Below are 72,089 nucleotides of genomic sequence, written 5' to 3' on the forward strand. Positions count from 1 at the left end.
TTTGAAATCTAACCGGTGGATTCAAAGAGTGTAATGAAAGGTTAATTCTAGTAAATTATAATCACAATCAAACGGCTGGATTTAGAGAAAGAGACAGTCAAAGTTTAGTTAAAGTTGGTCAAACCCGATTAAACTTAATAGATGGTCCTGTGACCACTGAACTTGGTGAAATTTATATTCAAATCTTGATCATTAGGATTGAAGAGTATGGTGACATATTGGTGTTGGTGAAATTTAAGACCAATTGAATGGTCAGATTGAGAGAACATAGCCATACAAATACACAACACATATCCATCTCACACCATACTTAGATTTGAAATCTAACCGTTGGACTTGAAGAGTGTAATGAAAGGTTAATTCTAGTAAATTATGGTCACAATCAAACAGTTGGATTTAGAAAAATGTGCGGTCAAAGTTTAGTTAAAGTTGGTCAAACCCGGTCAAACTAAATAGATGGTCCCGAGACCACTGGACTTAATGAAATTCATATTCGAATCTTAATCATTGGGATTGTAGAGTATGGTGACATATTGGTGTTGGTGAAATTTGAGAACAATTAGATGGTAGATTGAGAGATTATAGCCATATAGGTACACAACACATGTCCATCACACGCCATCCTTAAATTTGAAATTTAACTGTTGGATTCAAAGAGTGCAATGAAAGGTTAATTCTAGTAAATTATGGTCACAATCAAACGGTTGGATTTAGAGAAATGCACGGTCAAAGTTTAGTTAAAGTTGGTCAAACCTGGTCAAACTTAATAGATGGTCCCGATACCACTGGACTTGGTGAAATTCATATTCAAATCTTGATCATTAGGATTGAAGAGTATGGTGACATATTGATGTTGATGAAATTTGAGAACAATTGGATGGTTAGATTGAGAGATCATAGCCATAAATGTACACAACATATGTTCATCACACGCCATCCTTAGATTTGAAATCTAACCGTTGGATTCAAAGAGTGTAATGAAAGGTTAATTCTAGTAAATTATAATCACAATCAAACGGCTGGATTTAGAGAAAAGGCAGTCAAAGTTTAGTTAAATTTGGTCAAACCCGGTTAAACTTAATAGATGGTCCTGTGACCACTGGACTTGGTGAAATTTATATTCAAATCTTGATTATTAGGATTCAAGAGTATGGTGACATATTGGTGTTGGTGAAATTTGAGACCAATTGAATGGTCAGATTAAGAGAACATAGCCATACAGATACACAACACATATCCATCTCACGCCATACTTAGATTTGAAATCTAACCGTTGGACTTGAAAAGTGTAATGAAAGGTTAATTCTAGTAAATTATGGTCACAATCAAACTATTAGATTTATAAAAAGGCATAGTTAAAGTTGGTTAAACCCGATCAAACTTAATAGATAGTCTCGAGACCACTAGACTTTGTGAAATTAGGTTTAGTGGGAAGGTTTTCAGTGGATTATTGGGTATTGGAGTAGTTGTTAGAAAATGTTAATAAAGAAATAATTTTGAAAATGATGAACATCTTGTTAACATTGACTTAGATAAAATTGATTAGGCAAAATGATGAAAAAATTTATTATTTTGGCTCATATATCATGTATTATCACTTCTGATTTTAATTAATATGAATATGTATGTTATAAATATATTTTAATTTGATTTATTTACTTACTTTTGGTAAATATCATTACATAATTGATGATTGAATTGGTTATTAGTTGAATATATTATGAATTTATAATGAATATACCTTTCATATATTTATAATGAATTTATTAGTTTGGTAAATATTGACTAATACCTTTCTTATGACACGTGATATAGAAAAATAAAAAATTGATTCACGATACGATTCACATTTTGATAACTATGAGAATTAGTTAGTATTTTGAGTGGAATAAAAACTTTCACAATTTTTATTATTTTTATCGACTTCAAGTTTCAAATGGGTAACATTATGATTTGAGAGTATATTGAAGCAACAAGCCCTCCGTTGTCTCATATTTTCTTCTTCTTTTTTTAACGGATTTGAAAGTTTTAAATTACTTTGGAGGTTTCAAGTTTATTTTGGTCATTATATAAGTTTAGGGGTATTTTGGTCATTTTGACGAGGTTAATGGTATTTTAATCATTTCAAACATTTTAAAGGAATTTATGTCATTTTAAATATTTTAAGAGGCATTTGGAGGATTTGATTAAAAAAAAAAATCATATTATATCAAAATTGTTTTGGCCACATATTAGTGACGACAATCTTTGTCTTCATTAAAAGATCCCTTATAGCGACAACCTAATTCGTTGCTAATATAAAATCTGCTTCCCTCCAATAATTCCCACCACTTTTTGAGAGTGAAAATTTTACCCTCCATTATATTTAGGTAGATATATTTGCAACGACATGTTGTGTCATCGCTAATAGCCTTCTAATAGCGACCACCAATGTGTCATCACTGATAAATAAGCATATATATAACATATTTACTATGAATTTTTGGCCACATAACTGTGACGAAACATAAGGTCGTCACTAAAGATGATTATTAGCGATGATAGATGTCATCGTTAAAATAGACCTTATTTTAGTGGTGTAAATGTCGTCACAACAAAATTTATTGTCGTTGCTAAAAGTTTCCCTCCATTTTCCAAAAGTGAATAAAATTCCCTCCATGGCGTTAGCGATGACTTATTAGTGACTACCTTAGTGTTGTCGCTACAATAAACTTATTAGCGATGACCATATATTTTCGTCGCTAATGTGTGCCTAATAGTGACGATTTTTTGGTCGTCACTAAAACATTGGTCGCAAAAGACCAAAATTCTTGTAGTGTGTAGCATCTCATACTTTAGCTAAATGGTTTCTTAAGTGTAATGTTTTTGGCTCTTTTGATTTGGGTAGCTGTCTTTCTTGTTTTGAGTTTGTTATTAGAAGTGAAGTATGTTCTTTTGTATATATAGTTTTATCTTTTCTCTTTTAAATAAAATTTTTTATTCATTAAAAAAAATTATACAATAAGAAGTGGCTTTTTTATATATCCATTATTCGATAAACACCATAGGATATTCATATCCCTTTTATTCAGTGGCAACTCTAGAATTGTTTTTCGGGGGTGTCATTAAGAAACTTAAATTAATAATAATTTAATAAAAATAGAATTTGAATTTATTGAATCATGGACAAAAAAAGAAAAAAGAAAAATGCAAATACATGAATTTTTTTTTAAAAAAAAGAAATATATGAAGTTTTACAATTTCCTTTTAAGACTTTTTTTTTTTGAGAAGCCCTTTTAAGACTTTTCATGTTCTGAAATAGTTACATGATAGTTCATTATTAATTGTCATTATTTATTTTTAATATGGATAAGTGTGACCATTTTATTTTCTTAAGTTTGTACAACATTTTTATTTTTATTCAATTGTTATTTCCTATTTGTCATTTTTTTTTATAAAAAATATTTCATTGTTTTTATAAAAAATATTTAAACTAAATGACAAAACTAAATCCATTGGCATTGTATTAATTATTGATCCATATTGCCACAGTCATTTATACATAAATAATATACTAAGTGTCTACTTAACCAATCAAATATTTGAAACATCATTTGTTTTTTTAACAATATGCACACATGTAACAAACTTTCTGTATTTTCTAATTAATAAATTATATAAAGTTATATTATATTTATAACACACACACATTCACACACATTACAATTCACACAAATAATATTATGACAAAATAAATAAATAACGTATACAATCAATATTACACACATATATAATATAAATTTATAATAAATAGAGATACTGATTTAGATAGTTAAAAAAAAAAAAAAAGATGAGATGAGATTCATGAGAATGAGATTAGAAATAAAATCGAAGAGAGAAAGTGATAGCATTTTGTATTGTTTTGGGTTTTGGGATTGGCTAATCTGTGTTGTTACTTGATTTTGGATTGAGCTATGATCAAAGGTGAAAAATACTTTTAAATGTAAATCAGACTAATAATTTTTTTTTTATATAATATTTTTTAATTTCCAAGTTAGGAGGTTCATTTGAACCCTTGAAGATAACGTACAATTACCCCTGCTTTTATTTAAGTAGCTAGTATATGATTGGATTTTCTCTAGCTTAAGCATCAACCTTAAAGAGATTGGCCCAAATACTTTCCTCTCATCTCAGCAACCAACTTGTCATTAGGTGGGAGCATTTCCTTCATCAATGGATGGTTTTTTAGAGCTTTCAACCATGCCAAAATTGCTGGGTTCTTTTCGGGGCTAAAAACCACAGCAACAACTTCATGAAAAGCTTCGTAGTTCCATAAAGTTGTGCCCATTTAAGACAACGTATCTCTTAGTTACAATCTTTTGTTTCAAGAAAAGATTTTTTGATTTGAACCACATTGCGTTTGTACATAAGTTTATTTATTTTTATGTTTGAAGGAATATGTGTTTTTATTCATTTGTGGTTGCACCTAATAATTTATTTAGGTTGCCTACGTACCCTTGGTGGTGGGGATGAAGCTAATTCGTAGTTCTTAAATTGAGGTTTTAGATTTAAAATCCTCAAATATTATTTTTCCGATATAAATGATGGACATTTAAGTCAAAGACTTGGTATTTAATTAAGTATTGACTTAATTTTGTTTTGGGTGAGATAATTTATTTTAATCTCAAAGATAAATCAAGGACCTATGTTTTTATGGATTTTGAACCAAGGATTCTCTTTTTGAGAAATTGAATGTCCGAGTAAATTTCCCTTTCTTTCATTTGCTTCTTTGTAGGAATTTTAACAAGCAATGATATTTTGATTGAAGTTTCCAAATTTAATTAAGGGAAAGAAAACTCCTTTGAAGCAATTTTAACTTTATGAACATGTTTTAGAAATTGGGAATCGAAAAATTTCCTCACATCAATTTTATGTTCATTTTATTTTGTGAATTGGAAACTCCAATTTTGTTTAAGGAATTAGGAATCTTAAGAATTAGTCATATTGGATTTTGAAGGAATTAAAAACCCCACTTTATTTAAAATAATTTTAGGAGTTGTGAGTGTGCACTTTTTTGTGACACTCAGGCCCAAGGATCCCGGGTCTAAACAAAAAGGTTTGGTGAACCGGGCCTTGACTCACCGCAGCTAACGAGCTGTTTAAGAATCAAGTGGTATACAAGGGATGCTCCTGAAAAAAAATGACAAGCAAGGATATCGAAGAGTGCCAAAAAATTAACAAGGTAAATTCAGAAGGAAAGAAACAGGATTAGCAAAGCGATAAGAAATTAATGCTGAGGGGATCCTGGGAAATATGAAGCATGTTTCATTAATACATTATCTGTTTGATTACAGAAAGCTCACTAGGACGTGATACAAGGTTCAATCAAGCTCAAAAATTACAGTCTTGAATGGCTATTTCAACCTTCAAAACTTGCAAAATTTGATTCTCGTTTAATCCGAGTATGTGCAATAGTGGCTTTTACAGGATACCGGGAAGCAATGTTTGTTTTTCCCTTAGTATTTTCTCTTCACCACAGATTTTCTGATAGTTTTTCTAGAAAATCTCTTCTTTCTTGTGTTTCTCTCTTTTTTCCTGCCCTTTCTTCACAACCCATCCCTTCCTTTTATAATGGAGTTTTTGGTCTTCCCGAGGAACCGTTGGTTCCCCTGTTTTACCTTTTTGCAAACAGAGCACGTCCTGTTCCCATCATCTCGGTAAGTCCCATTTCTGTTTTTTCTCATTCTTTCCTTCTTTCAGCTCTGATTCTTTTGAAAGTTCCTGGTTGGCCATCATCTTTGGGATGTGCTGAGGTATGCCCTTCTCGGCATCCCCGTTTCTAGCGTTTTTCCACTTTTCCCTTTTCTTTCCCATCTGGGCGGAATCCTGTTCTGCCAACTTGAAAGCCGCTTGTTATCGTTCTTTTTTTTGTGCTTCCCTGTTCTGGTTCCTCGAGGGTTTTTCTGTCTGTGCCATGAGAGGTCGCTGGGTTCGCGTTCTTTTTGCTTTTGTTTCTTGTTTTCTTCTTCTGTCTTTTTTCTTTCGAGCTGTCCTAGTCTTCCTTTGTCTTTGTGCCTGAAGGGATCCGCGCCTCTTGATGGTTCCTGAGGATCCTTGCTTTTTATCCCTTGCCGTGGTTCTCTTTTTTGGATGCTTCTTTGTCTGGGCTTCAAGATCCCCTGGGCCTTTTTATTCCTTCATGGGTCTCCTGCATCTGCTACTTTGGGCTTAGCTTGATTTTTCCTTTTGGGCTTGACTTATTCTTTTGGGCTTCCTTCACTATGATCCTTTTTTAGACCTCAACAGGAGTCAAGGACTCCATTAAGTGTATTATTTTAAATTGGTAGAATCAATAATTCCAAATTGTTTAATTGGTGGAATTACTAAGTATAATGGTGGACCCAAAGATTCCGTCAACTTGTTTAAATGGAGGAGAATCGAAGTCTCCAATTTTTAAATTGGTAAAGTCAAGGACTCCATATAATGGTAGAATCAAGGATTCCATAAATTTGATTCAAAGTAGTAAAGTCAAAAACTTTATTTGTTTGTTTGATTGGTAGAACTTCAAGTTTCATATATGGAGTTAAGAATTTCTCATGAAACTTCACTCTATTTGTTTTACCAAACAAAAATTTAGTTTTAAGGAAGAGGTATAGAGAGAAATTTAGAGAAGAAAGGGACTAATAAAATCTCATATATAAACCTATTGCTGCGTGCTCCTCCTCTTCACTTGCTCTCTCCTTTTCTTTTCTTTTTTCACTCTCTTCTTTTCTTTTTTTTTTCTTGCAAATGCTCTGCCTATGTATCTCTTTTTTCTTTTTGGTGTGGACTGTAAGCTTAGGCTGCCATAAACAACCCCACATCTTTTGCACGTGATGTGAGTGTGGGATTTATTTAGTATTTTTTTTCATTTATATCATCCCTATATTTTTTTTTTGTTTGCACTATTTGTTTTTATAATTGAATTTTTTAATTTTAGAGGGCATTTTTTTGGTCCTACAAACTTGTCCAAAATTTATATTCTTTAATAAATCTTGCTTCAACATTTTTTAATTAACCATTTTCTTTTTTGTGGTTGAAAATTTCATAGTTCAAGAATTGCATGTATGGCTGTTTGAGGCATTGATTTATAGAGTTCCTTTAATGAGATCTTTTGCACTGTATTGTGGTGTTTGGTGGGTCAGAGAACACTTTAGTCAATGGTGATAATGGAAAGATTTGAAATTTTATTAGAGTTGGACTAGATGTTTCTTGATAAAAATTTTGGAGAAGAAGTCAAAGAATTTGTACATACTTCAAGATTTTAATGGTAAAATATGGGATAAGAAAATTGGCCTAGCATGATAGCAACCTTTGTCTTCTTGGGTGACAAGAAATTAAGAAAGAGCATAAGAACTATGTTACATGTACAATGACTTACATGTTTCGTAACAAACACTTTTGGCCCGCATCCTTAAAGGATTGATCAAATAGTTTTTAGGTTTAGGTAATCCATAAGATCTTAGATTTTAATCTATTATTTAATGGGCAAAGCTTGAGTCATGTGTCCAATTGCATTGGACCCATCACAATGGTGACACATTTTTATTTTTGGCCACATATCATTTACCCAATTGGTCCAGTGTACTCAAACTAAGTCCTTATTCAACCGATTGGACTGTGATATCTTTCTATATATAATTATCCAGTTTGTGTAGGACAATGATAGTGGGAATTCCACTCACTAAAAACAAAAGAAAGAAAAAAAAAAAAAAAATCTGGGCCTCCACTTTAACTGGGCTAACAATCCGAGGTTATCCATGATTAAACTCAAACTGCAATGTCTTGGAGTGGGCTTGCACTTGGGTTATACTTGACTTAAAAGAAAGGACCCAAGTAGATGCCCAACTTATTTTGACAATATACATGGTTTTGCTTGAACCCTTCCTCTGTTCCATGTCTCATCTTCAATCTTCTAGTGTTGTGATGAGAATTTTTCTAACTAGTTAACTTCCCTTATTAAGTATCACCAATATAATGGTCATCTAGGTTGTTTTCTTTCAGTTAAACTTACAATTAGTTAACTTTCCTCATTAGATATCACCTATCATATTGGTTGGCTAGCTTGTTTTCTTCCAATTAAACATACATCAAACTCTGTGGATTTAGAAGCAACCACAAATTTGGAGTGTAAAACGCATTTTAGCCAACTTTTTTTCATTTGCTCTAGTTTACATTTTAGCCAACTCTAGTTTTAAGAAGTATACAGTAGAAACAAAACACACAGGCAATCCTTTATAGAAACCAAACAGTAGCATCATAGTTCTGCTTACACTTAAAATTTTTATTTGGCTAAGAGACAATTAAAAGGTGCAACCATCTTCAATCAGAGCTTAATGCATGGTAACCCTTTCTTTCAGCTTCAATATTAAAATTGAGTAGATTTAAGCCAGACACTCAACCTGGCTACCAATTTGTCATGAGGTGGTAGTGTCTCCTCCAACAGAGGGTAGTTCTTCAAAGCATTGACCCATGAGAGAAACTTTTGGTTCTTTTCTCAGATGAGTACCACACCAATGGCCTCATCAACAGCTTGGTAGTTGCATGCAAGTGAGCCAATAATGACACCAAGATACCCTAGGATCTTCCTATTGAAGAATGGGGACTGCCCTGGAAAATACTTTTCGATACCTTCTTCAAACACCTTAAGCAATTGGCTCGAGTCTTCAATGGCTCTCTCTCTTTCCTTGTCTTTGGACCCGAAGATGATGTAGAAGCTTGGCACAATCTGATGACACAAAATGATTTTGTTAGTGTTTTCACACAAAAACTACATTATTGGTATGAGTATAGCAAATCAACAGAGAGGAGGATACAAATTTTCATTTTTTTTTTAATTTAATTTAATTTAATTTTTATTGAATTAGTTAACCAAGACGCAAGGCTTTTGTCCAATGTTTTAGTGCACTGGACTGGATACAAAATCAATACTTGACTATTGATTTTGAACATATGTCATGTTCATATCGCGATTAGTGCATTGGAGCATTAGAATTGAGAGAGAGAACTCACCTTTCGATCATAATAGTTGGCCCAAAAGCAGAGTTTTGCCCTTTGGTAAGGATCCTCAGGCAATAGTTTTGGGGTAGTGTCCCAGCACTCTTCTATGTATTCGAGGTTAACGAGTGACTCAGCAATGGATTTCCCATTGTGAACAAGCACAGGTACTTTCTTGTGGACTGGATTGAGGCTAAGGAACAACTCACTTTTGTTTGTCAAATCTTCCACCAGATACTTATAGGGTATGCCTTTTAGTTTGAGGGCTAGCTCAACTCTAGTGCAGAATGCGTTGGCCCATGTTCCAAACAGGACAACTTCACCTTTCCTCTCCTCCATTCTCTCTCTCTCAGTTGGCTTTCTTTTAGATTCTGGAAAGCCTTAATTTAATGAGTTCATATGAGAAATATCTTTCAATCATCTTTATCTTTTAGGTCAACTAGTTTTTTCTATTTGGTTGAGGAAGCTGATCAGGAAATTGATGAGGTTGACCCATTAGAGATCTAGGATCCATGTGTTATACAGTTTTTTATAATTAGATAAAGAAGCAGGAAAAATGTATAGGCTTCAGCATTACTGTTGTTATAGTAGTAAAGATGAGCCAAGATCTAATGTGAATGCAGTGGAAGTAAACTAAGGCCTTCGTCCAAGCTATTAACTGATTCCACAATTTCCACTCAGCCATATGGAGTGCTCTTGACTAGGAATGTTTATTTATTTTTAGATCACACAAGTTCATATAGGTATTTAGTAGGGGAGGGGGACAGATATGGAGTACTACCAAAAAAAAAAAGTCATTATTACTAAACTTTCAATTGAAATACACCACAAGCTCGTATAGTTAAAACTTAAACTATATCGTAACAATGAAATGCCGATGTCAAGAATTTAGCAAATGTAGCAGCTCATACTTTAGCTAAATGGTCTATTAAGTGTAATGTTTTTGGCTCTTTTGATTTGGGTAGCTATCCCTCTTGTTTTGAGTTTGTTATCAAGATTGAGGCTTGATCCTCTATAGTGTTTTACTTTTTCACTTGTTAATAATGTCTTTTATTCATTAAAAAAAAAAAAAAATATATATATATATATATATATACAATAAGAAGTGGCTTTTTTACATATCCATTATTCGATAAACACCATAGGATATTCATAACCCTTTTATTTAAGTAGCTAGTATATTTAGGATTTCCTTTAACCTAAGGATCAAACTCAAGGAGATTGGCCCAAATACTTTCCTCTCATCTCAGCAACCAACTTGTCATGAGGTGGCTTCATCAATGGATGGTTTTTTAGAGCTTCCAACCATGCCATAATTGCTGGGTTCTTTTCAGGGCTAAAAACCACAGCAACAACCTCATGAAAAGCTTCGTAGTTGCAAAAATGTGCGCCCACAACAATATCAAGATATGCCAAGGACTTGCGTTCAAAGAAAGGAAATTCTTCTGGAAAATCCTTTTTGATTCCTTCTTCAAACACCTTTAGCAACTCGTTGAATTCTTTGATTGCTTTCTCTCTCTCTTCGCCTCTAGACATGATGATGGGTAAGAGTCTTGCCATAATCTGCTAACAGGATGCATGTAATTAGCATTTACTTAAAATCATAAAGAGAGCCCAATTTTTCAATAAATAATAGTTGAATTTATACAAGCTAGGCTCCTTCAGAGTAATGATATACGTGCATTTATCCTCTTATTGCGTGCAAATCCCATAGTTATACAAGTGTGTAGGAGTAGGACCTATACATTATGTGAGAAATGATGCATATATTTGATATGTGAAATACTTTCTTCATTTAAGGATGACTTGAGACTTTTTATTCTTATTCAGAATATGTTTGGAACAGAAGGAGAGGGAGGGAACAGAGAGGAGGAGGGTTGAAAGAGGAAAATGATTGGAATATATATTATTTATAAATTTCGTTCACTTCCCTTTTTTTTTTTTTAGATATTTGTTTATATTTTGTTTGTTTGTTTTTATTTTTTTATTTTTAAAGTAGAGTTATTATCACCATATTCATACCTAGATAAGATATCATAATTAATTAGGCATGCGGTGGGATACAATTTTTTCTTTTGTTGATAATTTCCTATTTGTTAAAAGTCTATTAATATATAGTTCTAAACTTCTATATGGACAAATTGAAGTTTAAACAAATGATTTTACAATTTTTTTAAATGACAAATATATAGACTCTAGTGCTACTTATTATTTTTTATAAAAAAAAAGTAATAGCATAAGTAATTAGGTACTACCCACCTGGTGATCAACAAAGTTGACCCAAAAGCGAACTTTAGCCCTTTGGTAAGGATCCTCTGGCAGTAGTTTTGGTGTGTTATTCCAGCACTCATCTATGTATTCGAGGATTACAAGTGACTCAGAAATGGGTTTGCCATTGTGAACAAGTACAGGTACCTTCTTGTGGACAGGGTTGTAGTGGAGGAGAGACTCACTTTTATTTGTTAGATCTTCTTCTACGTACTCATAAGGTATGCCCTTGATTTTAAGGGCTAACTCAACTCTCTTGCAGAAGGCGCTGGCCCATGTGCCAAACAGAACAACTTCATTTTGCTTCTCCATTATGATCTCTCTCTCTCTCTCTCTGTCTGTCTGTCTGTCTTGTATCTTAAATATTGGTGTGTAATGCATGTATGGCTGTTTGAGGCATTGATTTATAGAGTTACTTTTGTGAGATCTTTTGCAATTGTGGTGTTTGGTGGGTCAGAGAGCACTATAGTCAATGGCGACAATAGAAAGATTTAAAATCTTATTAGAGTTGGACTAGATGTTCCTAGAACAAAATCTTGGAGAAGAATTCTTAAGAATTTGTATTTAGTTCTAGATTTTAATAGTCAAATATGGGATAAGAAATGTGGCATAGTAGCCTTCGTCATCTTGGGTGACAAGAAATTAAGAAAGAGCAAAAGAAGATTGTTATATGCTCATATTATTAAATGATTGATAAAATGGTTTTTAGGTTTATGTAATCCATGAGATCTTAGATTTTAGTTTATTATTTGATGGGCAAAACTTGAGTCTAATGTTCAATTACATTGGACCTATCACAATAGTGAAATGTGTCCATTTTTAGCCATATGTTATCAACCCAATAGGTCCAGTGCATCTAAGCCGAGTCTCTTTTGAACAGTTTAGACCATGATATCTTTTTTATAATTACCTAGTTTGTGTAGGACAAGGATTGAGGGGATTACACTCGCTAAAAACAAAAAAGAAAAAAAAAAAAAATCTGGGCTTACACCTTAACTGGGCTAACAATCCAAAGTTATCCATGATTAACCTCAAACTGTAATGTCTTGGAGTGGGCTTGCATCCAGGTTATACTTGACTTAAAACAAAGGCTCCAAGTACATGCCCAACATATTTTGAAAAGTTCAGACTATGATATCTTTTCATAATTACCTAGTTTTTGTAGGACAATGATTGAGGGGATTACATTAGCTAAAAATGAAAAAGAAAAAAAAAAAGGGGCTTACACCTTAACTGGGCTAACAATTGAAAGTTATCCATGATTAAACTCGAACTGCAATGTCTTGGAGTGGGCTTGCATCCGGTTTATACTTGACTTAAAACAAAGGCTCCAAGTACGTGTCCAACATATTTTGATAATATACATGGGCTTGCTTGAACCCTTCCACACAGTTCCATGTCTCATCTTCAATCTTCTAGTGTTGTGATGAGAAATTATCTAACAACTAGTTAACTTTCCTTATTAAGTATTACCTATATAATGGTCACCTAGGTTGTTTTCTTTCAGTTAAACTTACAATTAGTTAACTATCCTTATTAGATATCACCTACCATATTGGTCAGCTAGGTTGTTTTCTTCCAATTAAACATACATCAAACTCTGTGGATTTAGAAGCAACCACGAATTTAAGTGTAAAAGGCATTTTAGCCAACTTTTTTCATTTGCTCTAGTTTACATTTGAGCCAAATCTAGTGTTAAGAAGTGAACATACCGTAGAAACAAAACACATAGGCAACCCTTTATAGAAACCAAACAGTAGCATCATAGTTCTGCTTACACTTAATTTTTTTTATTTGGCTAAGAGACAAGGATTTATTCCAAACAATTAAAAGGTGCAACCATCTTCAATATTAAACTTAAGTAGACTTAAGTCTAGCACTCAACTTGGCAACCAATTTGTCAAGAGGTGGTAGTGTCTCCCTCATCAGAGGGCAGTTCTTCAGAGCATTGATCCATGAGAGAAACTCTGGATTCTTTTCTGATATGAGTACCACACCAATGGCCTCATCAACAGCTTGGTAGTTGCATGCATGTGAGCCAATAACGATACCAAGATAACCTAGGATCTCGCCATTGAAGAATGGAGACTGCCCTGGAAAATCCTTTTCAATACCTTCTTCAAACACCTTAAGCAATTGGCTCAAGTCTTCAATGGCTTTCTCTCTCTCCTTGTCTTTGGACCCGAAGATGATGTAGAAGCTTGGCACAATCTGATGACACAAAATGCTTTTATTAGTGTTTGAACACAAAAGCTACATAATTGGCAGGAGCAAATCAACAAATAGGGGGATACAATTTTTTGTTTTAAATTTAATTTAATTTTTATTGAATTAGTTAACCAAGAGTCAAAGCGCTTCTGTCCAATGTTTTAGTGCACTGGACAGGATACAAGATCAATACTTGCTTGATTTTGAACATATCTCGTGTTCATAGAGTTGAGAGAGAGAGAGAACTCACCTTTTGATCATAATAGTTGGCCCAAAAGCGTAGTTTTGCCCTTTGGTAAGGATCCTCAGGCAATAGTTTTGGGGTGGTATTCCAGCCCTCTTCTATGTATTCAAGGATAACGAGTGACTCGGCAATGGATTTCCCAATGTGAACAAGCACAGGTACTTTCTTGTGGACTGGATTGAGGCTAAGGGACAACTCACTTTTGTTTGTCAAATCTTCCGCCACATACTCATAGGATATGCCTTTCAGTTTGAGGGCTAGCTCAACTCTAGTGCAGTATGGGCTGGCCCATGTTCCAAACAGGACAACTTCACGTTCCTTCTCCTCCATTCCTCTCTCTCAGTTGGCTTTCTATTAGACCGTGAAGCCTTAATTATTGAGCTCATATGAGAAATTTCTTCCAATCATCTTCATCATAGTTCTGATTGGTAATAAAAAAAAATGTCTATATTGTCATTAATTGTTATAAGATTGTTTACTGTAGATTAAACTCTATTATCAAAATCTAAAGTAACTTATTAAATGTTAGATTAAACTCTATTACCTAAATTGACTTCAAGTAAAATTCTTTTACCAACATTTTAAAAATAAAATATAGATTTTACACCTTATATATTTTTATTATATAAGTAATTTATTATTATTAAAATAATTAATTACTTTTTTTTATACAAGATAGAATTTAGTGTATATGTGTGTGAAGTTATCTTCTAGAGACTTGAACCTGGCCCCTTGCCCCCCACACCTTATAAGTATTTATACTTGTAAAGTGACCACCGCACCAAAAGAGAGTGGTGATATTAAGGAATTAGGAATCTTAAGAATTAGTCATATTGGATTTTGAAGGAATTAAAAACCCCACTTTATTTAAAATAATTTTAGGAGTCAAGGACTCCATTAAGTGTATTATTTTAAATTGGTAGAATCAATAATTCCAAATTGTTTAATTGGTGGAATTACTAAGTATAATGGTGGAACCAAAGATTCCATCAACTTGTTTAAATGGAGGGGAGTCGAAGACTCCAATTTTTAAACTGGTAAAGTCAAGGACTCCATATAATGGTAGAATCAAGGATTCCATAAATTTGATTCAAAGTGGTAAAGTCAAAAACTTTATTTGTTTGTTTGATTTGTAGAACTTCAAGTTTCATATATGGAGTTAAGAACTTCTCATGAAATTTCACTTGATTTGTTTTACCAAACAAAAATTCAGTTTTAAGGAAGAGGGATAGAGAGAAATTTAGAGAAGAAAGGGACTAATAAAATCTCATATATAAACCTATTGCTGTGTGCTCCTCCTCTTCACTTGCTCTCTCCTTTTCTTTTCTTTTCTTTTTTCGCTCTCTTCTTTTCTTTTCTTTTTTCTGCTTGCAAATACTCTGTCCGTGTATCTCTTTTTGAGTTTTTTCTTTTTGGTGTGGACTGTAAGCTTAGGCTGCCATAAACAACCCCACATCTTTTGCACATGATTTGTGTGTGGGATTTATTTAGTATTTTTTTTTCTTTTTATATCATCCTTATTTATTTATTTTTTTGTTAGCACTATTTGTTTTTATAATTGAATTTTTTAATTTTGGAGGGCATTTTTATGGTCCTACAAACTTGTCCAAAATTTATATTCTTTAATAAATCTTGCTTCAACATTTTTTAAGTAACCATTTTCTTTTTTGTTGTTGAAAATTTCATATTTCAAGAATTGCATGTATGGCTGTTTGAGGCATTGATTTATAGAGTTCCTTTTGTGAGATCTTTTGCACTATATTGTGGTGTTTGGTGGGTCAGAGAACACTTTAGTCAATGGTGATAATGGAAAGATTTGAAATTTTATTAGAGTTGGATTAGATGTTTCTTGATCAAAATCTTGGAGAAGAATTCAAAGAATTTGTACATAGTTCAAGATTTTAATGGTAAAATATGGGATAAGAAAATTGGCCTAGCATGATAGCGACCTGTGTCTTCTTGGGCGACAAGAAATTAAGAAAGGGCATAAGAACTATGTTACATGTACAATGACTTACATGTTTCGTAACAAACACTTTTGGCCTACATCCTTAAAGGATTGATCAAATAGTTTTTAGGTTTAGGTAATCCATAAGATCTTAGATTTTAATCTTTAATTTAATGGGCAAAGCTTGAGTCAAGTGTCCAGTTGCATTAGACCTATCACAATGGTGACACGTGTTTACTTTTGGCCACATATCATTAACCCAACTAGTCCAGTGTACCCAAATTAAATCCTTATTCAACAGATCAGATTGTGATATCTTCCTATATATAATTATCTAGTTTGTGTAGGACAATGATAGAGGGAATTCCACTCACTAAAAACAAAAGAAAGAAAGAAAAAAAAAAAAAAAACTGGGCCTCCACTTTAACTGGGCTAACAATCCGAAGTTATCCATGATTAAACTCAAATTGCAATGTCCTGGAGTGGGCTTGCACCTGGGTTATACTTGACTTAAAAGAAAGGACCCAAGTAGATGCCCAACATATTTTGACAGTATACTTGGGTTTGCTTGAACCCTTCCTCTGTTCCATGTCTAATCTTCAATCTTCTAGTGTTGTGATGAGAATTTTTCTAACAACTTGTTAACTTTCCTTATTAAGTATCACCAATATAATGGTCATCTAGGTTGTTTTCTTTTAGTTAAACTTACAATTAGTTAACTTTCCTTATTAGATATCACCTATCATATTGGTCCGCTAGCTTGTTTTCTTCCAATTAAACATACATCAAACTCTGTGGATTTAGAAGCAACCACAAATTTGGAGTGTAAAACGGATTTTAGCCAACTTTTTTCATTTGTTCTAGTTTACATTTTCGCCAACTCTATTTTAAGAAGTAAACAGTAGAAACAAAACACATAGACAACCCTTTATAGAAACCAAACAGTAGCATCATAGTTCTACTTACACTTAAAATTTTTTAGAATGTCTGGCTCCGATGCTTCATAGGCATTGATTTGCCATTTACAGTTAATGTTTTTCAATCACCTCTGCCTGATGATTTCCAATGTGTGATGCCACAACCATACTCCCAAAGGCTATCTCTCCTCTCACTCAAACAATTATTTACTTTAGGTACAATTCCTCACTGATGTGAGTTATGTTGCAAATTTTCAATGAGTGGTGCTTGGTTTTGAAGTACAAATTCAATCGTAATTAGGTGTGTAAAAGATGAGGATGGATTTTAGTTGTAGGGGACTAGTAGAATTGTAGAAGCTATTTCTGTAAACTTTGGAATTTTGGGCAATAAAAGAAAAAAAAAAGTAATTTTATTTAGCATACTTGTTCATTTTAGCAAGCACTTCGTTGTCCTTAACATCTGTAGGGTTGGCCTCAAGGAAGACAATTTCGTACCATACTGGCCAGTATATCTCATACCAGTGCATACACTAGTATAGAAATGTTGGTATTTTGTACCAGTTTAAATACCGACTGTACAAGACCTGTTTTGGATGTACCGGGATGTATACTAGGTTTTGGCCAAAAATTAGATACTAGACCCAAAAAAAGAAAGAAAGAAAAAGAGGTCGATTTAACACACATAGTAACCCGAAAATTCTCCTCCTCACACCAATTTGGGATCTCTTCATCTTGGCCTCACACTGGTGATAGCGAATCTGGCTAGAAATGAACAGCGGCACCGACATTGAAGCAGTGAAACGGAGTTGAATGCCTGATCTAAGAAAGAGGGAGAGAGATCAAATTTGAAAACATGTTTTGGCTAATGGAAGGGAAATAGTCCCATGTTGGAGAGAAAAATCTAAAAGTATGTGCGGTGGGAAGAGAAATATAGCAATTCACGTGCAATAGAGAGAGTCCTGGAAGTTTAAGGGGCCGTTTGGTATGGCATTTTAACTAACACTTTTCAGTTTTTAAACGACATTATACGTATTTTTACACACTTTTTCACTCATACGTATTTCCAAAAAATACAAACAACATCACTAGAACAACGTTACCAAACGGCCTCTAAATTGTGTGAAATGGGAAGTTGGGTTAATTAGTAAGTTAACGTGTGTGGAGTAAAAAGCTAACAAAAGATACTTGAAAGATGAAAAAAAATTTGTGTTCCTTGGTTTTATCACCCACCATTTTAGTTTTTCTAATTATTTATTCTTTGTCTACCAACTCCCTCTTACATAATATCTCATTTCTCACCTACTACTCCTTTTTTATTTTCTTTTTTTTTGCCTTATACTTTTATCTTTGTTCATATTTTTTATATTAAACTTACAGCATTAGCATTCGGGAATGCAAAAAAAAAAAAAAATCTATTTTATATTTTCAAACACTATTTTATCTATTTTACCAACCCATTTTACAACTCACCTTACATCTCAGTTTTTATTTTTACATACAACCTAATAAAAATAATATAAACTACCTAATAAAATAATAAAAAGTATTATTCTCTCTCTTTTTCCCTACTTACTTTTTTTCTTCACACACAATCACATATTAAAATAATATATATTTTTTACAACTTATGAATGGTAAGGTTGCATATTTTTTTAAGTTTACAAACCCGGATGGAGTGGATTATGGGTGGTTTAGGTTGTAAAATAGCAACTGAAAGGTGTTTACACACCCCAATGCTAGTGCTCTTAAAAGCTTAACAAGTTTAATAGCTTAACAAATTAACTTTGACCAAATAATTAAAGTTGTAAGTATACAAATAATATTTATTTATTTATTTATTTTAAAAATATATACAAATAATATAAATATATTTTAAATAGCGATAAACTGGAAACGGTACACCGGTATTAAAATATATAGTTCTACTGGCCAAATCGGTACAGCTTCCTATGAGATTGACTTCCTTGGACGGTTTCCTTGGTCAGCCCTTAAAGTCTGGGAACATTGTGAGTTGATAATTGCTTGGAATGTTAAGAAGGGCTATATGCTGGATATACACTGATTTCTAGCTTAAGAAAAATCCTACAGCCATACAATCACAATGACTATTGAATGGCATCCTTGAGAAAAGTCTCTTCTCCCTCTGCAATTTTAACAAGCTGCAATTTCTAACTTTAATGGAAATCTTTCTAACATATGCGAGTTTTAAGCATTGAACAGTAGAAACAAAACACTCAGCCAACCCTTTATAGAAACCAAACAGTAGCACCATAGTTCTGCTTACATTAATTTTTTTGGCAAAGAGACAGAGGATTTATTTCTAACAATTAAAAGGTACAACCATCATCAATCAGAGCTTGATACATGGTAAGCCTGTCTTTCCTCTTCAATATTAAGCTTGAGTAGATGCAAGATGGACTCTGAGCCTGGCAACCAATTTGTCATGAGGCGGTAGTGTCTCCTCCATCAGAGGGCAGATCTTCATTGCATTGACCCATGAGAGAAACTTTGGGTTCTTTTCTGATATGAGTTCCGCACCGATGGCCTCATGAATGGCTTTGTAGTTGCATCCAAGTGAGCCAATAGCGATACCAAGATACCCTAAGCTCTCGCCATTGAAGAATGGGTTCTGCCCCGGAAAATCCTTTTCAATACCTTCTTCAAACACCTTAAGCACTTGGCTCAAGTCTTCAATGGCTTTCTCTTTTTCCTCCTTGCCTTTGGCCCCGAAGATGATGTAGAAGATTGGCACAACCTAATGACACCAAAATGCTTTTATTAGTGTTTGCACACAAATCATCAATATATATATATATATATATATATATAAACAAAGATCTCATTTGAAAGAGCACACAAATCATCAATATATATATATATATATATATATATATAAAGAATTGAAATACTCTTAAGCCATAATAAAGATAAGAACAAATTTTAAAGTAGAGACTTTTTATTTCCTTTGGTTCAATATTTCAAAACTATTTTTGTTACATTATTTATTCAATCTTTTAAGACTACTATTTCTTTCATTTGGTTCAATGTTTCAAGACTTTTTATCTCTCACACATACAAAAAACTCTTTGCATTTCCATTCACCCTTTTCACTTCTACTCCTTTATATACATATGTCCGTAGCCTTTCATATTATCCCATCTCAAGTATACTTAGAAAAAAACGATGTCATTTACTTTCAACCTTTCAATAACACCTACATAACTCCAACGTTGTAGTATCATTTGATCGTAACCTATATGAGTAGGCTATAACCAAAGAAGGGGGCTTGCGCTTTTTATTCAGTGATGGTAGCTTACGGTTTTGATGTTGAGGTCAGACATTGTAGATTTTGTAAAGATTACGATTCGCTTGGAGTTTTTGGGGATTTGAGATTTTGGTTTGGGAAAGTTATAAATGTTTTTTTTTGAACTAAAGAAAAAGAAAAAGAAACATTCTAATTGATTATCTATGAAGTTAGCTATTTGTTTTAAAATTTTGTGTTAGAATTTATAATTTGTAGGTTTCTTTGTGAGTTTATTTTACTGCTATTTTGTGCTATATGAGCCATAGTGATAAAAAAAAAAAAAAAAAAATCTATGGTGATTTAAAAGTGTTTTTCGCTTTATTTTTTAAGGATACGAAAGCCCAACTAAAGACAAGTGAATTTTGATCAATGAATGTGTTTTTAGCAAATTTCTCTTTGTTTAATCACGTTCTCTTTATGTTGATACTTTAAAATGATTTCCTTAATTTCATTGAGATAATTAATTGGGTATTTGTGATCAAGGTCTCCATATTTGGTTCTGAGAATAGAGTGGTTGAGAAAGTGTTTTGTAGGTTGCTGAAATTTATGTAATTTTAGGATATAAAAATGTTATATTCTTTAAATTCTTATTTGCAAATTTCAAAATCATTTAATCAATTTGAAAAATGAAATCTACTTTTAACAGTAAATATTATAATATATTATAATCTTATAGTGTTATACATTTTTTTTTTTAAGAAAATATGAATTAAGAAAATTAAGTTTCAAAATTAAAAATATTGTGGGCAAATATAAATATTATACAAAAAAAGAAGTATTTAGTATTATATGTAGATTTTAATAAACATAAAAATGATTTCAAATGAAATTATAAAGTAGTCTGCGCATCGCGTGGGATATCATCTAGTGCTACATAATTGGTTGAAGTAGCAAATCAACAAATAGGAGAGGACAAATGTTTGTTTATTTTATCTTTATAGAATTAGTTAACCAAAGGGGCAAGGTCTCCATCTAATGTTTTAGTGCACTGGATGGGATACAAGATCAACACTAAACCAATTTTGAACATATATCATATTCATATCGTGTTCAATACACTATAGCATCAGCCATTTATCCTCAAAAAAAAAAAAAAAACACTAGCATTGAAATTGTGTGTGTGTGAGAGAGAGAGAAAAAACCCACCTTTTGATCGTAATAATTGGCCCAAAAACGGACTTTTGCTCTTTGGTGAGGATCCTCAGGCAATAGTTTTGGGGTGGTATTCCAGCACTCTTCTATGTATTCAAGAATAATTAGTGACTCAGCAATGGATTTCCCATTGTGAACCAGTACAGGTACTTTCTTGTAGACTGGATTGTGGCGAAGGAGCAACTCACTTTTGTTTTTCAAATCTTCCTCCACATACTCATAGGGTATGCCTTTTAGTTTGAGGGCTAGCACAACTCTAGTGCAGGGATTACTGGCCCATGTTCCAAACAAGACAACTTCACCTTGCTTCTCCTCCATTCTCTCTCTCTAAGTTGGCTTTCCTTTAGACTGAAAAGCCTTAATTTATAGAGTTCATATGAGAAATTTCTTCCAATCATCTTCATCTTTTTGGTCAACAAGTTTTGTCTATTTGGTTGAGGAAGCTGACCAGGAAATCGATGAGGTTGACCCATTAGAGATCTAGGATCCATGTGTTACAGTTTTTATTTATTTATTTTTTGCTGAAGTGTTACAGTTTTTATAATTAGATAAAGAAGCAGGAAATACGTATAGGCTTACGCAAGATTATTGGCCTTTGGCCCTTTGTCCAAGCTATTCATTGAGTCCACTATTTCCACTCAGCCATATGGAGTGCTCCAAAGTAGGAATGTTTATTTATATTTTGGACCACACATGTTCAATGCCATGCTAATACGGGTCAGAATTTTCTGACCCGACTCGAAAAATACTTGATCTGAACTCGATTTTTTTGACCCGAAACAAAAACGGGTTGACTTGTGACCCGATCCATTTTTTTTGCGAGTCAACTTGTCCCGACCCAACCCGAATAATCCATGACTTGACCCGTTAAAAAAATTCACTAAAAAAATATTTAAATTACGTCATGATACTAAGTGCATAGAACAAAAAGTACCAAAACTTATAATCAATATATTATATATTATAAAAAATGACTATTTGATTCATCAAAAGTCAAAAGCTAGCTAGCCTAGCTTCAGTGCATTGCTTTCCATAAAATAATAAAAAAAAAAGAAAAAAAGAAAAAAGAAAAAAAAAAGGCCTAGCTTCGGCCTTCACACGTTACACGATTAGACCACACATGTTACACGAGGCAAGGGCCAAGGCTGTCAAGAGTCAAACAACCATTAAAAAAAAAAATCTCATTCAGTTGAGCTACCATTTACAAGTATGAATATTTGCAGTGCTGAATCTGCTACTAACATTGAGTAGATTGAGATTGAGGTGTAATTCTTATAAAATATTTATTAATTCCTCTTTACTTAATATGTTATGTTTATTTTTAAATCTTTTTTTTTTTGTTTATTTTATCTTTCTAAGTAATCTAACTTTACTATTATTTTAAATGCAACAGGAACATATGCATTTAAGAAGACTGATAACTTGCTACTTTGCTAACTTACTTGTTTTGTTTGTTTTAAGATCTATCACTTTTTGAAGATGTAAACTTGTAATTATATGCATTTTGACAGTGAACTATTAACATTGAAGATTTTTTCCATCATAAATTTATGACTATAAATAATTTTTGTCACGCTCAAAACTATCAGAATGGGAAGGATATTAACAAGTGGCATTAAGTGCAATTCATTTGCTTAATTGATTTTATTTATTCTCTCTAAACAGGTTGTCAGTGATTTGTTTTTGTAATTGAAAAAAAAAAAAAAAAAAACTTGTTTAAAAAATACGGGTAGACCCGACCCGACTCGCAACCTGATTGACCCGTTTAAAAATGACCCGTTTTGACCTGCAACCTGTTTGACCCGTAAACCCGATTGACCCGACCCAAACTGACCTGACCCGCTCGTTTTGCCATGTCTGGGGGAGGGGACGTGAATTCATGTCACAAATATGGCTACCCAAAAAAAAAAAAAATGTCATTATTACTAAACTATCCATTGAAATACACTGCAAGTTTATATAGTTAATGATGAAATGATGATTCCAAGAATTTAGCTAATGTAGTAGCTCATACTTTAGCTAAATGGTATCTTAAGTGTAATGTTTTTGGCTCTTTTGATTTGGGTAACTATCCCTCTTGTTTTGAGTTTGTTATCAAAAGTGAAGTATGTTCTTTTGTATATATAGCTTTACATTTTTTCTTGCATATAAAGTTTTTTATTCATTAAAAAAAATTATACAATAATAAGTGGCTTTTTTATATATCCATTATTTGATAAACACCATAGGATATTCATATCCCTTTTATTCAGTGGCGGCCCCAGAATTGTTTTTCAAAGGGTATCATTAAGAAACTTAAATTAATAAAAACATAATTTGAATTTATCGAATTATCAACAAAAATATGCAAATACATGAAGTTTTTATTTTTTATTTTATAATAAAAGAAATATATGAAGTTTTACAATTTCCTTTTAAGAGTTTTTATGTTCTGAAATAGTTACATGATAGTTCATTATTAATTGTCATTATCTATTATTAATGTGAATAAGTGTGACCATTTTATTTTCTTAAGTTTGTATAACATTTTTATTTTTATTCGATTGTTATTTCCTATTTTTCATTTTTTTTATAAAAAATATTTCATTGTTTTTATATAAAATAGTTAAACTAAATCCATTGGCATTGTATTAATTATTGACCCATATAGCCACATTCATTTATACATAAATAATATACTAAGTGTCTACTTAACCAATCAAATACTTGAAAGATCATTTGTTTTTATTTTTTTTTTTGTTTTTTTTTAAACAATATACACACATGTAATAAACTCTCTGTATTTTCTAATTATTAAATTATATAAAGTTATATTATATTTATAATATACAGGCACACATTCACACACATTACAATTCACACAAATAATATTATGACAAAATAAATAAATAACGCATACAATCAATATTACACACATATATAATATAAATTTATAATAAAGAGAGATACTAATTTAGATAGTTAAAAAAAAAAGATGAGATGAGATTCATGAGAATGAGATTAGAAATCAAATCAAAGAGAGAAAGTAAGAGTATTCTGTATTGTTTTTGGTTTTGAGATTGGTTGATCTGTGTTGTTACTTGATTTTGGATTGGGCTATGATTAGAGGTGAAAAATACTTTTAAGTGTAAATCAAACTAATAAAAGAAATATTTGTATATATATAATATTTTTTAATTTCCAAGTCAGGAGGTTCATTTGAACCCCTAAATATAACGTATAGCCGCCCCTGCTTTTATTTAAGTAGCTAGTATATGATTGGATTTCCTTTAGCCTAAGCATCAAACTCAAGGAGATCGGCCCAAATACTTTCCTCTCATCTCAGCAACCAACTTGTCATGAGATGGGAGCATTTCCTTCATCAATGGATGGTTTTTTAAAGCTTTCAACCATGCCATAATTGCTGGGTTTTTTCGGGGCTAAAACCCACAGCAACAACCTCATGAAAAGCTTCGTAGTTCCATAAATTTGTGCCCATTTAAGATAACGTATTTCTTAGTTATAATCTCTTGTTTCAAGAGAAGACCCTTTGATTCCAACCATGTTGCTTTTGTACATAAGTTTATTTATTTTTATGTTTGGAGGGATATGTGTTTTTATTCATTTGTGGTTGCACCTAATAATTTATTTAGTTTGCCTACGCACCCTTGGTGGGGATCAAGCTAATTCATTGTTCTTAAATTGAGGTTTTAGATTTAAAATCTTCAAACATGATTTTGTCCAATATAAATGATGGACATTTAAGTCAAATACTTGGTATGTAATTGAGTATTGACTTAATTTTGTTTTGGGTGAGATAATTTATTTTAATCTCAAAGATAAGTCAAGGACCCATGTTTTTATGGATTTTGAACCAAAGATTCTCTTTTTAAGAAATTGAATGTCCGAGTAAATTTCCCATTCTTTCATTTGTTTCTTTGTAGGAGTTTTAACAAGCAATGATATTTTGATTGAAGTTTTCAAATTTAATTAAGGGAAAGAAAACTCCTTTGAAGCAATTTTATTTTTACGAACATGTTTTAGAAATTGGGAATCAAAAAATTTCCTCATATCAATTTTATGGTCATTTTATTTTGTGAATTGGAAACTCCAATTTTGTTTAAGGAATTAGGAATCTTAAAGAATTAGTCATATTGGAATTTGAAGGAATTAAAAACCCCACTTTATTTAAAATAATTTTAGGAGTCAAGGACTCCATTAAGTGTATTATTTTAAATTGGTAGAATCAATAATTCCAAATTGTTTAATTGGTGGAATTACTAAGTATAATGGTGGAACTAAAGATTCCATCAACTTGTTTAAATGGAGGAGAGTCGAAGACTCCAATTTTTAAATTGGTAAAGTCAAGGACTCCATATAATGGTAGAATCAAGGATTCCATAACTTTGATTCAAAGTGGTAAAGTCAAAGACTTTATTTGTTTGTTTGATTTGTAGAACTTCAAGTTTCATATATGGAGTTAAGAACAACTCATGAAATCTCACTCTATTTGTTTTACCAAACAAAAATTCAGTTTTAAGGAAGAGAGATAGAAAGAAATTTATAGAAGAAAGGGACTAATAAAATCTCATATATAAATCTATTGCTGCATGCTCCTCCTCTTCACTTGCTCTCTCCTTTTTTTTTCACTCTCTCCTTTTCTTTTCTTTTTTCTGCTTGCAAATGCTCTGTTCGTGTATCTCTTTTTTCTTTTTGTTGTGGACTGTAAGCTTAGGCTGCCATAAACAATCCCACCTCTTTTGGATGTGATGTGAGTGTGGGATTTATTTAGTTTAGTTTTTTTTTTTTTATATCATCCTTATTTTTTTGTTTGCACTATTTGTTTTTATAATTGACTTTTTAAATTTTGGAGGGCATTATTTTGGTCCTACAAACTTATCCAAAATTTATATTCTTTAATAAATCTTGCTTCAACATTTTTTAAGTAACCATTTTTGTATGTTTTTAGACCCCTTAAAAAAACAATTGAATTAACCTAGTTAATTAGCCAAGTTATTACTTAGTCCAAATTCCAGATCTAGGTTATCACAATCAAACAATCTTATCATGCATAGCAGCGGAAATATAAATAACACAATGATATGATGACCCAGGAAACCACACCGGTAAAAACCTGGGGAGGATTTAACCTAGCTATCCTCAAGGTAAACTTGAATCCACTATGAAAGAATCGAAGTTTTACAATAGGACTTAGACCACTAACATCCTATTGCTACCCACCAGTAGAAACTTACTGACATGATCACGTGCAAGCTTCGAGACCACGGACTCCTTCTTTCTTGGATTCTCCAGCAAGTACAAGCACACCCGCTTGTGTTTCTTTAAGCTTTTTAGTGCAGTAACTGAATGATCATCAAGCTCTCAATGAAATCTCTTTCTTGATAATCCTAAGCATGTGTGAAGGCAATCACCTCTAGATCTCACAAGAGATTTACACACACAGCAAATAGATCAACCTCAAAAACGTGGCTAGGGTTTGCCTTTTATACATAGGGCAAAACATAAAACCCTACACGTTTTAATAGGCTAGGGCTGAGTGGGAAAAATCTGCAGAAAAAACATTCTGCTCGAGATTCGATTGATTGAGTCTAAGCTTCGATCAATTAAGCCAGGCCGAAAGTCACTAATACTTCTGCAGCCATTCGATTCCAACTTTACGTACAACACACGTACTTTTAGCAAGTCTAAACAGGACTAACAACTGTTTTGATCATGGTTTGACAACATTACACATTAGAGTTTTAAATACATTAGTTCCTAAGTCTTTAGAACCTAACAAATTTTTTTTTTTTTTTTTTTTTGATGGGGATAAAATGGTACTAAATTAATGAGCCGTCAAGAGCAAGGCAGCAAATGGTGCAATGGACGGATAGACCATATGACGGGTGGACCCCTCTCCATAATGGACGGATAGTCCCTTTATATGACGGATTTTGGGTTCTTGAGCCTAAGGCTGACGGACACCAAAGCCACATGGCACTCACATGGCTTAGGTAGACTCCAAGGAACCTTAAATGGGAATACCTTGCACCCCACGATAGCCTTTAGTCAATGGGGACCTTATATGGAAAGAATCCCGTAAAATAAGTACATTTATTAGGATCTTCTCTACAAGGAAAGATCTTTCCGGCTAAGAAATAGAGTCAGTTTTACACTACTATAAAAACCCAAAGCCCTCAGAAAATAAAATACGCATAATTCATTCTAGCTCTGGCACTCTAGCGTTGTGAAAAGCTTTCTAACTTAACCTTCGGAGGGTCTTTGGCTAGTACCACACCGGTACTCTCCTAAGGTCTTCTTGTTTTGTGTTGTACAGGTGTTGTATTGAGCACGTGAGGACTGTGTGACTTATTGATAATTTTTGGCATCATCATTGTTGAAAATTCTATATTTCAAGAATTGCATGTATGGTTGTTTGAGGCATTGATTTATAGAGTTCCTTTCGTGAGATCTTTTGCACTATAATGTGGTGTTTGGTGGGTTAGAGAACACTTTAGTCAATAGCACGAACAACAATACTCCTCATTTCCATTTTATTTCTTTTTAGTTAAATATTTATTATCTACAATTTCTTTTAAGCCTAAATGGCAGCTTTTTCGTTTTCCAAAAGACAATTTCTACGTGCATATTTATCATAATAAGAGGAGTTATTTAGAAATGCCATGTGTATGCTATCTACATTTTCTACATTATCATTATATAAAGTCCACAATGGACGGTTCATCCTAAGGGGTGATCAAAGATTATATAAAGTCCATAATTGGATGGGTTCATCCTAATGGGTGATCAAAGATTATATTAAGTCCACAGTGGACGGGTTCATCCTAAGAGGTGATCAAAGATTACATAAAGTCCACAATGGACGGGTTCATCCTAAAGGAATATTTAAGATTATATCAAGTCCATAAGAGGACGGGTTCACCAAAGAGTGAGCAAAAATTAGTCCATAAATGGACGAGTTCATTTTAAGGGGTGATCAAAGATTATATAAAGTCCACAATAGACGGGTTCATCCGTAGGGGTGATTTAAGATTATATCAAGTCCACAAGAGGATGGGTTCACCAAAGAGTGAGCAGAAAATTAGTACATAAGAGGACGGTCTCACCAAAGAGTGAGCAGAAAATTAGTACATAAGTGGACGGGTTCATCCTAATGGGTGATCAAAGATTATATAAAATCCACAAGTGGATGGGTTCACCAAAGAGTGAGCTAAAAATTAGTCCATAAGTGGACGGGTTCATCCTAAGGGGTGATCAAAAATAATATAGAGTCCATAAATGGACAGGATTCGCCCAAAGCGATAAGTACAAGTTGTAGTCCTTAAGTGGACGGTTTCATCACAAGGGTGAGTCAAAATTATGAATTCACAAAGTGGATGGGTTCGTCTTGAAGGATGATAAAAAGTCAATATAGGACGGGCCCACATCATTGAAGTAACATAAATATTGTAAAGTCCACAAGTAAATAGATGGATGAGTATATTAAAATTCTCGAATAAATAGTTCCTTAAATTAGTAAGAACATGCCTTTGGAAACATAAATAAGCGATGAATAAATAAAGATAATTAATAAAAAATCCCACAAAAAGTAGAATGTTTATATCTTGAGTCGACGGAACAAAATGGGTACAGTTCTCTCAAAAAAATCAAAAGCTAGAAATTTACAAATAAAAAATAAAAAATCTACGACTGGGTGGCAGGGGTATCTTCAGCCTTCTCCTCTATGGTTTGATCCCCTTCAAGGTGACGGGTAGCATCCTCCACGGATTTTTCCTGGTTAGCCTGAACAACACCCCCATCACCTTGAGGGTCGGGATTGGTCTCATTGGCGAAGAGCTTGTCAGTTCCTTTGGAGTAGACGGGCTGGGCAAGAGTCTAAGCTTGGGCGTCGATAGAGACGTGAGAAAGATCCAAGTCAGGGAAGGAGGCTTTGACCTGATGGAAGTAGTCATCAAAACCGTCAGCAAAAGAGCCACCAAGCTCCTTCAAGAGGGTGTTAGAGTCACGGTACTCTTGCACTGCATCCTCCTTAGCCTGATGGAGGTGACGCTTTGCTTCCGAGATCTTTGCCTTCTTATCCTGGAGAATCTTCTTCAGCGCCTCAACCTGTGCCTCTAACTCCTTCAAGAGTTGCTTTGTATAATCAAGTATGGTCACTTGGACGTCCTTCCAGGCCGTCAGCTCCCTCAGTTCTGCATCTCTTGCCTCCACCTTCTCCCTTAGATGGGTAATCACTGTCTCGTGGGACATACATCGGTCCATGAGACCTTTCATCATGACGACCTCCTGTAAGAATCAAAAATAAATGTTAAAACAAGAAGACAACAGTAATGGACGGAGGAAAAGGGATGGATAAACATACCTGTACCAAACTGAAAAGGCCAATCTCCCCCATGGCCTCAGTGGCATGATTGCCCAAGTCTTCATAGTCGTCGTCCTGAATGATGGACGACAGCTGCTTGAGCGCATACCTTGAGTCCTCATAAAAGAGGATGGGGCGTTTCTCTGTGACGGGGTCAGCACCTGTCATCAGGCCCTTCCCCCTCCCCGGACCATGTTTGGGGGCAGCTTGGCAGCGGTTTCAATGATAGCCTTCGTCGCCACCTTGAGCTTCTTCGGTAAATGGTCTACCTTATCTGATGGCTTCCTCTTGGTAGACGGGTTAGCCTGACTTGTCGCCTTAGGAGGTATGCTTCTCTCCTACTTTTTCTTAGTAGCATCCTGCTGCTTAATGTAAGCTCTCCTCTTACTCTCCTCCATTTCTGCATATAGATGGATGGATAAAAGAAGTTATGTAACTTACAAGCAAAAAAAAGAAATCAAAGTATTGGGCGGCGGACTTACGTTTGCGAACTTGTTTGTCGTATCGACGGGTAGCCGCTGTTGGTTCAGGACCGTCACAATACCAGTTAAGTGTGTCTAAAGTAACCAGTTTAGCCCACGTCTTCTCCGACAGCTCAGTGGTCCTGAAGATCTTCTACAAAAAACTCCATTGTTCAAGGGAGATTTCTGGACGATCCCAAGTTGCAAAAATGGACGGTTAGAACATTAAATAGAGCAAGTTAAAGAACCTAAGACGGATGGACACCTACCAGACGGGGGCATTATACCCCAAGTTTTGTCTACAGGCATGTATTCCTAGTTGTCGGGATGACACATCTAGTCGTCCCATTGAATGAAAAAATAACGAATTTTCCAGTTTCTGTTGGAATCTGGTGTCTCGCATACTAACTTAAGTAATGGACTCCTCGGTAAGAAACTGTACATACCCCTAGACTGGGTGATCTCAGTTGATGGTACCAATGGAAAAACTCTTCCACCGTCAACCGACGTGCCCTATCAAACATCACCCTATATAAAACTTCCACGCCAAGGAAAACCCTCTAGGCATTCGGGGAGATTTGGGTGATGGCCAGTTCTAAGTATTGAAGGAGACAACAATGAAGAACACTCAATGGGAATCTGAGTCCTGCTTTCAGCATTTGCTCGTACACCCCGACGTCATCAACACCTCTATAGTAACACTTCTCGGATTTGTAGGGTAGACGGATGGGTATGTGGACGGGTATCTGATACTTCTCCTTAAGCGTTTCAAAATGTGTTGGTTTGATGGAAGAAACAAAATCATTGACTATCCACAACGGAAGCATGATGAACTCCCTAAGTCCATTAGGACCTATGACGGATTAAGTGGGGGATTAGCACCAACTTGACCGTCATTGGAATCACTCTCTGACCTATCCATGTCTAGATCCCCATCCCTTGTGGAAGGTGAGGTGGCCAACGGATTCCTTTTGTCACTTGAGGTGCCAGGGTTGTCCTAACTTGATGGAAACACCTCATCATAGCCCGCTCCTTTGTGGACACACGATTGCTCACTCGATGCACTAGACATGTCACCTACACGTGACAAATAAACCCTAAGACTCTGACGGGTTCACATAGATGACGGATGTACAAAAATTAAATAAGTTGCAAGGGAATTCAACATAAAAAATACTTACTAGTTGAAGAGGACAGCAAGGAAGGAGTGGCTAATGGTTGTACCAAGTAGATAGAAGGCAGAGTTAGCAAGGTAGACGGAAGTGCTCTGATTGGAGATTCATTGCGGAAAGTAAAAATGAGAAGGAAGCAAGCATGTATATATAGAGGTAACGGCATGGAAGACGAAGGGACGCTTTGGTTCGAGTGACTAACCACCAAAAATGTGCCACGTGCCCTTACGACATTTATTACCCTAGGCTAGCCTGGCAGGAAAAATGCGCTTCTCAAGAGATGAGCTAGACCGTCACTCCACAGATCTGTTCGTTAAGGTAGGTGATGGACCCATGGAGTGAGGGGGCAACTGAAGGGGATAAAATGGTACTGAATAAATGAGTCGTAGAGAGTAAGGCAGCAAATGGTGTGATGGACGGATAGACCACATGACGGGTGGACCCCTCTCTATAATGGACGGATAGTCCTTCTATATGATGGATTCTGGGTTCTTGGGCTTAAGGCCGACGTACACCAAAGCCACATGGCACTCACATGGCTTAGGTAAGCTCTAAGGAACCATAAATGGGAATACCTTGCGCCCTATGATAGCCCTTAGTCAATGGGGACCTTATATGGAAAGAATCCTGTAAAATAAGTACATTTATTAGGATTTTCTCTACAAGGAAAGATCTTTCCGCCCAAGAAATAGAGTCGGTTTTACACTACTATAAAAATCTAAAGCCCTCAGAAAATAAAGTATGCATAATTCATCCCAGCTTTGGCACTCTAGAGTTGTATGAAGCTTTCTAACTTAACTTTTGGAGGGTCTTTGGTTGGTATCACACTAGTACTCTCCTAAGGTCTTCTTGTTCTATGTTGTTCTGGTGTTGTCTTGAGCATGTGAGGACTGTGTGACTTACTGACGATTTTCGGCATTATCATTGTTGAAAATTTCATATTTCAAGAATTGCATGTATGGCTGTTTGAGGCATTGATTTATGGAGTTCCTTTTGTGAGATCTTTTGCACTGTATTGTGGTGTTTGGTGGGTCAGAGAACACTTTAGTCAATGGTGATAATGGAAAGATTTAAAATTTTATTAGAGTTGGACTAGATGTTTCTTGATCAAAATCTTGGAGAAGAAGTCAAAGAATTTGTACTTAGTTCAAGATTTTAATAGTAAAATATGGGATAAGAAAATTGGCATAGCATGATAGCAACCTTAGTCTTCGTGGGTGACAAGAAATTATGAAAGAGCATAAGAACTATGTTACATGTACAATGACTTACATGTTTTGTAACAAACACTTTTGGCCTACATCCTTAAAGGATTGATCAAATAGTTTTTAGGTTTAGGTAATTCATAAGATCTTAGATTTTAGTCTATTATTTAATGGGCAAAGCTGGAGTCGAGTGTCCAGTTGCATTGGACCCATCACAATGGTGACCGGTGTTCACTTTTGGCCACATATCATTAACCCAACCAGTCTAGTGTACTCAAATTAAGTCCTTATCCAATTGATTGGACCATGATATCTTCCTATATATAATTATCTAGTTTGTGTAGGACAATGATAGAAGGGATTCCACTCACTAAAAACAAAAGAAAGAAAAAAAAAATAATTCTGGGCCTCCACTTTAACTGGGCTAACAATCCGAGGTTATCTATGATTAAACTCAAAAACTACAATGTCCTGGAGTGGGCTTGCACTTGGGTTATACTTGACTTAAAAGAAAGGACCCAAGTACATTCCCAACATGTTTTGATAATATACATGGGTTTGCTTTGAACCCTTCCTCTGTTCCATGTCTCATCATCAATCTTTTAGTGTTGTGATGAGAATTTTTCTAACAACTAGTTGACTTTCCTTATTAATATAATAGTCACCTAGGTTGTTTTCTTTCAGTTAAACTTACAATTAGTTAACATTCCTTATTAGATATCACCTATCATATTGGTCAGCTAGCCTGTTTTCTTCCAATTAAACATACATCAAACTCTGTGGATTTAGAAGCAACCACAAATTTGGAGTGTAAAACGCATTTTAGCCAACTTTTTTCATTTGCTCTAGTTTACATTTTAGCCAAATCTAGTTTTAAGAAGTAAACAGTAGAAACAAAACACATAGGCAACCCTTTATAGAAACCAAACAGTAGCATCATAGTTCTGCTTACACTAAAATTTTTTTATTTGGCTAAGAGACTAGGATTTATTCCAAACAGTTAAAAGGTGCAACCATCTTCAATCAGAGCTTGATGAATGGTAACCCTTTCTTTCAGCTTCAATATTAAAATTGAGTAGACTTAAGCCAAACACTCAACCTGGCTACCAATTTGTCATGAGGTGGTAGTGTCTCCTCCAACAGACGGTAGTTCTTCAAAGAATTGACCCATGAGAGAAACTTTTGGTTCTTTTCTGATATGAGCACCACACCAATGGCCTCATCAACAGCTTGGTAGTTGCATGCAAGTGAGCCAATAATGACAGCAAGATACCCTACGATCTCCCCATTGAAGAATGGGGACTGCCCTGGAAAATCCTTTTCGACACCTTCTTCAAACACCTTCTTCAAACACCTTGTCTTTGGACCCGAAGATGATGTAGAAGCTTGGCACAATCTGATGACACAAAATGCTTTTGTTAGTGTTTGCACACAAAAGCTACATAATTGGTTTAAGTATAGCAAATCAACAAAGAGGAGGATACAATTTTTCATTTTTTAAAATTTGATTTAATTTTTATTGAATTAATTAACCAAGAGGCAAGGCTTTCGTCCAATGTTTTAGTGCACTGGACTGGATACAAGATCAATACTTGACTATTAATTTTGAACATATGTCATGTTCATATTGTGTTTAGTGCACCGGAGCACTAGAATTGAGAGAGAGAGAACTCACCTTTTGATCATAATAGTTAGCCCAAAAGCGGAGTTTTGCCCTTTCGTAAGGATCCTCAGGCAATAGTTTTGGGGTGGTATTCCAGCACTCTTCTATGTATTCGAGGATAATGAGTGACTCAGCAATGGATTTCCCATTGTGAACAAGCACAGGTACTTTCTTGTGGACTGGATTGAGGCTAAGGAATAACTCACTTTTGTTTGTCAAATCTTCCTCCACATACTCATAGGGTATGCCTTTTAGTTTGAGGGCTAGCTCAACTCTAGTGCAGAATGCGTTGGCCCATGTTTTAAACAGGACAACTTCACCTTTCTTCTCCTCCATTCTCTCTCTCTCTCAGTTGGCTTTCTTTTAGATTGTGAAAAGCCTTAATTTAAAGAGTTCATATGAGAAATTTCTTTGAATCATCTTTATCTTTTAGGTCAACTAGTTTTTTCTATTTGGTTGAGGAAACTGACCAGGAAATTGATGAGGTTGACCCATTAGAGATCTAGGATCCATGTGTTATACAGTTTTTATAATTAGATAAAGAAGCAGGAAAAATGTATAGGCTTCAGCATTACAATTGTTATAGTAGTAAAGATGAGCCAAGATCTAATGTGAATGCTGTGGAAGTAAACTAAGGCCTTCGTCCAAGCTATTAACTGATTCCACAATTTCCACTCAACCATATGGAGTGCTCTTGACTAGGAATGTTTATTTATTTTTAGATCACACAAGTTCATATAGGTATTTAGTAGGGGAGGGGGACAGATATATATGGAGTACTTCCAAAAAAATAAAAATGTCATTATTACTAAACTATCAATTGAAATACACCAGAAGCTTGTATAGTTAAAACTTAAACTATATCGGAACAATGAAATGCTGATGTCAAGAATTTAGCTAATGTAGCAGCTCATACTTTAGCTAAATGGTCTCTTTAGTGTAATGTTTTTGGCTCTTTTGATTTGAGTAGCTATACCTCCTGTTTTGAGTTTGTTATCAAGATTGAGGCTTGTTCCTCTACAGTGTTTTACTTTTTCTCCTGTTAATAAAGTCTTTTATTCATTAAAAACAAATTATACAGTTAGAAGTGACTTTTTTACATATCCATTTTTTGATAAACACCATATGATATTCATAATTCTTTTATTTAAGTAGCTAGTATATTTAGGATTTCCTTTAGCCTAAGGATCAAACTCAAGGAGTTTGGCCCAAATACTTTCCTCTCATCTCAGCAACCAACTTGTCATGAGGTGGGAGCATTTCCTTCATCAATGGATGGCTTTTTAGAGCTTCCAACCATGCCATAATTGCTGGGTTCTTTTCAGGGCTAAAAACCACAGCAACAACCTCAACAAAAGCTTCGTAGTTGCAAAAATGTGCGCCCACAACAATATCAAGATATCCCAAGGTCTTGCGTTCAAAGAAAGGAAGTTCTTCTGGAAAATCCTTATGATTCCTTCTTCAGACACCTTTAGCAACTCGTTGAATTCTTTGATTGCTTTCTCTCTCTCTTCGCCTCTAGACATGATGATGGGTAAGAGTCTTGCCATAATCTGCTGACAGGATGCATGAATGTAATTAGCATTTACTTAAAATCATAAAGACAGCCCAATTTTTCAATAAATAATAGTTGAATTTATACAAGCTAGGCTCCTTCAGAGTAATGATATACGTGCATTTATCCTCTTATTGCGTGCAAATCCCACAGTTATACAAGTGTGTAGGAGTAGGACCTACACATTATGTGAAAAATGATGCATATATTTGATATGTGAAATACTTTCTTCTTTTAAGGAGGACTTGAGACTTTTTATTCTTATTCAGAATATGTTTGGAACAGAAGAAGAGGTAGGGAACAGAGAGGAGGAGGGTTGAAAGAGGAAAATGATTGGAATATATATTATTTATAAATTTTGGTCACTTACCTTTTTTTTTTTATAGATATTTGTTTATTTTTTTGTTTGTTTGTTTTTATTTTTTTATTTTTAAAGGAGAGTTATTATCACCATATTCATACCTAGATAAGATATCATAATTAATTAGGTATGCGGTGGGATACAATTTTTTCTTTTGTTGATAATTTCCTATTTGTTATAAGTCTATTAATATATAGTTCTAAACTTCTATATGGACAAATTGAAGTTTAAACAAATGATTTTACAATTTTTTTAAATGACAAATATATAGACTCTAGTGCTACTTATTATTTTTTTATAAAAAAATGTAATAGCATAAGTAATTAGATACTACCCACCTGGTGATCAACAAAGTTGACCCAAAAGCGAACTTTAGCCCTTTGGTAAGGATCCTCTGGCAGTAGTTTTGGTGTGTTATTCCAGCACTCATCTATGTATTCGAGGATTACAAGTGACTCAGAAATGGGTTTGCCATTGTGAACAAGTACAGGTACCTTCTTGTGGACAGGGTTGTAGTGGAGGAGAGACTCACTCTTATTTGTTAGATCTTCTTCTACGTACTCATAAGGTATGCCCTTGATTTTAAGGGCTAACTCAACTCTCTTGCAGAAGGCGCTAGCCCATGTGCCAAACAGAGCAACTTCATTTTGCTTCTCCATTATGATCTCTCTCTCTCTCCCTCTCTCTCTTGTATCTTAAATATTGGTGTGTAATGCATGTATGGCTGTTTGAGGCATTGATTTATAGAGATCCTTTTGTGAGATCTTTTGCACCGTATTGTGGTGTTTCGTGGGTCAGAGAGCACTATATTCAATGGTGATAATAGAAAGATTTAAAATTTTATTAGAGTTGGACGAGATGTTCCTAGAACAAAAGCTTGGAGAAGAAGTCTTAAGAATTTGTATTTAGCGCCCGTTTGGATTCAAATTATTGTGGCGTCTGCGTTTTTGTTCTGCGGTTTTCTCTTTTTTTTTTTTTTTGGTTCAGCCTGCATTTTTTGACTTTTCCACAGTGAACAGTGCATCCATGCACTGTTCACGGACCCACAAATTTCACTTTTTAGCAACTTTTTCATTAAAAATGGGTCCCATGGCACTATTCACACATTTAAAGATTATTTTGCTACAATATTTTCAGTTTCAGCAAAAATAAGCTCAATCCAAACGGAACCTTAGTTCTAGATTTTAATAGTCAAATATGGGATAAGAAATGTGGCATAGTAGCCTTCGTCATCTTGGGTGACAAGAAATTAAGAAAGAGCAAAAGAAGATTGTTATATGCTCATATTATTAAATGATTGATAAAATGGTTTTTAGGTTTATGTAATCCATGAGATCTTAGATTTTAGTTTATTATTTGATGGGCAAAACTTGAGTCTAATGTTCAATTACATTGGACCTATCACAATAGTGAAATGTGTCCATTTTTAGCCATATGTTATCAACCCAATAGGTCCAGTGCATCTAAGCCGAGTCTCTTTTGAACAGTTTAGACCATGATATCTTTTTTATAATTACCTAGTTTGTGTAGGACAAGGATTGAGGGGATTACACTCGCTAAAAACAAAAAAGAAAAAAAAAAAAAATCTGGGCTTACACCTTAACTGGGCTAACAATCCAAAGTTATCCATGATTAACCTCAAACTGTAATGTCTTGGAGTGGGCTTGCATCCAGGTTATACTTGACTTAAAACAAAGGCTCCAAGTACATGCCCAACATATTTTGAAAAGTTCAGACTATGATATCTTTTCATAATTACCTAGTTTTTGTAGGACAATGATTGAGGGGATTACATTAGCTAAAAATGAAAAAGAAAAAAAAAAAGGGGCTTACACCTTAACTGGGCTAACAATTGAAAGTTATCCATGATTAAACTCGAACTGCAATGTCTTGGAGTGGGCTTGCATCCGGTTTATACTTGACTTAAAACAAAGGCTCCAAGTACGTGTCCAACATATTTTGATAATATACATGGGCTTGCTTGAACCCTTCCACACAGTTCCATGTCTCATCTTCAATCTTCTAGTGTTGTGATGAGAAATTATCTAACAACTAGTTAACTTTCCTTATTAAGTATTACCTATATAATGGTCACCTAGGTTGTTTTCTTTCAGTTAAACTTACAATTAGTTAACTATCCTTATTAGATATCACCTACCATATTGGTCAGCTAGGTTGTTTTCTTCCAATTAAACATACATCAAACTCTGTGGATTTAGAAGCAACCACGAATTTAAGTGTAAAAGGCATTTTAGCCAACTTTTTTCATTTGCTCTAGTTTACATTTGAGCCAAATCTAGTGTTAAGAAGTGAACATGCAGTAGAAACAAAACACATAAGCAACCCTTTATAGAAACCAAATAGTAGCATCATAGTTCTGCTTACACTTAATTTTTTTTATTTGGCTAAGAGACAAGGATTTATTCCAAACAATTAAAAGGTGCAACCATCTTCAATATTAAACTTAAGTAGACTTAAGTCTAGCACTCAACTTGGCAACCAATTTGTCATGAGGTGGTAGTGTCTCCGTCATCAGAGGGCAGTTCTTCAGAGCATTGATCCATGAGAGAAACTCTGGATTCTTTTCTGATATGAGTACCACACCAATGGCCTCATCAACAGCTTGGTAGTTGCATGCATGTGAGCCAACAACGATACCAAGATAACCTAGGATCTCGCCATTGAAGAATGGAGACTGCCCTGGAAAATCCTTTTCAATACCTTCTTCAAACACCTTAAGCAATTGGGTCAAGTCTTCAATGGCTTTCTCTCTCTCCTTGTCTTTGGACCCGATGATGATGTAGAAGCTTGGCACAATCTGATGACACAAAATGCTTTTATTAGTGTTTGAACACAAAAGCTACATAATTGGCAGTAGCAAATCAACAAATAGGGGGATACAATTTTTTGTTTTTGTTTTTGTTTTTGTTTTAAATTTAATTCAATTTTTATTGAATTAGTTAACTGTTGTGAAATTTTAAAATACTCGCAAGTGTACGAACCGTACCGAAGTATAGTTGGACAAGAACGAGGTCGAACCCACAGAGACTTGTATGAATGTAGGAAAATTAATTAAACCTTAACCAAATTAATCCTAATCTAGTTTAAATAAAAATTGGTTGGTTACAATAAAGTAAACTAAGCAATTAATAAAATTAAGCAAATAGTTAAACTAAGAAAAATATATAAAGTAATAAAAAGATGTAAACAATCAAGAGAAAGGAATTAAGGTTTTGGAATCCGCCTTGTAAGTCATATTAGCATATATTTATGATCATTAATTTTTCCCAACTCACTACATGATAATCTAGAAATCAATCTTGCTATCATGGAAAATATCATCATTAAAATCCTTATTTTAAAAATCAAAAGCATGTTCTTCTTCGCTTCTTAAGTATAAAATCAAATCATCAATTGTATCCGTAGCCAAACAAATCACAAGTGATATCCAATTTTATAATCAAGAATTAATAAACCAAGCATTCAATTAATTAAGACAAATCCTAAATCATGAGAAAAATATGATTGAACTCATATCTAGAATCGCATCTTAATCAATTGATATGAAGCAAGAACAATTTAAATCATTAAAGAACAATTATTGTGGGAAAAATCAAATCACATAAATATAACTGATAATCCTTAACAAGGTTTCATCCTCAACCCTAATTATAAATTTAGCTACTCATAGTAATTGAAAGAAAACATAAAAATAAAATACTAATCATTAAACTAAACAAATAGAATTGAGAAAGAAATAGTCACAGTGCTAGAGAACAGCCATAGACAAAAAAAACACGTTCTGCTCCTACGCACCAGTCCTAGCCGCAGCCTCTATATGTTCAGTCACTTATTTTTTCTGTTTTGCTCTCTATTTATATCACACAAAGACACGCACTTCAAAAGAGAAGCCGCCTGACTCTATGAAAATTCCTAATACAAGTGAAACTAGGATTGTAAGCCACACACTACACTTCAAGTTGTGCCTAGTCGAAACCAAAGACTAGCCCAAAAGAGAAGCCCAAGTTAACAAAGAGCAATTAAAACCCCAAGCCTACTGTATATCTCTTTGACCCATGAAAGCACTTCTATTGTTATTTTTTTAATTTCTTTTTCTTGTGCTCCACATGTCTCCAGGTCCTTATTCTTTTCATGTTGGCTTTGAATCAATAGGCCTGAACCTCCTTTCTTTAATTTTCTTTCTACTTGCTTAGCTCGTGTTGCTTTTCTTTTCTTTACTTCATGCCCTCCACGTCCTTCAAGTTGGGTTAGCGATTGACTTAGCTCCACGTTGCATGTAAAACCCTTATCACCTATTAAACAAAGATAATATATAATCAATCACAAGATAGCATAAAAATATGGTAAAAAATGCAAATATGAGAGTATTTTATCATATATATTTCATGCACATCATTAACCAAGAGTCAAAGCGCTTCTGTCCAATGTTTTAGTGCACTGGACAGGATTCAAGATCAATACTTGCTTGATTTTGAACATATCTCGTGTTCATATCAGGTTTAGCGTATTAGAGCACTAGAGTTGAGAGAGAGAGAACACACCTTTTGATCATAATAGTTGGCCCAAAAGCGTAGTTTTGCCCTTTGGTAAGGATCCTCAGGCAATAGTTTTGGGGTGGTATTCCAGCACTCTTCTATGTATTCAAGGATAACGAGGGACTCAGCAATGGATTTCCCATTATGAACAAGCACAGGTACTTTCTTATGGACTGGATTGAGGCTAAGGAACAACTCACTTTTGTTTGTCAAATCTTCCTCCGCATACTCATAGGATATGCCTTTTAGTTTGAGGGCTATCTCAACTCTAGTGCAGACTGGGCTGGCCCATGTTCTAAACAGGACAACTTCACCTTTCTTCTCCTCCATTCCTCTCTCTCAGTTGGCTTTCTATTAGACCGTGAAGCCTTAATTATTGAGCTCGTATGAGAAATTTCTTCCAATCATCTTCATCATATTGGTCAGTCAACAAATTTTTTTTATTTGGTCTTTTTATATGTGGTTGAGGAAGCTGACAAGGAAATGGATAAGATTGAGCCCCCATTTGGGATCTCAGGTCCATGTGTTTACATGATTATGTTTTTTTTTTTTAATTGGATAAAGAAGCAGGTAAAGGCTTACGCAAGATCATTGACCTTCATTATTATAATGGTTTTTAGTAAAGATAAGCCAAATGTGTATACAGTGGAAATGAACTTACAGAGAGCCCAGGCAGCTAATAAGTCATTGTAAAGGTCACATTGAGTAAAAACCTCCTATATTTTTTGGCCTTCGTCCAATTTCAGGAAAAAAAAAAAAAAAAGCATTTCTATTGAGTCCACATGGAAAAATCAGCCATGGAGAGTGCTCTTGTAGTCGAAGGAATTTTTACCATTTGTTTTTGAGTGATCATGCACGCTCATATTTGTGTTTTTGTTTGTTTGTTTGTTTGTTTTTTTTTTTTTATTATTATTATTATTATTTTTTATTATTAAATTAAATAAATAAATAATTAATATATCTTTTTAATTTGATAGTTAGGAAGAGAGATTCAAATCATGAGCATCTTTGTTAGATATATTGAGTGGTGTCAGTTGAGTTATAAGGCTCTTGGCTATGCTCATTTATGTATATGTTTTTGAAGTGTAGTATCTATTGAAAGTTCAATTAGTGTATAAAACACTATGAATGTTTAGACCTTTAAATTACAAATTACCAATTCAAGCTTAATGTCAAACAATTAATATGCGGAATATAAATATAAGCTTAAAACAGAATTGATGAACAATCTAAACCAAATAAAATCACATCTACAGCAGAAATTAAATGGAAAAGATTAAGGGAAGAGAGATGCAAACACAAGGACAACACTTGATGTGTTATTGAAGAGGAAACCGAAACCCTCGGCGTAAAACCTCTTCGTCGCCCTCCAAGCAGTAAACAATTCACTAAAGAATGGAGTTGGAATACATGAACAACAGAAGACATTCCAAGCCTAATCTACCCAATGTACCTAAGCCCTCCAAGCTCCTACTCCAACGAGGTTACGTTGAACCTATTTCTTCTTTAGCTTGCCGAATTCCGCTATTTGACCATAGCATCTACCAATATGAAATTGGTCCATTCTTAACTGCTTCCCAAACACCAAATGGCCTCCTCACAGATATGGGTATGGTGAGAAAATGTTTTGGTAATGTACCTCTCAAAGATTTGACAATAGAGAGGAAGAGAGTAAAGGAATTTGAAGAGTCTCTATGTAAAGATTGTGGATGAATCAATCTTGTTTTTCTTTAGGTTTTTTCTCTCAAAATTCTCTCTAGAAGCTCTCTCAATATCATGAGTATAAGGGTATATATATAGTAGGGTGAGAAGGAATGTGAAAAGTCAGTTTTTTCCAAACAAGGTGTTCTGGTGACTTGACCTCACGACTGGATTGAGTCGCAAGTTCAAGCTGTGAGCTAATGGCCTGGCCAGCCCGGGACTTTTGTCCTGTAGTGCAACTGTTGGCACAACTCTTCAGCTTCTGGCATGCTTGGCACGTGTGCAACTTTCTGGTGCCTTGCAAGCTGCGAGCCACCCACGAGATCCAGTTGCGAGTCCCTGTTTCTTTGCACAATCTTGAGCATTTCTTCACAATCTCTCACACACTACCCTTACATGATTCCCACCTAAATACAGGGTTACTAATTGCTAAAATACAAGCAAATTTGGCACGGAATAAAACCAACAAGATGGTTGATAAAATTCAACCTTACATCTATTATTATCACGCTTCAATTGACCTACATCATCATAGCATTTTGGTCAACTTCAGTCTATTTCAGCCTATTTTGGTTTATCTTTGTCCAACTAGGTTTATTTTTGTCTATTTGGTCCATTTTTGGTCTATTTTGGTCCGCTTTAGTCCATTTTGGTCCATTTAGTCTATTACAGTCCATTTCAGTCTATTTGGTTTACTATGGTCCATTTCAGTCTACTTTGGTTCATTTGGTCCACTTTTGTTCATTCAGTCTACTTTGCTTCATTTCTATCCAGTTTGGTTTATAGTTTATTTTGGTCTATTCGGTCTAGTTTGGTCTATTTCGGTTCATTTGCTTAATTTCGGTCCACTTTGTTCATTGACAATTATGTCACATTCTCAGCGCAATGCAAGTAAGTTCTTGATATAATTACATTTTTCTTATGTTATTTAAGTATTTTATTTTATTTTTCTAATATAGATGATGAATTTAGTTATATTAATTTGATTTCTTTTTTAGGTCATTCAAGACGTATGGAGAATGAATTGTTTGTAAAGAGTACTAGAACAAATTTCAACAACACATTACATTGTTTACAAAATATTCCATCTTATATAATAATTGAATGTAAAATACATTATGTTTCTTTAAGAAATAAAATACAAAATTTAAACCACTTTCAAATAACAAATATAGATAGCTTATACAGACTAATTTGTCATTCCTAAATAAATGTGTGTACAACAAAGTGTGTGAATAAGTTTTTCCCCTTTGATAACATTTTTGCCTCATTTAGAATGCTCCTCTAAGCATAGGATGCTTTTGAACTCATCTTTCTTTGCCTCCATCACCGTTATATTTGAGAAAAATTTTTCTTTAAAAGTTCTACTAAACAGGGATTGTTGATTTTTAAGTAGCCTCACCATGTTTGTTAATGCTTCTATGTTTTTTTTTTTTTTTTTTTTTTGGAATTAGTTGATACTAATTCATATTTAGTAATTTGCATTTTGTGATATTTAGTGGTATGTAAAAAGTTTATTTTTGTGATATTTTAAAATTTAAATTAGAAGCCCTCCATCAAGGACATAAAATATAATTAAAAATTTGACCATATTTTTTAATTAAAAAAAAAACATAACATTTGTATAAGTTAATAGGATCATGAGATTGTGTTTTGATTTTTGCCCTTATTATTCTTGTTATGTTTATGTTTTGTTTATTATTTATATTTATGTGTAGCATAAATGAAATGATATCCTTAATAGATATAATATAATTTAATACATAGAGCAAGCTTAGTAATGTATTATTAAGAAAATCACATCTACAAAAAGGATGAAGATCTACTAAGTTTATTTTGAATTTTATATTCTCATATATTAATGTTTGTTTATTTATTTACAATTTTGATTGGATGAATGGATGATGAAGACATAAATTAACAAGTTAAATACAAAGTACATAAATTAGCAAAACTTTTAATTGCAAGACCACCATATAGAGTAGTTTTATTGTTCTACAAAACAATATAACTCAAGCCTATATAACATAGAAAAATAAAATAGAAAATCAAATAAAAACAATCAAGAAGTTGTCATTGAAGGTTATTGAGAATTTTGGAGTACTTATGTAATTTCTATTCCTAGAAATTATGGAGCAATAGTAATGTCAATGAAATTATGGATGACATCCTACATATATTTTTCTCTCAAACTAAATGGACTTACCCCCTTAAAGTAGATTTTTTTAGATGTCTGACCCATATTTGAATCATTGAATTATTATATACATACCTTCTTCATTAACCAAATAACATATCATAATACAATCTTCACTATGCATTTACATGTGTCTATTAACAATTTGAATAATATCAAGTGTAATTTTGTGATGAGTTTTTGATTATCGTGAAAATTTCTTTTAAGAGGTTGAGAATTTTGAATAATATATTTAAAACTTAAAGAGCTAAAAATATTAGCATATTCTAGAGGTACAAAGTAATTTGTGGTACTTGGTATGTTAGTGAATTAAATGCCCGAATTTCCTTTATGGTTAATAAATATTAGCGCATTCCAATGTTACAAGGTACACGTATGCAACAATATTTTGGATGCTTGAATCTCCAATTTGGTTGATAAAGAGAATATGTATATGTTAATTCCATGGTTCAGATATATATATATATATATATATACACACACACAATAGATACGGGTCGAGCATTTAGAAGAATCTAGCTTAGGGGATGAGGTCTAGTTGGTTTGAGATCTATATATCTATTTTAATTGGTAATAATTTATATTACTGATTCTCACAAACTTTACTTTTCTTGTTAGTGGTAATTAAAATATATTTTTTAATATTTTAAATTTAAATTAGAGATCCTCCATTGAGTAAAAAAAAATAATAATAAAACCTTATTTTTTAATAAGCAATACCAAAAAAAAAAATGTAACATATATATAAGCAAATAGGATGAGAAGAGAAAAAATGTTGAGTTTTTGCCCTTATTATTGTTGTTGTTATGTTTATGTTTTTATTATTATCTATGTTTAGTAGTCACAGATCTATGTGATGCGTTGAAATAGATAATTATTCTATAATTGTGGTATAATATATAATTTATTCTTTAAAGTTTGTGGAAGATAATAAAAAATAAAAAAAATTTCTAAAATTATTTTCCATCTATCCATTTGTACAAATATATCATTTTATTATTTTTTATATGTTTTATTGATATTATTCATTTTTGAAGTGGTCCATATTTTTCTAAATTATGTTATAGTGCATTATATTTTTCTTTTTTCTTTGCTATACAAATAAACTCTTCAAGTTTCACATTCTCAAAAAAAATAAAATAAAATAAAATAATCTTTACAAGTTTCAAATATATTATTCCAAATTCTCAACATCTTAAAAGAGATTATCATGATAATCAAACTCATCACAAAATTACAACTGATATTACTCAAATTGTTGACAGGCACATGTAAATACATAGCAAAGATTGTATTAGGATATAAATTCAAATTTTAACTTCCCAAATAACTAAGTATTAATCAAACAAAAGTTATGAGAGAGAGAGAGAGAGAGAGATAACATTTTTGGTGTGGGGAAAATATGTATAGAGTGCAAGAGAAAATAAAAAATTTATAGTAAGAGAATGAAGATAAGAAGAACCAAAATAAAATGAAGTCAAATGGATAGAGCAAGAGTGGCATTAAGGTTGAGAGCAGTAAATAGATGAAAATGTTAAAGTGAGGGAGAACGGTTAGAGGAAATGTAACAGTAAAGTAAAAAATTAATAAAAAAGAAAGGGTAAAAAAATAAGGGAAAAGTTTAGCTACAAAATTGGTTATAGCTTTAAGTTATAACATTACTCAATATCTTTCTATTGGAGGTGAATTTTGATAAATCCATCATTGAACTACATTTTCTTTTTATATCCTCCATGCTTGAAAAATTTCTAGAAAATTAAAGACCAATAGTTATGTCATCAATAAATTGTTTAAATTGCAAGTTTTTATAGTTTAAAATTATTTATAAATCATATAGTAAATAATATTCGATTAATACAAAATTTTACATATGTATTAAGAGCATAAAGAACTTGCAATTTAATGGTTAGATTTTCAAAATATGTAATAATGTTTATTTTATAAAGTAAAGTTGTAGCCTTAGGCTACTATTAATTTTGTAGCTAAATTTTGTCCAAAAATAAGAGAGAAATGGTTTGAAATATGTGGATGATGTGATTGCTAATGTGGCTCAATATAAAAGTAGAAACAATAAATATTGTGCTTCAAATTATATACATATATATATATATACTTTTATTTTTAAGAAATTCTTAATTTTTATTCAAGAATATTGGCTTTCTCTTTTCTCCTGCAAAAACTTGTACCCTCTTCATCAAGTAATCAAAACTTTGGGTTAATGGCCAAACCAAGAATCCTTTTGCCAAATAAGGCTTAGTGGCATTTGTTTTATCATTGTAGTTTCAAAATATAAAAAAGGTGGCATCAAATTTTTCAACCAACCAGCACCAAGAAACCAAATCAATCAAAAAAATGACCTTAGTTTCCCTTTGGATGAGATTTCAAAGGGAGCCAGCTACCATGGACCATGTGCGGACTAATTTGTCATTCCCAGTTTGCCAAGATGTTCCTCTTTTGATAATCTCCCTACTTCTAAGAACGCTCCTCTAAGCATAGGATCCTTTTGACTTGTTTTGCCTACATTACTGTTCCATTTGGGAAATTTTTTTCATTTAAAACTCTATAAAACAAGAATTGCTGATTAGAAAGTAGGCGCCATGTTTGATTTGCTAAAAGAGCCTCACTGAACATTGACAAACTCTGAACCCCATACCACCAAGCATCTTAGATTTGTAAATATTTTCCCACTTCACTCAATGAGTTTTTCTCCTCTCACCACGTTGCCCCACCAAAATTTTAGGATTAATCCTTTAAAATATTGACAAAGGCTAAATGGGACTTTAAAAGAACTCATTGTGAAAGTTGGAATTGCTTGCACAACAGATTTTATTAAAACCTCTCTCCTCACTTGTGACAGGATCTTCTCTTCCCATCCTTGCAACTTTCTCTAAACTCATTCTTTTATATTTGTGAATCTCTCCCTTTTATTCCTTCCCACATGAGATGGAAGACCTAAATGCCTCTCAAATTGTTTTATATTTGGAACTCCTAATAAATTTTTAATTAACATTTTCCTTTTTGTTAGGGGTTGAACTATTAAAACAGAGTAGTCTTCTCTTGATTTATTTGATCTCTTGAGGCTATTTCATATGAAGAAAGAATGTTTTCAATTTTTCAACAATCACTTGGGGTAGCCCTGTAAAATAGTAGACTATCATCTTTAAAAAAAAAAAAGAGTTAGTCAATCTAGGGCCCTAACGACTAATTGATACACCCTTTATGTCACCATCTGTATCAGTTTTACTAATAAGCCCATGCAACCTTTCCATGCACAATAAGAACAAATAGGAAGAGAGGGAGTCTCTTGATGGATTCCTCTTGTTGGTTTTATAAAACATCGTGGTTGCCTATTGACCAAAATTGAATATTATATAGAAGTAATGCGTTCTCTCATAAGAGCCACCACTTTTCATTGAAACCCATTTTATCCACAACTCCCTTAACCTTTTCATATGCGCTGCTCACATTGAGCTTTAGGGCCATATATCTAGTATTTCCTAATCTTTAATTTTTCATATGCTGCAATCAGTGGCAGCTCCAAGATTTTTTTTCTAGGGGTTCTAAGTGTTGGAATTAGGAATTTGTTGTTGGGGGTGTAAAAAAAATGATGTTTTTTTCCTGTATATACAACTTTCATATTCAATACATTAATCTAAAATAGTATTCTAAACACAATTTAGTATACAATACAACTATATTTTACAATAGTCTAAAAAAATTATTAATAGTTTAAAGATCGGCAAGACAACAATCATTGAATACATAAATAAATATAATTAAATAACTGAACATACATTTTTGTCAAATTAATAATAATTTATTATATTTATATGTAATATCAAATAAATAAAAATATATGATAAAGAAAAATAGTAACACACCTAAAAGTAGGGTTGAGAGCAAACATGAAACTAATAAAAAAATAATAACTGATATAAGTTTTTGCTTTTGAAGTATATGACTTTTTATACACGTGCTTATTCTCTTGGAAATAGAGCAAGTACAAAAAGATTTCTTGGACTTGGAAATCTGTACTTATCAAACTACTTGATTAGAAAGAAAGAAAACAGAGAAGAGAGAAAGAGAGATAGAGAAAATGAAGAAAAAATCATAGATGTAGATATAGATCGGTTGGTTGTACAAGTGGTGTAATTCTTTACTTTTTTTTGTTGTTGTTAAAAGTGGTGTAATTTTTTGCTAAAGAAGAAGGAAAGTGCAAGAAAAAATAGTTTCATTTCTCTGTCAATGGCAAAGTAAGCCAAAGTCCAGAAAGAATTTTAATTAATTAATTAATTATTTTAATGAATGATCAATTTTAAAAATGACACAACACTTCCACAACAAAATCTAGATGATAAGTTCCTAAAGATATGTAAAAAAGTGATGTCAGTTGTGTGTCTAGATAAAAATTAGTTACAACTTGCCATTTAACCTTTATTGTAAAATTATTGTGAAAGTAACGCTAAAATGATTAAATTCAAGCTTATTTCAACTGTGTTTTAAAAAAATTTAGGATTAAAGAGTTAAAATTTTTATTTTAGGGGGCCAAAAAGAATATTTTTATTTATTTTTTTAATTTTAGGATTAGATATCACCTACCATAAGTAGTAAATATCAATGAGGGGGAAAAAAAGAAGAAAAGGAAAGTTATTGTTACTATGGTAAGTAAATAATACGGTATACATATATCACCTAGATAATGGTAATTTTGAGAACTATTGTAATTGACAAAAGGTGACAATAAGCTTATATGTAGTATGACATCCACTGGGAACAAATGGCTTAATTCGGGTGATCCAAACAATTCCATATTTTCATCACCTTCTTAAAATTAAGCAATCAAAGAATTGTGTCAAAGTTTTGCAGGATAATAAAAGAAAAAGATTGGAGGATGCAGAGCAAATTAAGCGGTTAGTAGTGGATTTCTACCAAGGACTACTTGGAACTCGAAATGCTATATCACTGAGAATCAGAGTTAATGGCTATAAGCAGAGGCTACTGACTATGAAATTGTGTAGGCTCTATTCTTCACGGGAGCTGACAAAGCCTCTGGACCAGATGGCTTCATTGCAAAAATTTTCAAGCAGATCTAGCAGACTCTCAAACCTGATGCCGTGGCTGTCATTACATCCTATTGTCAATTCTAGAAAGCTTCTCTTTGAGGTAAACTCAACCCCTATTGCCTTTGTTCCTAAGGTCCCAAATCCCTCAACAATGGCTGACTTTAGACTAATTGAATGCTGTAATGTTGTCTACAAATGTATTACTAAAATCCTTCTATAGACTTAAAGGTTGCTTGGGTTTCTCAGTAAGCTCTAATCAAACAGCTTTTATAAAAGGAAGAAACATCTCAAAAAATGTGTTGCTAGCCTACGAACTTGTAATGGGTTATTATGAGAATAATTCCCTTAGTAGATGTGCCATCAAAGCTGATTTGAGGAAGGCTTATGTTTTTTGTCACTTTGTGACTATTTATCCTGATGTATTTGATAGCTGCTGCCTACCCAATTAATTTTGTTATCTAAGTGAGGAAGCGCATCACAAACACAAGCTATTTAATTGGCTTAAATGGGAGCATGATTGGCTATTTCAAGGGAGGCAAAGGCCTTAAACAGGTGGGGGGGCACTTTCCCCTTTCTCTTTGTCATTGTCCTGGAGGTCTTCACTAGAACAATGCAAAACAAGGTTCAGAAGAGTAGCCAATTCAAGTTTCACCTTTATTGCAAGGATTTGAAGTTAACTCACCTAAGCTTACAGATGATCTTTTAATATTCACTGCTACTGAATAATCCTCAATTAAATTAGTGAAAGTAAGCCTTGAAGAGTTCAAGTACATGTCTGGTTTGTCAATAAATCCCAACAAAAAGTGAAGTTTTCTTCTCAGTTGTACCGTGCCTCAAGCCATAAGAAGCACATCCTAGAAGCATTGTAATTTAAAGAGGGGTTTTGCCTGTTAGATAAATATTTCTAATTTGCCCCCACACAAAAAAAGGTATATAATAGTGAACTCATTAGGCATGGCCACGACACCAATCATACCATGGGTTAAATGCTATCAATTCATGTATAAGGGGGAGAGTCATATTGTTGACATCCAAGAGGTTGGTCTTGGTTCTGTATCTGCTGTTAGCTCTACATATGTTGTTCTTAGTTCTGTATCCTTTAGCTGGGTCTATCTTGAAATGAATTCAGCGGCCCATGAACTAGCTAAATGGTCCCACAGTCAATTTTATTTTGGTAGTTCTACTGTTAAAGGTGTGATTGTAAAGGAGGCCGACCCTTTTGTGCAGTTTTCTTTTCTTCTTCAATAAAGTCCTTTATTCATTAAAAATAAGTAATCCAAGAGGTTGGACCCGATAATTAGAGTTTAATTCACTTTCTTTTTAGAAAGAACTTCTTAATTTTTATACATGAATATTGGCTCTCTGTTTCACAGAAATTTGTACCCTCTTCATTTAGTAATCACCGCTTTGGGTTAATGCCCAAATCAAGACATCCTTTTGCCGACTAAGGTTTAGTGGTATTTGTTTAATCATTGTAGCTTCAAAATGTAGAAAGGTGGCATCAATTTTTTCATCCAACCCACACCTAGAAATTGAATCAATCAAAGAACTAACCTTAGCTTTCCTTTGATGGTGTGTAAGACGGTAGAAGTGACACGTGGATGAGATTTCAAAGGAAGTCAACTATTGAACTATGTTCACACTGATTTGCCATTCCCAATTAAATAAGATGCTCTTCTTGGAAATCGTAGCTTCAAGTTACATTCTATGTGTGTGTAAATGTGTGTACAACAAAGTGTGTGCGATAAGTTTTGCCCCTTTTGATAACATCTTTGTCTCTTTTAGGATTCTCTTCCAACCATAGGATGCTTTTCAACTCACCTTTGCCTTTATCACTGTTCTAGTTGATAAAAGTTTTTCTTTAAAACCTTTATAAAACAAAGATTGATGATTATGAAGCCTTGCCATGTTTGTTAATGCTTATGTATCTTTCTTTTTATTTTTTGGGTTAATTAATACTAACTTATATTAGTAATTCTCACAATCTTTACTTTTCTCATTTAGTGGTATGTAAAACCTTTTTTTTTCTTTTTTTTGTGATATTTTAAATTCAAATTAGAGACCCTCCACTGTGGGAAAAAAAGAGAGAGAAAAATTGATCCTATTTTTTTAATAAGCAATACCAACAAAAAAAAAATTACAATTCAATAAGATCATGGGATTTGTTATTATTATTATTATTTTTTTGAGTTTCTGCCCTAATTATTGTTGTTGTTATGTTTATGTTTTTTGTAAACATATTATTCATGTATATCTTAACTGGATTGATATCTGTGGGAAAAAAAGAGAGAGAAAAATTGATCCTATTTTTTAATAAACAATACCAAAAAAAAAAAACAATTCAATAAGATCATGGGATTTATTATTATTATTATTTTTTTTGGGTTTCTGCCCTAATTATTGTTGTTGTTATGTTTATGTTTTTTGTAAACATATTATTCATGTATATCTTAACTGGATTGATATCCGTAATAGATAGAATACAACTTAATACATAGAATACAAGCTCAATAATGTATTGTAAAGCAAAGCATATCTACAAAAGGCTAAATTTCTATTAAGTATGTTTTGAATTTATTTTATCATATATTAATTTTATTTATTATTTACAATTTCGAATGGATGAGTGCACATTGAAAACATAAATTAATAAGTTAAATACAAAATACAACGTACAAACAACAAAACTTGTAATTACAAAACCACTATATTGAGTTGTCTTATTGTTCTACAAAAAAATAGCTCAAGCCTATATAACATAGTAAAATAAAATTGCAAATCAAACAAAAAAAATCAAGAAACTATCTTTGAAGGCTATTGAGAATTTTGGAGTACTTATGTAATCTTTAACCCTAAAAATATATTTTAATGGAGCACTAATAACATCAATGAAATTAAGGATGAAATCGTACATATATTTCTTTCTCAAACCAGCTACACCTTGTCCACTATACTTCTTAATCAACCACCAGGGTGATTATCACATCGTTATCGCTGATCATTACATCCTATAGTACTATACATACCATTTTCACATATACCCTTGTTGATCATTACACCCTATTGCACCTTATATCACTGGAACACGCTAATAGTTCTCACTATGGTGCAAAATGACTAAAACTTGTATTTGGTTAATAAAGAAAATATGTATATAATAATTTCATTGTTCAAATATGTATGTATGGAATAGATGTGAGTCTGGTTGGTTTGAGAGCTATGCATCTATTGGTACAAATTTATATTAGTGATTCTTTCAATCTTTATATTTCCCGTTAGTAGCATGTAAAATATTTTTTTTGTAATATTTTAAATTCAAATTAGAGACCATCCATCGAGTAAAAAAAAAAAAATTGACCTTAGTTTTTAACTACAATACAAAAAAAAAAAATAAATAAATAAACATTTGTATAAGCAAATAGGGTGACAAGAGACAAAATGTTGAGTTCTCCTCCTTATTATTGTTTTTGGTATGTTCATTTTATTATTATTATTTATGTTTAGTAGTTGCAGACTTGTGCGATTCGTGGGGACAAATAATTATTTTATAATTATAATATAATATATGATTTGTTCTCTAAATTTTGTGGAAGGTAATTTATTCTCCCTAAAAATTAAACAATTTCTAAAACTATTTTCCATTTTTCCATCTCTACAAATATATTATTTAATTATTTTTGACATGTTTGATTGATATTATTCATTTTTGAGGTGGTCTATATTTTTCTAAATTATTTTATGGTGCATTATCTATACTATTATTTAAGGGGTTTTCCCTATTTGGAATCCTCATTTTTTTTTGTTCAAAAATGCCCCTATACCCCTATGTTTAAGTAGAGATAAAACCAAAGGACAATCTGGTAAAAATACAACTCTAACTCTCACTAAAACATTGCCTAAAAAATAGGGTCACTCTTCAATTGATTTTCAAGTTGTTTTATCCACTTATAAATTAGATTTTCAAAATAAAAATTATATATAAAAAATAAAGACATAGACTTTTATTTTTTGCTATAAAATATATTATTATTCAAATTTCTCATTCTCTTAAAGGAAGTTATAATGATAATTAAAACTCATTACAAAATTACATTTAATATTACTCATATAGTTGACACACACATTTAAATATATAGCCAAAATTGTATTTTGATATAAATTCAAATTCTTAGTTCCAAAATAACTATGTTGGGTTATAGATTGACCCTGGTTAATTAATTCAATTACCCAAATTGATTAATTAAGTCAAATTACATGCAAATCATAAAGGCAATAACAAATCACCAAATAAACTAAGTGCAGCGGAAATTAAATTGACATGGTGATTTGTTGACGAATGGAGAAAACCTCTCGCAAGGCATAAACCCTATCGAGTGAATTTCTAGTCACCACTTCCAAGAATCTACTAATCAATAATAAGTATGAGGAATCTTAGCACTACATTGGCCTATCCCAAAATAAACCTACAGTTGAACCTTTGCTCCAATAACAAAATCCTAAGGCACACAAACACAGTAGCTTCTCACAAAGTATATGAGTTCTATGTCTCTATTTCTGTACTTGATGACTTTTAAATAATCATTTTATATGACTAGGGTTGTAGAGAGGAAACCCTAATCATTCAAGTCATCATGAGCCGAAATTGAGATCTGAGAATTTTGAAGTTGTAAGTCTTGATAGATCGAGCTTTTCATTAATCCTTGATAGATGCTAGTGTCGAGCCGAGTGTCGATCTTTAATGAAACAACTTCTCTTCACTTTGATAGGCCAAGAATGAATTGGCCCCTTTGGTAAATTAACCAATTAATTAGCCAATTGAATTAATTAAGTTCAATTATATGCAATAAGCATGGTAGCACAAACAAATCACCAACTAAGTTAAATGTAACAGAAAATAAATTTGACACAAGTGATTTGTTTATGAATGGTGAAAACCACTAAGACAAAACCCCATCGGATGAATTTAAGGTCACCACTCCCGAGAATCCACTATTATCAAAACAAACGGTTACAAATAAAATGAATCTTAGTACCTAATACTAATCTACAGTTGAACCCTTACCTCAATACACAATTGGACTTGTAATGTAGTGATAATCTCTCCTTTCAATGCACAGCTCCAAGTACGTGACTAACAAATCGATGCACGGATCCAAGTACGTCACTAACACACCAACTTGAGAAAGATGTTGGTTGCAAAGTTCTTCAGTTCATCTAGACGATGAAGATCAAGAAGCTCCTTGGTTACAAAACCCTTGGTGCAAAGATGCAGCAGTTTCTACAAGGAAGATGATGAACTAGGGTAAATTGTCTCCGATCACAATATGCTTGAATAATCACTTTGCATCACACGAGATGGCCTTTAAAATAACCCTTATATATGTCTAGGGTTGTGAGAAAAGAAACTCTATGCAAATAACTTGGATATGCGTGAAAAACAGATCTGAAAATCTGAATTTCGTAATTCTCGATAGATACTGCTTCTATCAAGCAGCTGTCGAGCTTCCTTATTAAACCTCGACAGATATTTATCTGTCGAGCTTTAATGAACAACACTTCTTCACTTGTTTCTTGGACAAATTTGTATGGCTTTAATACTAGACTTGAACTCTTGTTTCTTGAAGTACTAAACCCATCCTAGATCTACCTAATTAAAAGTAAAGTGCGTTTTGTCAAAGGATTAGCCAATATACAATAACGTATGTTCTAACAAGTTCCATATATGTCCTAACACACTTGTTTCTTGGATCAATTTTCATGTCTTTAATAATACCACTTGTAAAGTAAATTTCACACACTTTTTGATGTATTAAATCCAACTTAGATCTACACAATTACAAGTAAAGTATATTTTGTGAAAGGATTAGCTAATACATAAAAAATATGACCCTAACAAACTAAGTATTAACCCAAAATAGTGTTATAAAAAGATACGATGATTCACCAACCTAAAGTAGAGTTGCAAAAAAGAATAAATGAGAGAGAGAGAGAGTAATCACATTTTTTAGGAGAGAATGTTAGAGTGAATGACAAATTTATAGAAAACAATATAAGAAAAGAAGGGTAAAAATAAAAGATATAGTCATGACTCATAAACACCAAATTATCCAAGCTATACTATGTAATAGGATAATAGCTACATTATTATGAACTATCTTTATGATGCAATAGGATAATATTTAACAATCAAAGAAAAGAAAAAGATAACAACTTAAAAACATGGAACCAAATTGCATTAGCCCAAAGTAGAGTTCTAAAAAAAAAACAAAAAATTATCAACCTAAAGTAGAGATATAAAAAATTAAAAAAACAAATCCATCAAAGAAAGAAAAAAAGTTTGAGAGAGAGAGAGAGAGAGAGTAATAACCTCTTTTGTGTGGGAAAAATATGTATAGAGTGCAAGAGAGAATAGAAAATTTATATTAAGGGGATGAGGATAAAAAGAGCCAACATAAAAGGAAGAGAAAAGAATAGAGGAAATGTAATAGTAATGTACGAAATCAATAAAAGAAGAAGAGTAAAAAATAAGAGAGAAATAGATGGAAATAGGTGGCTAATGCGGTCGTTAATGTGGCTCAACAAAAGCATAGCAACAATAAATTTTATGCTTCAACTTTTAGATATACTAGTCGCTAACCCGTACGATACACGGGATACATAAATTTAAAATCACATATCTATATATATAATAATAGGTAAAACTGAAAGAAACTCAAATTAGAATTCCAAATTAAAGTTCTAATTTTGTGCCATGTGTCCTAAATTATTTATTCTTAAAGAGTTTTATTTCTTAATTTTAGAATCAAATGTGAGATCAAATCATAAATATTCATCCAATGAGTTATTGAATACAAAAGGTAAAGAGTTTAGAGTAAATGAATCATTAAAAAAAAAAAGTGCTTCACAATAATAAATAAATAAATAACATGGACAATTTACATTTTATACTTAATAATGTCCTTACAAAATTTTTTAAAGAGTTACCAAAATATAAACATGACTATCAATAATATTTAAATTATATATATAGGAATTATATTATCCATCTTATTGTATATCTTTAAGTGTATCCATGCATATGCATGGGGTTACAAGCTAGTATTTATAATAACAAAGATAAAACAAATGTGTGACTGCATTAAAGATAAATTAATATAAATGAATCTAAATGCTTAGAAATGCTTTTAGAAAAACTTCCCAAAAATTGAAGAGACCAAATTGTTACTGTTAAGGTCTAATAAATAACAATTGTGATTTCTTAGGATCAAGCATGCTATTTGATGATTACTTGGAAATCAGTAGGTTGATAAGTCTCGGGCGCTGATGATTTTAGGGCTTGATCTTGAAAACAAAAACTAAGTCAGAGGAGACCGGTAGGGACCGGCCAAAAGTCCTTCGATGAAGTCAATGAATTTGTAATTCCCAGTAAGAAGAAAGTAATTTCTGGAATAAATGTCTGAATGAATCCCTACCTTCTCATCGAAGAATGCTTATATAGCATGTGTGAAACGGTTATCTGTTTAATAACCGTTCCTATTGTCGAGGAGTCTGGAGGATTTGGGGGTAACTTCCATAACTGCCATGGAAGTTACCTCAGTTGGACTTGTGTTCCATAGTAGTTAATGTAGAACTTGGCACATAGTAGTCCAACCCAATGAACTCGTCCATCCTTTATTAAGGATGGATGAGGCTATTAGGGACGACTTTCCCTTGTGTATTTACTTTTTCCAAATTTCGTGTAGAGCTTGTCCATCTAAACAATTATGAGGATGGACAAGCTTCTCATGGGACCTCGTCTGTCCAAAGACGAACGAGGTCATTAAGGACGCTTGGGTTGATCACCTCATGTGCTTAACTCGTCCTAATTGGTCTTTCAATGGACGAGCCATATGGACGAGTTTAGGAGTTGGTGCTTTTTTGTAACACCATCACTATCTACTATAGTCAAACCCAAAACACTATTATGCCATCATAAAAAATAATGGATTTTCAAATTTTAACATAAATATCATTCTAGAATCCCATATATTCTTTTTATTCTTTTTAAACATGCACCTTTAAATTCTAATTAACATGGAATATGAGTTTAAAGGAAATCAAATATCAATAAGAGCCTAATTAGCCCAATAAAAATAAACTTAAAGAAAAAAGAGAATACAATATAAAATAAAGACGGTAATTTTTTCTTTTTCTTTTTTTAAATTCAAGGCAATGAGAGAATTTTATGCAAAATCTGCATTCACTTTTGCACCAACAAATCTATACAACTTCATATTACATATAAATTAACGTAATTTTTTTATTATAAATTATTACATACAAATAAACCTCATTGCATAAATATATTCTACACTTATATGATTTTGGAGACCATTCACCTAACAATCTTCATCCAAGCTTCCTCCTTCTAGAGTCCCATCTCTTTTCTTTAAACTTGCATATGAACAATTTTAAGTGAAAAAGTTTTAGCCAATGATTTCGAGTAAATAAGAGTCACATTTGGCCAAAATCTAAGCGCCCTTTTTTTCCTTTTTGGAGAAGAAAAATCTATGCAACCTAACTCACCCTACACTGTAGTCCTTTTAGAGTGTGGGTGGGTTTGCCTTTTGTAGTTGCATGCTCTTACTATGCAAAACTAAAAATGAAAGATCCTAGAGTTTCTTATGTTTCAACATCTTATAGCTTTACACATCATCAAACACCATCAGCATGAGATGTTAATTCAATGAAGCAATGTGAAAAAGAGTTAGAAGACATTATCTAGCAAACTGACTGAAGCCATCTTGTTCATATATTCATTGCATGCATGTATACAAAATAAAAAATAAGTTGTGTTTTCTTTGCTCACCATGACCAATATAAAACAATCATATTGAGCACATATGAGTTCAAAATAAAGATAGTAGTTTTGATTTTTGTCTGTAGTGCTTTTCCACTTTCATCAACCAAGACCATTCATTATAATGAAGAGTTATATTCATTTGTAGAGTAAATATGTAGTATAGAATACAAAGTAATGGCAATTGACAACGCTGCCACATGCATCTTATTTCATTCATATAAACTTCAATTCATCTTATTTCATTCAAGTCAAAATTTACTTCTCAAAGCAATGAAGGACACCACAACGATGCAATCATTTACAGTAAACTTAATTCAAAAGTTCAAACTTTGAATCTGAGAATCATGAATAACCTAAACCTGAAACAATAGATTATCCATGATAACCGAACAAATTGAGGATAGAATCTGAAGCATTCAAAAGCACCAATTATTGATTGGTATAATAGATATATATATATATATAGAATCAAAATTCATGGCTATGCAATAATAATTTATAGCAGATTGCTTTATAGTTCCTATGCTATAATAAATTCCATGATAATTGTTATGCCAATTCTTTGAAGATAAAAAATCTCACCAAATTGTATGTACAGGAACTTGTTTGGACTCATCATAGTCATTGAGGGAGTCATTGTTTGGACTCACCAAAGTCATTGAGGGAGTCACTATGCTATATGTTGTGGAAACAGTGTGGGAATTTGTGTGACTCACCATGGGACTTGTGGGAGTTGCTGGGAGAGTCACTCTCATTTTTCCTTTGACCATAAGCAACATCATAACCAAAGAAATTTCCATAACGCCTCCTTAATTTGGAGGATCATAGGTTGAACATCAAAAACACATTTTAAATGAAAAACTTGAATTAAAAACTTAGCACACAACCAAACAGAATAGAAATTTTTATAAAAACTAAAGGAAAAATTTTTAATTTTAAATATTGTTCTAAGAGTTTTCGATGAAGCTAATGAAGTAAATGATCAAAATAAGTTAGTTAATGGATTCATTATCGGTGTCTACTATTTCCAATTTTCACTTTTCACTAATGGATCATTATTGTGCATTATAACAATGGAAACATTACCAGAAATTTGAACAATCCCCATACTAATTGCTTCATTCCAACAGCAAAAAATAACTTCTCTGTATTATCTAGAATTGATGCACAGAAGTAACCATGTTTGCAAAATTTGGAGGTCATACACAATCGGTTTAAAAGTAGCATTTAAATGTAGAGAAGAAACATTTGAGGATTTCTAAATAAATTTGTGAGCTAAAGCTGAAAATTCAAACCAACACATAGAGGAGAGTCCTAGTCATTATTGATTCAAAATACGAAGGAAACAATGTCAAAGAAATTCAAATTAAAATCTTCAAAGGAAGTATTGAAATTTTCTCACAATATATACATTTAGCATGTTCTATGTATTCACTGAGATATTTGAACAAACACAAAGATAACAATACCAATAAACCAAGACAAGACCTTCAAACCCACATTGCTCCTTTTAAAGAATTTGACATACAAAACAGGGAGGATTCTTGTTATTGATAAGTGTCTTCATACAATGGTTGGTGGCTGTGTAAATATATATATATATATATATATATATTTTTTTTTTTAAAGCTGCTAGGAAAAAAAAATTTCCCAAAGCCAAAGCCTATTAGTAAAATCACTTACCAACCATAGCTTCCAGTACTCATGGCTATTAGTAGTTTTTGGCTTTGTTTAGTATTGAATCTATTAGAAACTTCAACACAAACACCTTTTTTCTTCAGCATTTGTCAGTATTGAATCCATTGATTTATATGACATTGTAATGTTCTTCAGCTTCTGTCAATATTGAACCAAAAGACAGAGCTTCAATTAAAAACCCTAGGAATTAAAACAATCATCCACATCACAACAAAGCAATTCATTGTTATTTCTAATTGAACAAAAAATTACAATGTTGTATTTCTTTTGTTTAATCCTTTTGGTTACATAAACTGAAGAAACACTACGCTTGTGGGATACTATGGAAGGTAATGATGTGCCTACTGCGTCACAATGTTTCGGATGAAAGTTGACAGGTATAAACAGACTGTGTTGGGCATTTTTCTTAAGGTTCTGTTGGTCTGAAAATACAATGTAAAAAACTGAACAGCTAGTGGCAAGGCACAATGTTTTGGATGAAAGTTGACCCATAATTCTCTAATTTACCAAAGCACACTCCATTAAACCCATGAATTACAAGAACAACGTAGAGATAGAGATAAGACATAAAGAGTCCATATCTGCATCAATTTTCTTGGGCTTCTCTCTCTCTCTCTCTCTCTCAATTAATCAATTATATCTCTGTCAAAGAACTAAATTCTTGGACCAATAATAAAGATTCAATTTTGAATGTGTGTTTGTCTTCCTTATAATCTCAAAAAAGAGTTGTGTGTTCAAAACCAAGCAGCAAACCATTACTACCAATTCATATAAATCAAAAGATAATCTATTGGACATTCATTACTACCAATTCATATAAATCAAAAGATAATCTATTGTCGATATTTCTACAGCTTCTGTTAGTATTGAACCAAAAGATAGAGCACCAATTAAAAACCACAGCAACCAAAACAATCATCCACACCACAATACAAAAGAGATAGAAACAAAATGTACAGCTTCTGTCAGTATTGAACCAAAAGTCAGAGCTCCAATTAAAAGCCCCAGTAATCAAAATTTCAGCATAGCAATCATCCACACCACAACATGAAAGAGGCTGTAACAAAATGTAAAAAGGGAAACAAAAAACATCAAGCAAAAGAATGGAGCACAAAAAGAATTGGGATTTAGAGATACCTCAATTGAATCAGCCAGGTTCTGTCAGTCTTTATATATTGTGAGGAGAGGAAGACAAGAAGGAAGAAAGTCAAATAGACGGTTGTTATTGTGAAACTATAAAGCAGGAAGGTGGGGAGATTTTCACGGTTTCAAATGGTATCAGATTCCTTCCCTTCACCGTTTCAAGCTCTTCGGTTTTCCTTAGGTTGAGACGATGTGAAACCTAGAGCAGAAGTTCAAACCGTATGTTTGTCCTTGAAACGATGTGTAACTGTAGAATAGAAAGGTGGGAGGAATTCAAACTCTGTTTTGAACTGCCTGTTCTCGCTCCCCATGCTATGCTTCTCACGCAAAACCCTTTGAGGTTCCACGGTTTCAAATCTGTTGTTTATCCTTTAAGTTGAAAAAGCCTTGGATTGGGCTTTATGGTGGAAGTAAATAGATAAGAAGTGGGTTGGGATTTCTTATAGGGCTGGGATTTATTATGTAGATTTATTATTATTCTAAAATTTGTAAAAGTTATTTTAAAATTGTAGGACAAAAAAAAAAGAAAAAGATTGGAATGACATGGCCGCTAACGTGGTGCAATATGAGTGCAACAACATTAAACGCTATGCTTTAGCTTTTAGTAATATATAAATCCTAGTCACAATTTCGCGCATTGCGCGTGGTAATATTTTTTAGGGTGGTCTCATTAGATATATTATTATTATTATTATTGTTTTAGTTATTAACAATTGGTTTTTCATTATCTTTTAAGTTTACACACACACACACTAGCCTTAATGCATGTGCTCAGAGACTCTTCCATTTTCTTTGATAAGACAAAACTTTTCACCAAAATTCTAGGGGAATAATGAATTTTTTTTTTTTTTAAAAACATTTCTTAAAGAGGAGATGGTATCTAGTAAGATAAAATTAGAGGAAATCGATGGAGCTGTGGAAAGAACCTAGAAAAGAGAGGTAAGAGTTATGAGAAATAAATAAATAATAGGAGATTAAATCAAACATATTAGATTAGTTCAAAGAAAATGAAAATACAATGAAAAAAAATAATTATAACAATATCAAAGGAAATGTACCTTTCTCAATGAAGAGATGGTGATGAATTAATTGAAAAAACAAAATGAGGAAATCAAAGTCTTTGTGCGAAAAAGGTAAAAATTGAAACGTGAAATATATACAAATAGAGTAATGTGCATTGATAATAGCTTAATTTTGCATATTTATATCATTGTTAGGAAACATTATCATACTTATTTTGAGTTAATTCATGCATTTTATATTTGGTTTTGGAATAATCCTAAATAATCAATATTGTGCTTAATTGAATTTTATTGTGTGAATTTGTCTTTTGCAGGAAAATAGAATTAAATAAGTGGATTTGTACAAAGAAGAAAGCTAATGGACTTTAGTTTTACAAGGGCCATGATGAAGTTAAAGAAGGCCAGCCTAATTAAATTTAAGTCCAATTGGAGCAAGGAATCAAAGGAAATTTGCTGCAAATCCAAGTCTAATTCGGATTAGGATTCCAGCTTGCATATCAGTTAGTATTTTTGGTATAACTTTCGGCTTAGATGTCCAATCGAAATGATTCAAGTTGGGCTGAAAATTTACTTAAAGGGCTACAACTTTGTAGTTTACCAGAAGTCTAAATTCTGACTTTAAATGGGCCAAAATCGTCGGTTAAGTGAAGCCTAAAAATCTGGGATTTTCTCCAAACGGGAATTCAACTTGTAATAGGATTCCTTGACCTATTTAAAGGCTCTTTAGGGCAAAATTTAGGGAGGCTAAGGCTAGTGCTAGGGCTGGGATGCAAAACATAAAATTGGAGCAAGAGGTAGTGCCGCATGTGGCTTCTCTATTGCTTTTCTCCATGATAGCATTATGACTATTTTGTTCTCTATTTTATATGTCTAGTTTAATGTTTAGTATTTTATTCTTGTGTTTTATTTCAATTACCATGAGTAGCTAAATTTATAATTAGGGTTGAGGATGAAACCTTATTAAGGATTATCAATAATATTTATGTGATTTGATTTTTCCCGTAATAGTTGTTCTTTAATGATTTAAATTGTTCTTACTTCATATCAATTGACAAAGATGAGATTCTATATATGAGTTCAATCATGTTTTTCTCATGATTTAGGATTCATCTTAATTAATTGAATGCTTGGTTTATTATTTCTTGATTTTAAAATGGGATATCTCTTGTGATTTGTTTGGCTATGGATACAATTGATGATTTGATTTTATACATAGGAAGCGAAGAAAAGTATGCTTTAGATATTTAAATAGAAATTTTAATGATAATATTTTCCATGATAGCAAAATTGATTTCTAGATTATCATGCAGTAGTTGAGAAAAATGAATGATCATAAATATATGTTGATATGACTTACAAGGCAGATTCCAAAACCTAATTGATATGACTTAATTCCTTCCTCTAGATTGTTTATGACTTATGTTGATATGACTTAATTCCTTCCTCTAGATTGTTTACATCTCTTTATTGCTTTATATTATATCTTTGCTTAGTTTAATTATTCGTTTAGTTTATTTAATTTCAAAACAACCAATTTTTATTAAATTAGATTAGGATTAATTTGGTTAAGATTTGATTAATTTTCCTATGTTCATTCAAGTCTCTGTGGGTTCGACCTCATCTTTGTCAAACTATACTTCGGTACGATTCGTATAGTTGCGAGTACTTTAAAATTTCACAACATAAAGCAAGAATTTTAAAAATCGTAGTAGTTGATAGCTATTTGTTTTTTTTTTTGGATTAGATGGGGGAGTAAGAAATTTGAATTCAAATAAGCTAGGTGAAAGAAGTTAAAGAGTTGTGTTTTTTTTTTATAAAAAAAAAAATTTAAATTAAATTCCTTTTTTTTGTTTAGATGAGGGATTAAAAATTTGAATTCAATTAAAAGGCAATCAACATGCGTGTGTGTTAGGAGCTTTACTTGTTGCTAATGATGGTAAGAGGAATGAGGGTGCTTGGGTAGCATTAGGCCATTCACTTGGCTCCATGTTTTCTCAACACATTCATGGTTCCTTATGCTAGATTAGTAATGCTCCTAAGGGCTCTTTGAGGGGACATACCCTGTCTTCTTACTCCAGTTGGATCGATGAGCAGGATGAGAGGGCAGCATGTGGAAGCACCTTGCTCTACATGATGCCCCAAGATCATGGCAGAAGAGGGCCATGGTGGGTAGAGTTGGTTTTGATGATGGGCAGCAGCAGATGGTGCTGACCCTATGTGGTGGTGCATGGCATTGGTGGTAGGGATGACAATTTTTCCCCGCCCCACTTGACCTGTCCCTCCCTACTTAGCTCCATACGGGTTTTCCCCGCCCCACAAAGGTGATGGTACAGGGATGGGGTGAGATTTTTCCCCGCACCATGGGGCAGGGCGAGGATGGGTTTAGACTTTTTAGACTCAACTTCCCCGCCTCGCCCTACATTGATAAGCGCTAAATTGTAAACTTTTCATACCCTAAAACTCTACTATTTAAAAAAACATATCATCAACTTGTTTTATTTTACTTAACAAGGCTTTTTGTTTCTTTTTTTTCTCTAGCAAGGTTGGAAATAAAGTACAAATTTTAACATTTTCTTTTATCTTTATTATAAACAAATTTATATACTGTTGAATCATTGATTTTGTATTTTGAGATTTTTGTTTTTGTTGTGATATTGCCTTGTTAAACATTTTAATAATATTACTCAATTTTTGCTAAAAATTAGTTTGATTTGATAGGATAAATTTATTTGTAATTTCAAGTATATTTTTATTAATGAAACAGGTTTTATTAAAAATAATTGTAATAGTTGTGGGCAAATTAACAAGAAGTAGAGTTTTACGGGGTGGGGCTGGGCTTCGTGGGGCCCCAAGGGGCGGGAATGGGGCAAGAAAATTTTCCCCATCATGCGGGGCGAGGGCGAAGACCCCATCCTTCGGACCTGCCCCGCCCCATTGCCATCCATAATTGGTGGCTTAGTTGTCGATTTCTTATGTGTGGACTTGGTGGCTTGAGTGCAAGGCAGGGTTGAGCTGCTATGATGATCTAATGCAATGTGCAAAGCATTGGGCTGGTGGGTACTAGCTGATGCAAGGATAGATGCTAGTGGGCTGATGGTAGTTACTTGGTGTGCTGTATGTAGGCATGCTATGTGGGCTGTGTTGCTAATGGAAGAGGGCTTAGGCATGGGCCAAGCCTCCCAAAACATGTGAGAACATGTTGTGTGGGCTACTAGATGATGGGCAAAAGCCCTATGATTTGTTGAGACATGGGCTGTGCATGTGCAGTGTCAGTTACGAGCAGTTATCAAGCAATTCCTAGTTTGTTTGAAGTTCAGACCTGTTGTGTAGGGGCTGAAAAATGTGGAGAGCAGGCCAAGATAGCATTAGTTAAAGGTGCCCTAAGTTAGAACACAAGTGGCAGATTGTTCAAGACCCAGGTAGTTACTAGACAATAATTGCCATAATAGTTATTTTTGTGTATATGACCCTAAAGTTGTTGGGGTTGTCAACAGCAGAGTGTATTTGGCCTTTGGGAAAATTCTGTGTAATTCTTTAGGCTTGTAAAGGGTTTCCTTTGTACTTGAGATTAAGTAATAAATGTTGGGGTGGGTTCCCTGTAAACATTGTGTGTGTGCTGTGTGTGTATACATCCCTATATAATTTGTTCTAAGTGTTCCTGCAGTGTGTGTGTGTGGTGTTGGCTAAGACTAAGTCAAGGACTTAGGGCTATCACATGCAAAAAATTTGAGTGAAAAATTGACCCTGTGACAGTGTGTTAGATTGTAAGAATCTATTTTTAGTTGAGATAAGGACAAGGAAAAGAATTTATTTTATTTTATTTTTTAAAAGAAGCAATATTTAAATAGAACACAAACACTGAATTGGAATGGATTGTGAGGTAAACAAAATTTTTTAACCTTTTTTAATTTGAACATGTGTTTGAAAATTTAAAGTGGTGTAATGGGTTTTATTTTATTTTATGTATTTGTCCCTAAGTTTTGTTATTACTTAAACTTAAGGTGTAAGGGCATTTTTGAACCACATAAAAGTTCAGTTCAAAAAAGGGAATCCTATTTGACGTGAATCTTTGCATATACCTTAAGGTAAACTCCATATGTTTCACATCTTTAGATGCATAAAACCACAGACTGTTACTCCATAATGATAGTGGCTAATTAGTTTTATCATTTTTTTTCATGATCTCATTTGTAGTCTCTTACTATTATCATATATTTACTGATCGATGATTTGCATAATAGAGACATTTAATGAGAGTTAGCATTGTTCATTAGATTTTTAAATGTAATGGTGAATGAAGATTATATATATATATATATATATATATATATATATTTGAATTTATTTGTGTTCTATTTGAATTTGAATAGAACACAAACATTGAATTGGAATGGAATGTGAGGTAAACAAAAATTTTTAACTTTTTTTTAATTTGAACATGTTTTTGAAAATTTCAAGTGGTGTAATGGGTTTTATTTTACGTATTTGTCCCTAAGTTTTGTTATTACTTAAACTTAAGGTGTAGGGATATTTTGAACCACATAAAAGTCCAGTCCAAAAAAGGAATCCTATTTGATGTGAATCTTTGCATATAACTTAAGGTAAACTCCATATGTTTCACATCTTTAGATGCATAAAACCACAGACTATTACTCCACAATGATAGTGGCTAAATAGTTTTATCATTTTTTTTCATGATCTCATTTGTAGTCTCTTACTATTATCTTATATTTTCTGGTCGATGATTTGCATAACAAAGACATTAAATGAGAGGTAGTATCGTTCATTATATTTTTAAATGTAATGGTGTATGAAGATTATATATATATATATATATATATATATATATATATATATATATTATAAATAAGGTTAAATGAAATGTCAAAAAAGGATTTTAAAATTTTCTAATTTTATTTCTTATGTAATTTTTATTATTATTGAAAAACATCTTTTTAGTTATAATTGGAAATATGGTTTAATGGTTAGAGTTTGATTAGTTTTAAGTTTAAAAGTAATACTATGATTGTATTTATATTAGTGATTCTCTTGATCTTTACATTTCCGGTTAATGGTATGTAAAACATTTTTTTTGTAATATTTTAAATTCAAATTAGAGACCATCCATCTAGTAAATTAGACCTTTCTTAATTACAATACAAAAAAAAAAAAACATAACATTTGTAGAAGCAAATAGGGTCACGAGAGAGGAAATGTTGTGTTTTTGCCCTTATTATTGTTGTTACACTACAAAAAAAATGCCTATTAGCGACCAAGAATTTATGACGGACCCAAAAAACCCTCTCAAAAAATCTTATTTGTGATGGCAAAATAAAGCCCTCGCAAATATTTGATAAAATGTGAAATATTTGTGACCAACCAAAAAAGCTGTCGCAATTATGTGTTATAGCCGTCACAAATGCTAATATTTTGGAGGGAAATTTTCCCTCCATATTATTTGCGAGGGACAATTAAAAATCTCTAGCAAAAAGTGTACTATTTGTGACGGTTAAAAAAATGTCGTCACTAATACTAAATTATTTGTGAGGGCTAGGATTTACCTTCACAAATAATCATTAAAATGTCAAAAAAATTGGAGGGAAATGTTCCCACCAAATTATTTTCGAGGGACAATAAAAATCCCTTGCAAAAAGTTTATTTTTTGTGTGGGTTAAAAATATGCCTTTACTAATACTAAATTATTTGTGAATGCCATGATTGACCTTCGCAAAAAATCATTAAAATATAATTTTTTTTGGAGATAAAAATTATTCTAAAATTCAAAGAAAAATAAAAAGAAATGCATAAACATATAGCACTTTGTATTCTTTAGATGAACCTTTTGTTTACGGTCTAAAAAAAACTATTTATGTACATCCTATATAAGAAATGTCTATCCTTAATTATTTTCTAAACAATTGTATCCATAAAAAAAATGATAGCACTTTCAACTTCAAAATGGTAGCCTAAAATTCAAGATTTTCAGCCTTTTGTACTCTCCCTCTCTCTCTCTCTCAAAAGCGAATAAAAATTTCTTAACATTAAAATAATGCATAAAAGATGAGTTCATAAATCAAATGGTAAATTACATCCAATTGGCATGCATGTTAAGAAAATATAAAACATTTAATCCAATGGTTGGATTTTCAAAATATGAATTCAATAATAAGTTATTAGGTGATGTAACATTCTTTAGAGTTACAACACGTGTAACTTGAACCTAACTCTATATTTCTTAATTTGATGTGAATTTTGACAAATATACCATTAGATTAAATTATCTTCATATATTTTTCATGCTTATAAAATTTCAAGGTGATCAAATATTAATTGTCATGTCATCAATCAATTATTTAAATTTAAGTTTTTATAGTTTAAAATAATGCATAAAAAATAAGTTTATAGATCAAATGGTAAATTACATCCGATTGGCATGAAAATTGACATGCATGTTAAGAACATATAGAACAAGTAATCCAATGGTTGGATTTTCAAAATATAAATTCAATAACAAGTTATTAGGTAATGTAACATTTTTTTTTTAGAGTTACAACACGTGTAACTTGAACCCAACTCTATATTTCTTAATTCGATGTGAATTTTGACAAATCTACCGTTAGATTACATTATTTTTGTATATTTCTCATGCTTACAAAATTTCAAGCTGATCAAAGATCAATAGTCATGTCATTAATCAATTGTCTAAATTCAAGCTGTTGTAGTTTAAAATAATGCATAAAAGATAAGTTTATAGATCAAATGGTAAATTACATCCGATTGGCATGCATGTTAAGAACATATAGATCATGTAATCTAACGGTTGGATTTTCAAAATATGAATTCAATAATAAGTTATTGGGTGGTGTAAAATTTTTTTTAGAGTTACAACACGTGTAACTTGAACCCAACTCTATATTTCTTAATTCGATGTGAATTTTGACAAATCTACCATTAGATTAAATTATCTTCATATATTTTTCATGCTTATAAAATTTCAAGGTGATCAAATATTAATTGTCATGTCATCAATCAATTATTTAAATTGAAGTTTTTATAGTTTAAAATAATGCATAAAAAATAAGTTTATAGATCAAATTGTAAATTACATCCGATTGGCATGAAAATTGGCATGCATGTTAAGAACATATAGATCATGTAATCTAACGGTTGGATTTTCAAAATATGAATTCAATAATAAGTTATTGGGTGGTGTAAAATATTTTAGAATTACGTCAGCTGTAACTTGAACCCAAACATATATTTATTAATTAGATGTGAATTTTGACAAATCTACTATTAGATTACATTATCTTCATATATTTTTCATGCTTACAAAATTTCAAGGTGATTAAAGATTAATAGTCATGTTATCAATCAATTGTCTAGATTCAAGTTTTTGTAATTTAAAATAATGCATAAAAGATAAGTTTATAGATCAAATGGTAAATTACATCCGATTGGCATGAAAATTGGCATGCATGTTAAGAACATATCGAACATGTAATCCAATAGTTGGATTTTCAAAATATGAATTCTATAACAAGTCATTGGGTGATGTAACATTTTTTAGAGTTACAACACGTGTAACTTGAACCCAACTCTATATTTTTTAATTCGATGTGAATTTTGACAAATCTACCTTTAGATTACATTATCTTTGCATATTTTTCATGCTTACAAAATTTCAAGGTGATCAAAGATCGATAGTCATGTCATCAATCAATTGTCTAGATTCAAGTTTTTGTAGTTTAAAATAATACATAAAAGATAAGTTTATAAATCAAATAGTAAATTACATCCAATTGGTATAAAAATTGGCATGCATATTAAGAACATATAAAGCATGTAATCTAACAGTTGAATTTTCAAAATATGAATTTAATAATAAGTTATTGGGTGGTGTAAAATTTTTTAGAATTATGTCAGATGTAACTTGAACCTAAACCTATATTTCTTAATTCGATGTGAATTTTGACAAATCTACTGTTAGATTACATTATCTTCATATATTTTTCATGCTTACAAAATTTCAAGGTGATCAAAGATTAATAGCCATGTCATCAATCAATTGTCTAGATTCAAGTTTTTGTAGTTTAAAATAATGCATAAAAGATAAGTTTATAGATCAAATGGTAAATTACATCCGATTGGCATAAAAATTGGCATGCATGTTAAGATCATATAGAACATGTAATCCAATGGTCGGATTTTCAAAATATGAATTCAATAACAAGTCATTGGGTGATGTAACATTTTTTAGAGTTACAACACGTGTAACTTGAACCCAACTCTATATTTTTTAATTCGATGTGAATTTTGACAAATCTACCGTTAGATTACATTATCTTTGTATATTTTTCATGCTTACAAAATTGCAAGGTGATCAAAGATCAATAGTCATATCATCAATCAATTGTCTAGATTCAAGCTTTTGTAGTTTAAAATAATGCATAAAAGATAAGTTTATAGATCAAATGGTAAATTACATCCGATTGGCATGAAAATTGGCATGCATGTTAAGAACATATAGAGCATATAATCTAATGGTTGGATTTTCAAAATATGAATTCAATAATAAGTTATTGGGTGGTGTAAAAATTTTTAGAATTACGTCAAGTGTAACTTGAACTCAAACCTATATTTCTTAATTCGATGTGAATTTTGACAAATCTACTGTTAGATTAAATTATCTTCATATATTTTTCATGCTTATAAAATTTCAAGGTGATCAAATATTAATTGTCATGTCATCAATCAATTGTTTAAATTCAAATTTTTGTGGTTTAAAATAATGCATAAAAGATAAGTTTATAGATCAAATGGTAAATTACATCCGATTGGCATGAAAATTGGCATGCATGTTAAGAACATATCGAACATGTAATCCAATGGTTGGATTTTTAAAATATGAATTCAATAATTTGTTATTGGATAATGTAACATTTTTTAGAGTTACAACACATGTAACTTGAACCCAACTTTATATTTCTTAATACAATATATATATTGATAACCCCCTGTCACTCTTATGTGTGATCCAAACAAATACCTACTTGCAACTTACCTTTAAATTGAAAATTTTGAAAATCAGAACCTCCAATTGACCAAAATGCTATCGAAACTACAAAATGAGCAAAATACTCATGGAACATCCAAATAATGATACATGTGTAAAGATATTCATGGTTTTGATTTTAAAGGAAAAAAAAAGGTTTTAGTTTGAAAACCATTTTGAAAAACATGTGACAGCCAGGAGTGACATTAAGATGGAATGAAAATCCCAACATTTCCCAAGTTGCAGTAACATTTTGGAGAGACTCTAGCCACCATCAAGATGCCATCATTCTGTAGTGAATGATGTGATTCGTCGATTAATGAGGATTGAGCTAAGCAATTACACAAAAAGAGACCTCTTTCATGATTTCATTAGCCAGTGAGGTTTAATAGTAGACCTATTATGAAATGAGTTCTCCTGAAATCAAATGCCAAGAGCCCTTAAATTTAAAATTTTTAACTTATTATATATGGTTTAGCTCATTGTGGGGATTACATATTTTTCTTAGCTTACTGTGGTGATTACATATTTTTCTTTTAACATGTGACTAAGATAATTAATATTTTTTATTATCTATTTTTGGCCAACTATTCAAATGTGTGAATTGTATCTAATTTATTTCATTTTTATTTTATTAATTAATCTATGTGTTGTATGGACATGTTTCATAAAAACGTTGCTATATGCTTCCCCCCAATTTTTTCATTGCCGCACAAAATTTCCCCCTATTCTTCATTTCCCACCTTTTTTTTTCCCAAAGCTTTTTTCTTTATTTTTTTTTTCTTTCTTTTCATTCGGCTCCCACTTCTCAAGCTCTTAAAAGTTAAAAACCCATTTTTCATTTCCCATCCAACTCCATTTTTTTTTTTTTTTCTCTCTAACCCATTTTCATTTTCACCATGCGGAGCTCTCTCTCACCATGGTCGAGCTCTCTCTCTCACATCTCCACTGCCCCTAGCAACCGCCCTAGCCCTAGC

The 72,089-nt window shown here is 32.5% G+C and overlaps 5 protein-coding genes and 2 pseudogenes across 5 annotated transcripts; all 7 read right to left on the reverse strand.

Annotated features, from left to right (window-relative positions):
- Positions 1-4,135: 4,135 nt before the first annotated feature.
- Positions 4,136-9,354, reverse strand: LOC115981265 (glutathione S-transferase U10-like). The gene is made up of 3 exons (XM_031103426.1): positions 9,031-9,354; positions 8,533-8,746; positions 4,136-4,299 (listed from the first exon to the last, which is right to left on the reverse strand). Exons 1-3 carry the CDS (start codon positions 9,352-9,354, stop codon positions 4,136-4,138), a joined length of 702 nt encoding a protein of 233 aa, XP_030959286.1.
- An 873-nt stretch (positions 9,355-10,227) lies between these two features.
- LOC115981266 (glutathione S-transferase U10-like) lies at positions 10,228-11,595 on the reverse strand. Its single transcript, XM_031103427.1, has 2 exons — positions 11,275-11,595; positions 10,228-10,578 (listed from the first exon to the last, which is right to left on the reverse strand). Exons 1-2 carry the CDS (start codon positions 11,593-11,595, stop codon positions 10,228-10,230), a joined length of 672 nt encoding a protein of 223 aa, XP_030959287.1.
- A 1,402-nt stretch (positions 11,596-12,997) lies between these two features.
- LOC115981861 (glutathione S-transferase U10-like) lies at positions 12,998-14,141 on the reverse strand. Its single transcript, XM_031104271.1, has 2 exons — positions 13,742-14,141; positions 12,998-13,494 (listed from the first exon to the last, which is right to left on the reverse strand). The coding sequence occupies exons 1-2, from the start codon at positions 14,063-14,065 to the stop codon at positions 13,141-13,143; spliced, it is 678 nt and encodes a 225-aa protein (XP_030960131.1). The 5' UTR covers positions 14,066-14,141; the 3' UTR covers positions 12,998-13,140.
- Positions 14,142-18,769: 4,628 nt separating this feature from the next.
- Positions 18,770-21,390, reverse strand: LOC115981955 (glutathione S-transferase U10-like). The gene is made up of 2 exons (XM_031104403.1): positions 21,051-21,390; positions 18,770-19,355 (listed from the first exon to the last, which is right to left on the reverse strand). The coding sequence occupies exons 1-2, from the start codon at positions 21,372-21,374 to the stop codon at positions 18,993-18,995; spliced, it is 687 nt and encodes a 228-aa protein (XP_030960263.1). The 5' UTR covers positions 21,375-21,390; the 3' UTR covers positions 18,770-18,992.
- An 8,366-nt stretch (positions 21,391-29,756) lies between these two features.
- On the reverse strand, positions 29,757-34,255 carry LOC115981267 (annotated as a pseudogene).
- Positions 34,256-35,112: 857 nt separating this feature from the next.
- On the reverse strand, positions 35,113-36,494 carry LOC115981956 (annotated as a pseudogene).
- Positions 36,495-38,092: 1,598 nt separating this feature from the next.
- On the reverse strand, positions 38,093-40,821 carry LOC115979415 (glutathione S-transferase U10-like). Its single transcript, XM_031101447.1, has 2 exons — positions 40,398-40,821; positions 38,093-38,653 (listed from the first exon to the last, which is right to left on the reverse strand). The coding sequence occupies exons 1-2, from the start codon at positions 40,719-40,721 to the stop codon at positions 38,300-38,302; spliced, it is 678 nt and encodes a 225-aa protein (XP_030957307.1). The 5' UTR covers positions 40,722-40,821; the 3' UTR covers positions 38,093-38,299.
- Positions 40,822-72,089: the final 31,268 nt, after the last annotated feature.

The sequence above is a fragment of the Quercus lobata genome, chromosome 3 (genome assembly GCF_001633185.2).
Source record: "Quercus lobata isolate SW786 chromosome 3, ValleyOak3.0 Primary Assembly, whole genome shotgun sequence".
In the NCBI taxonomy this organism is placed as follows: domain Eukaryota; kingdom Viridiplantae; phylum Streptophyta; class Magnoliopsida; order Fagales; family Fagaceae; genus Quercus; species Quercus lobata.

Bases quoted from the DNA above. Each gene is read 5' to 3' on its own strand.
- LOC115981266 (XM_031103427.1), bottom strand. From the start codon at position 11,595: ATGGAGAAGCAAAATGAAGTTGTTCTGTTTGGCACATGGGCCAGCGCC. The intron at 10,579-11,274 runs GTGGGTAGTACC...TCCTGTTAGCAG, and splicing joins TCAACTTTGTTGATCACCAG to ATTATGGCAAGACTCTTACC.
- LOC115981265 (XM_031103426.1), bottom strand. From the start codon at position 9,354: ATGGAGGAGAGGAAAGGTGAAGTTGTCCTGTTTGGAACATGGGCCAAC. The intron at 8,747-9,030 runs GTGAGTTCTCTC...TTGTGTCATCAG, and splicing joins CCAACTATTATGATCGAAAG to ATTGTGCCAAGCTTCTACAT. The intron at 4,300-8,532 runs GTGTGGTACTCA...GGAACTACGAAG, and splicing joins AGCTGTTGATGAGGCCATTG to CTTTTCATGAAGTTGTTGCT.
- LOC115979415 (XM_031101447.1), bottom strand. From the start codon at position 40,721: ATGGAGGAGAAGAAAGGTGAAGTTGTCCTGTTTAGAACATGGGCCAGC. The intron at 38,654-40,397 runs GTGTGTTCTCTC...TTGTGTCATCAG, and splicing joins CCAACTATTATGATCAAAAG to ATTGTGCCAAGCTTCTACAT.
- LOC115981861 (XM_031104271.1), bottom strand. From the start codon at position 14,065: ATGGAGGAGAAGGAACGTGAAGTTGTCCTGTTTGGAACATGGGCCAGC. The intron at 13,495-13,741 runs GTGAGTTCTCTC...TTGTGTCATCAG, and splicing joins CCAACTATTATGATCAAAAG to ATTGTGCCAAGCTTCTACAT.
- LOC115981955 (XM_031104403.1), bottom strand. From the start codon at position 21,374: ATGGAGGAGAAGCAAGGTGAAGTTGTCTTGTTTGGAACATGGGCCAGT. The intron at 19,356-21,050 runs GTGGGTTTTTTC...TGGTGTCATTAG, and splicing joins CCAATTATTACGATCAAAAG to GTTGTGCCAATCTTCTACAT.